The following is a 72,089-nucleotide window of genomic DNA, read 5'->3' as shown; positions in this document are numbered from 1 at the left end:
CCCAAACTCTCATTTTTATATTTTCAATAACTTAACAATATCAGAGGTTCAACCGAAATTGAACCTGCGGGGTTAAACCGGAATTTAAAAATAATATCATATTTAATAATTATTAATATAATTTTATGCGAAACAGGAAAAAATAGAAAACCAACTTTATATACACTAGTTTCACATTACGTGCTACGCACGTGGCACGTGGTGTAACTCGTCAATTTATGTATTAGTTTAATTTATTATAATTATACAAATTTATGTTATTTATAATCAGTGTTAGATCAATTAGAGTTTTTTTAGTAATAATGAAATACTTCAATTAATTTTTTAAATTAATTGACATCAATAATATTTATTTATAATTTATTCTATTAGTTAAATTTATTATAATTATATTATAATTAATATTAAATTAGCTAGACGATATTTTATTCTATTTATCAATTATTTATGTGAACAGCTCATAGGTTACAGAGAGGAAATAATAATATTTTAATTGAAGAACGGAAAACGACGACATTGTATTTTAAATGCAATAGATGAAACGAATAATAGTTATATAGAGTAGAGAATAATAAATTTTATAGGTGAAGCATTCTATATATTATAAAAATTTAACCTAATTATATTAAGAGTTTTAGTTTAGATTTAACTTTTATTGTCTTAATAATATTCCTAATCAGATTTAAATTCTTATTTTTAAGAGTCCAAAAGTTGATAAATTATGATGCTAAATTAAATAACAACACATAAACAAATAAATATTAATTTGTTTAATTAATTTAATAATAAATGTTCCTTTTTTTTCAATGGAACATTTGCAAGATTCCCACCTCTATCAATTCCTTAATATATTAAACAATTAATAGTGTTCTAATTAGAACTCTACTCCAATAACAATATATTTTTAATTATAAATTAATGCTATAAATTAAAAGAATTGCAGGATTTCCACCTTTATAAAATTCGAAACATATTAAACAATAGTGTTTTTTTAACATAATTAGCTGAATTCAAAATAATGAGTGCCTGCCATGGATATGGTAAAATAGTTATACTAACTAAAATTTAAAAGTAAATGTAAAAATAAAAATAGAAGAAAAAGAAAAAGCTAACTACTTTTGTAATAATTTTACTGAATAATCTTTTTCAGTTCACTACTAAATAAAAGTTTTATAGTCATTAACTAATTAGTTAGTATTTAATTAATCACTATTGTAATTAAAGTCCTAATTAGAATAGTAGCTAAATTATCTTCAATTTAGTTTTTAGTATGTAAATAATAACTAAATTGTCTCCAAATTAGTATGAATACCTATCTTTTAATTTGATTGAATTATAAAATTAAAATACTGTATTTGGTCAATATAATATTATTTAAATTTCTATCTTATTATTTTTAAAGATATTATTAATAAAATTAAGTTAATTATTTAATTATAGTTATTATAAAACCAAAACAAGAATAAATTCAGTATGAAAAAAAAAATTGATAACCGAATATATTATATTTACTTTTACAAAAATTCTTAATTAATTTAATATTAAATATAAATAAAAAAATTGATATAATTATAATAAACTTACTAATATGTTTATTGACGAGTTATGTTACGGGCCACGTGCATAGCACGTAATGCGAAACTAGTATATATAAATGAAACTTGAACATATAAGATGCTATAGTTTGATGGTATTAAATGCAATATGTAATTCCAAGTGATGTTGTGTTCGACCTACAACATGGAAGTGTTATTTTTTTTATTAAGAATATGTGAAGACTTTTGATTATCTGATTGAACCGGACTCAGGTTTATCGGTTTAACAGTTGAAAATTAACGGTTACCCGACTGATTTGATTAGAAAATAACGGTTTTTTAAATATAGGAATTATTAGTGCAGCCCAAACCAATAACCTAACCGGTGCTCGGTTTTCCTAGGTAAACCGTCCGGTCCGATTTGGATTTGACAACAATGCTCATATATATGTACTGTGCAATTATAAGAAATTAAGAATTTTGTCAAACTAACTCATAATATGTTAAATTTAATACCATATAAGATGAGAAATGGGGTTTAATGGATACTGAAAACCTTATACATTATACATTGCTGATCTAGTTCAAGGTCACGTGAATCCTTTAACGTAATTAGATAAATTTTTGTACACAACACCCTTTTGCATAATTTTTGTCAATATTGAATGTAATCATACTCGGTTAATCAACTTTAAAGGTCCAGATTCTCTCAGCAGTATTTTTGAGGCTATATCATTTTTTTAATAAATGATATTTGTATTAACTTATCCACAATGTGTGGATGATAAAAAGATAAATACAATTATAATTAGATATAAAAATGATCTAGACTTTTAAGGACATCCAAACTTGAAAAATGAAAAAACGGATAAAAGAATTTTAAAATAAGACCGCCTTGCTAATGCATAAAAAATGAGAGTGTCAATCCTGCCAGTCTTGAACTTGAAGATGTATTTATTGTTATCTTTCCATAAAAACTAGTTGATAAAGAATCAGATCAAATTACAAGGAGTCTTGTATTTTTTTCATGCAAAGACTAGACTATTGTCTATAAAAATGCTCGATAGGGAAAGGTAAAACCCAAGTGTTATTACTCAAATTCATAACGTACGACCAAGTACGCCAAAAAAATACACAATGAAGCAAAATATGAGCAGCTGTCTCCGCCTGCAAATATAATAAACAGTTGTTGTTCTTCTCCAAAATGATTCCCCTACGCTCCAAAGCTACGTTTGAAGAAATTTTGTCTCGAGTTAAAAGCCAATGAAATAATTGAACTCGATGTGGAAGCTTTATTGCCCATATAATCTAAATAAATTCATTCCCCTCCCTAATCCTTCAGAAGCATCCATTTTCTCCTTTAGCAAGCAAAACATTGAAGTATAAGAATAAACTTTAGACTGCTGTCAAACCAATCTATATCACTGGTCACATTACAACTGAACTTTCGTGACCAGCTACTGCAAACGAAGCGGCTTTGCTTCTTCGCCAATGCACAGATCATGGACCTAAGAGCTGTTGTTCAAGATGATTCCCAACAAAAGCAGCAGAAACTATCATGTTTTTTTGTCTTAACCAAATTATGGTTCTAAAACAATTTCCCACCTTTGCTGTGATTTGAGAAATGAAGACCTCCCAAGAAATCGAGTTGTTAATACACGCAGAAACAATTCAACGCCAAATATGAGACAACTGCAGGTGATTTGCGGATAAGAGATCAAACAATAAATAAACGTCCAGGCTATTTGAAATCACTGAGAATCATAGAGAACAAGTATCCACATTCATAAGTTTTCAAATTCATTTGTAAAGCAAACAATAATTTTTCAAACGAAAGGGAGTAATATTAAGACCACCATCCAAAAAAGGCAAACAAACCACCGACCAAACAACTTTGCGAAAATAAGTACCATCCGAAGTACCACCCCACAAAAAATATCCCATAGCTTTTTCAAGTCTTTGGAAAACGGATTGAGAAATGTTAAGGGAACACACATGTAGTAGATGACATACTACGAAGAACCGTCTTAATTAAAATAAGCATGCCTGCATGAGATAAAAGATTACCTCGCCAAGTTGACAACTGAGATGAAACATTATGAATAACAGATTCCATGACTTTACCTTAACTTTGTTGAGAGACAAAGGAAGCCCTAAATACGTGATTGGAAAGGTTTCTATTTTACAACTCAAAATAGCAGCTGTCGAATTCAAAGAAGAGTTATCCACATTAATGCGAATTAAAGAAGACTTTTTGAAGTTGATTTGAAGGCCCGAGATCAACTCATAACAACGAAGAACTCTCAAACATGTATCTACTTCCTATTTATTGTATACTTGAACAATAATAATTATCATTAAGTAAATTTGAAAACAATAAATTTTGAAAATCAAAATCATAGAGAGTATTTGAAATGATGAAATTTTCAATAACTAAATTCATAAACAATGCATTTCAATTATATAATTAAAAAATACGGATCAGTCAAATATTCGTATATTAAAACGGTTAAAAATTTAATAATATGGATCATTTTAATTATAAATTAATAAAACTAACAAATATTTAAATTTAAAAATTTAAAAATAATTTTTTTATTAAATATCGATATTAATAAATCTAAAATATTTAATACTTATCTTTTTAAAAATATATAATATATATAATATTTATAATATATTAATTAAATATTTTTAATATATTTTTAAAAAGGTGTTCATGTGTTGGTTGTATGTGATGTCACAGCTGTAGTTTATGATTTCATAAATCAGTTTGCAGGTGATGGTGAAGATTGAGCGAAGACGGCACTTTATTGACGAAACAGTTAGATAATTTATTTTTTATTTTCGTAAGTAGATCTGCGAATCAGACAGCATGTTGTCCGTTCCATGTCAGGTCATCGGGTTTAATTTTTGAATTTTCCTGAATTTCTTACAAATGTAACTGTTTCATATTTGATTAATGAAGTTTGATGAATTCTCAAAAAAAAAAAAAACTAAAAAAATAATTAAACTAATGAAATAGAACATCTTTTTGAGTAAACTGATTTAACTAATTGAATCTGTTGAAAATATAACCTTTCTTTGCTTATTATCAACTATGCATTTTTCAAGTAAATTCTCATTTCATTTTTAGTTTTGCAATATCATATAGAAAGTTGAATTTTTAAAAAAAAATCAGTATTTGCAACTTTTTAATATACGTTTTATATAATTACTTATTATTCTTTATTGTTAAATTATTATGTACTACAATTTAATTATATTTTATGAGATAGTTATCTACTTTGTATCAAATTTTATCAAATATCTTTTTTTATTAATATCATCTAAGCAATAGATATTTACATTTATTTTCTTAATTTTAATTATAGAAAAACTTGCATCTACACAATTTTTAAGCCATTCTTAATCAATTTTAAAATTCTCAAAATATATTTTATTTGATTTATTTTTGAGTGTTCAGTCCAGCTCTTCACCACAAAAAGAATTTTTATGGATATAAAACTGATAATCTCATATGACTTGATAATGGTCGAATAAAATATTATACATAAAAAAAGTTAAATTAAAAGAATAAAAGAGACAACTAGAAAAGGAAAAAAAATGAAAAAAAATATATTTTATTTTACTTAAAACATCAAATTATAATGTCCAATAAAATTTTAAATTATGTAACAATTAAATAAAAAATATATATAATTGAAAATATAACTATTACGCACATTTATAATAGAAAAAGAACATCAAATTTATTAACAATTGCAAAATAATCATTTCACATAAACATATTTGATGAATACCCTAAGATATAAAATATTATGATATTCAATTCATATTTCATTAAATTAAAATAAAAAACTGCATACAAATTTGTGAGAAAATATAAAAAAAGTTAAAGGAGACGAGAAAACTAAATTTCAACACAAACAATATATAACATATAAAATATATAACAAATATCAATATTTTAAAATAATTTATTACTAAAATATTAAAAGAAAATATTAGTTTGTAAATTATATTTTCTTTGACATGTTTGTGTTAATATTTGAAATTAAATAATATTTTTAATTAAATATTAATCTGATTCTGCGCAAATGTGCAGGCTTACGACTAATATAATTTGAACTATATATGTAACGGTTGTTGTTTGAATAAAGGGTCAACGCGCCCCCTGAACTTGTGACACGGGATCATCTATCCCAATTTATACTTTTTTGAGCAACTAACCCCAAAACTCTTCATTTTTGGGTCAAATAACCCCATAATTTATATTTTATTTTAAAAAACAGATTTAGGATAATTTTATCGCAACAATTAGGGAAGTATGTAATTATTTTTTTGTATCCCTCACCTCCAATTTGTATTTTACGCGTTTTAAAAATATAATTATGGGGTTATTTGACCCGAAAATGAAGAGTTTTGGGGTTATTTGCTCAAAAAAGTATAAATTAGGTTAGATGACCCCGTGACACAAATTTAGGGGGCGTATTGACCCTTTGTTCGTCGTTGTTTACGCTGCTGCGGGTGATGTGGGACCCGCAATGACCCCACCGTATTGACACGTGATTCTTAAGCCAAGACTGAGTCACTGAATACTGATGATTATTGCTACAGAGTACGGACTACAGTTGCTTTGCGGGCTCCATTCTTTCCAAAATTCTTGTTTTTTTGACAAAAAAACAAATTTCCTACCTCCCAAATTAATAAAGTGCAAATTACTATAAAATCATCCTTTATATTATAATTCTCATCTTAATCTGTTATATTTGAAAAATAAACAATACGATCTTTTATTTTTATTTCTGTAAACGGTTTAGTCTTTATGTCCATTTTTAGTATTAATCAACCGAATTAACAGAATTATAAATTTCTTATTTTTATTCCTCTCAACAATTTCGTTCATCATTTTTATTTCTCTCAATGATTTCATCCTTCGCGTTTGAAAAGTAATTTATCGTCAAGTCTTTTAATTCCATTGACTAACACAGAAAATAAACAGAGAAATTAAACTGTTAACGGAAATAAAAATCAAAGACTATATTGTTTGATTTTCAAATAAGGACTAAAAAGTGAATATTACAAATATAAAGGGGCTTATAATAATTTGCTAATTAATAAATACTATTTATTTATTTTTATTTCATCATGTTTATCATTATACATCTTTTTAAATTGATTATTTATTTAACATGATAGATGAGTTTCTATAATTGAATATTTAGATTTTTATAGTCAACTATTTATTTTTAATTAATCGAATATTTAAATAAGATGATTTTTTTATTTTTTTTGCCTTTAATTTTTTTTTATACCAGCCGAAACAAAATACTGTGGAGAGTCGAGATCGAACCCCCAAAGCACATATAGTGATTGTCAACCCTGCTAAGTCCTCAATTACAAGATGATGAATTTTTGTTTATTCACACTTCAAGTGTGAATTAGGCTTTAATTCATGTATAAAAATCAATTAAATTAATAATTTTTTTTTTGTTAGAAGAACAATTATTATTGTTAAAATCTCACATAACTGTTTAATTTTTTAAAATAATATTCTATGTGAGACCCTAACTATTAACACATGCATTAGAAACTATTAAAACATGCATTTCTAAGATTTTATTAGAGAAAAGACGGTCATTGGCCAAAATGATTAGAAGAGTATGCTGTTAAGTTTTTTTTAAGAGATTTACGTTTTTTTTTTTTATGATTTCTAAATTTGATATATACGATCTCAGCAGTAACCCTAATATAAATTTTCAATTCTCCATTTTCTCTTATTTCCTCAGATCCACTGAAGAGAAAACCAGTGTCGTGTTGCCATACATCGCTGACAGAGCAGAAATCGTTGTCAGCCCGCCTCTGATGCAAGCCCTCCGCCATCACTGAAACAGACAAGCGACAACCACTGAAGCATCCACCTTGAATGTCGACTTCTCCCTGACCGTGGATCGGGTCTGCTGATAAGATAAACCCGCGAGTTCTTGGTATTCAACTCGGTAGTATCAACATCATTTTCAGAAAGAATCGTTATCCATGTGAGGTAACACCATAAAGATTGATCGTTATCTCGAGCAGGGTTTGGTTTTCGGTTGGGATTGTTATGTTCTTTGATGTGGCTGGATTCATGAGTTTTGTTGGGTTCATTATGGCGGTTGGTGGTGGATTGTCATGGATGTATATATAGAATCAATTTTTTGAGTGTTGGTTAATCTATTTTTTGTTTATCTTTTGTGAACGACGGTTGTGATGTGGTGGTTGTTTGATTTTTGGTGTTGCACAGCCTGCACTCTAGGTGTTTGAAGAAATGTTTGTGAGAATTGTAATATTTTGAGTGTTGGGTAATCAATGGTTAACATTGGGTAAATTGGTGGGTAACTTGTAATAAATTTTATCATATTATAAATAAAATTGTTAGTTAACTGTTGTTGAATTTTATTTTGTTGCTATTTAACCAATGGTGTACTAATGGTACACCAATGACCTTGTTTTTAGTATACTGTTAGTAGACGTTGGGTTACCTGTTGGTTAATGAGTCATATTTTTTATTTTGAATATATAGTTATAAGTTGTAGTATTTTGTGTAAAAAAGTCTATTGCCTTTTATATTTTTTATAATTTTATTTTTAAAATACCGTTAGTGAACCGTGAGTAAACCGTTGATAAACTTATAATTAATTATTGTTTAGTATATCGTTAGTAATTTTTTAGTAAACTTAAATTGTCCATATATAACATAAATTATTTTCTAATATACTATTAGTAACCTGTTAATATACCACTGGGTAACCAAAATTGTATTTTTGAGATTAAAAACAATTGAGAATAACAAAAGTCATTTTTGCAAAAAAAAAAAAAAAAGAAGTACAAATTGTATTTTTCAAAAAGAAACTTTGAAGTACTATTTTTTAGGATATTTTATCTTCTTTTGATATTTATTTAAAGAGGCCCATTTATAAAGCCTAACCATTTAAGTACTTTATTTAATGCGGCTTTAAATTCTAAGGTTGCATGTGACGTTCTTCTATTAATAAAAACAGAAAATAGTAGCCATTGTGTTTTCTTTTAACAGAAAGGCCAAATAGAGTAAGGGATAAGAGGCGAGTTCCGTAAGATTAAGTACTGATTGATACTAGTCCTAGTGGATAGTTAAGGATTGGAAATTGGAAGAAGATTGTAAAGAATACATCAGCAACATAAATGAAATGAAGGTCGTGAAGAATACATTTACGGGTATAGATGAAGGAAAGAAGTTATGAATGGAAATAATAAGACCATGGATAGTGACTATGGTAAACCTAAAGCTACGTGATCGCAAGGTGAGATAGAAGTGAATGGAATATCGCCAAGTATAACCTAAGGAAGGGTTAATATTAGGATTAAGGTTGAAGTTCCAAAGGACGAATTGTGACAAAGCAAGTAAAGGTGTAAAAGAAAGACAACTCGTATGGGAAAAGAACAACTACAAAGTGTAATCTAATAAGGAAAGTAATATCGAAGAGATCTCTAGAGACCGGTGTGAATAAATTGTAAAGTGCCAAATGTGGCAACAAGAATCTGGATATAGTAATTATCACAAAGATCAACATATCACAAAGATTGTAACGAATGTTTACACTTGCCATAAGGATTGGCAAGGATCTCCGCAAGAGTACAGAGACAAATTGGAAAAGATAGAAGAAAATGGGTTGATAGACCCGAAGGTTAATGAAAGATGAACACGATGAATGATTATCATAGAAATGATGACATTGCCAAAGGAACTACATGACGAGAAAAGATGAATGGATCGAGAAACCTCATTGGAAATGAGTAAACGGATTGATTGAGTAGATCAAAGAATATTTAATGTATGAATAGGAAAATTGGGCATAGAACAAGTAACGACACCACCAAAGAAAATGTTGGTGTGTGAACAATTAGAAAAGGATTAAAGAGTCTCACTTAAGCAAGTGAAAAAAAAGAATGAAGCATAAGAAGCTTATCGAAATATTGGTTATACGCTGTCTTATTAAGATAGAATTCAGCACTAAGTATAATGATTCTGTCACGACCCAATTTATTGAGCCACGACTGGCGCTGGGGAATGGGAGTGGTAGCTCCAAAACCCGTAGAAAGCCTAAAATTACTATAAATTTTTCGCGAATAAAATATATTATTATGTATCAAACGTTTCCAGAAAACTCATTTAAACATTATGATTATAACATCAAAATCTCATATTCTTTTTCTGAAAACTGATACAAAATAATTCGTAGAAACCAGGGTCTTACAAAGCGATATCCCATATCCAGCACTGCCCTGTTTCTAGTCATAAGTATGACCAATTCCATTTATGGTAATTGGTATAGAAATCAAAACTCTACTCAAATACTAACACCTATGGACTACTGCAGCTCTAGGGACTTAAACTTTGTGTAAGTCAAAAGATTTTCAACACAAAGGAGATGGTCCGTCTGATCCGACTCCAATCACGTGAAATACATCAAAAGTGAGGGGTCAGTATTTGGGAAAATACTGAGTTAGTTTGCAAATTACTATCGGTATTTTAAAAACATAACATCGCATGCTCAAATCGTAAATGAATTCAATATATGGTGTAAGAAAATAATATAATATTCTCAAGCGATAGATCCGATCGAAACCTGAACTTGAACTCCTAGTCTTTTGTACTCATATCATTTACGTATCGAATCATTTCATATCCAATGGTCCGACCCCGGGATAACTCAACCGTGTTAGCCGCGACCACCTCTTAATCTCAGGTTGTGGCCCCGGGATAACTCAACCGAGTTCAACCCACTAGATATGGGGCTCAGGTTACCTAAACCGAGTTCAATCTCGTATCTACATTCATATTCCAACTTCTATATTTATCACAAATCACATGTCGTTTTCATATTTATCGACAACAATCTAGACATACTAGACTGACTCAAATACTGGTGATCACACAGCCTATTGACACCCAATAGGTAGTTGGTTCCTTCAGATCGTACACCAGATTCACATATTCAAATAATATAAATGCGATGTATTTGACACTAACATTCATAATATATGAAAAATAGCTTTTATAAATAATACACGAAAGTAAAATGCAACTCACAGAAATCGCTATCCAAAAACTGCAATATTGTCACTCAAACATGATTCCGACGTGTTTCCAATTCTATACCGACCTCCTTTCACATACCCAATCAACACCACAACTCATATAAACATCAAAAACACATAATCCAAGCCTAAAACGAATCGAATACGCGAATTCGATTAAACCGCTCGATTCAAAACCTAGGCAGCGACTAAAACCTTATTTACAGCAACCAAGAATTGATTATTACCATAAATTGATTCCTAGGATGATATAAGATCCTCTCCTCTTTCCAACGCAATGAGAATCGCTCAATTCCGAGTCCGAACAAACAAACCGCGCCAACCGCAAGTTCGCCCGCGTCGCGAGACTATGTCTCACGTCGTGAGACACCTCCCAACAGCTCTAAAACTCATCCCGACTTTCTTCCGACACCCCAAACTCACCCCGACATTTTTCTAAACCAAAACATCACAAAATTCAACTCAATAACCATCAATAATGTCAAAAACGACTTGGTTTCGATTGATTCAATTTGTTTACGATATGACAGCCTATTAATCATAAAATTCAGCAACCAAAACCACCAACTTACCTTTATTTTAAGCTTGGGTAAGATAGAGGATCGAATTCTTGATCCAACGGCGCGAGAATCACTCGATTCCGTCTAGAAACAAAGAAACCGCGACGATCGCAAGATTCGTCGATCAAACCCTTCGTTCTTAAGTTTCATTCTCTTGATTCTTCATTTCCTTCTTCTTCCTATCTCATTCATATATATATATATATATATATATATATATATATATATATATATATATATATAAATATATATATAAATGACCTCTTTTGTCCCTTGATTTCTTAACCATTATAATTTATCCTTTATACTTTTCTTTTAACAAACGATTACTTAAACGTTTTCAATTCTGATACTTACATATTATTTATACCCAAATAAATAATACGACTTTCCGATTTACTATTTCTCACCGATAATCTTTTATCAATTAATCTCAATTATATTATTAATTATTTTCAATAATTAATAATACGGAACCATTAAACTTTATCTTTTTGACTTTTCTTAAATCTTCTTTTCGTCCCGATTCTTATTCAATAATTAATTTCTAATATCAAAATTTACATATTAGACTTTTCAAAACCTACCTACTCGGGTCTTGTCTTAATGTATTACTTCGATAATCTTTATCCTGACAAACTCTTTTGATTTATTCTCGGCTAAAATACTTATATTTCAATCCGAGACATAAATTTCACTTTTCCTATTTTCTCGTTCTTTTCTCTTAATATCATCAATTATTACTTTATCCAATTCCATATCCAAATTTCTTTATCATTGCAACTCGGGTCCCTTTCTGCAGGACAAGTTGCACTAATCGGCACCTGAACTTACGGGGTATTACATATTCCCTTTGGTCATAAAACAATTTGGTGAAATGGATAGATTTAAAGTAAGAAGAGATGAAAAATTCAAAGAATAGTGCATTGCACTTAAGAAGTAAGTCAACATATATACAACTAATAAAGAAATATACGAGATATGAAAACGCAAGAAGTAGATCGAGGAAGTCCCTGTAAGGAAAGGATAAACTTTATTAGGATTCACCATGAGAATTCATCTCATGGATGACCGTCGATAAACGATGATAGTAAAGAAGGAGTTTTTGTACGATAAGTGAAACGACAAGACATAATAGAATAATGGATAATGGGATTAAGTTCCCAACATCACGACAAACAGAAATTAGACAACGATAACAGCCATACGAAAGAGACTACGTAAATAGTGAAATACTAGCTAATCGAGTGTCTACATTATTCAACAAGAAATAATGATAAGATTAAATGTAGTGGACAAAGGGAAGGAATCGAAAACGAAAAATCGTAAGTGTATGGGGATGCAGCTAATATCGTCATAAAAGAAGATATTTAAGATAAAAATCAAGTCGTGACAACGACCAAACAAAGAAGATCAAAAAGTACGAGCTGATAAATTGTCTACATCATTCGACGATGAATGAAAAAAGCTTAATGACGAGGATTATCGTCTCTAGTAATAAGATATCACTAGAACGAAATATTGTTGATTGTCAGTAATTAAAGTAAAATTTTAATTACAAGGACAAGAGTCTATAGTATTGAGTATCGGACAAGGAACAGACAAAAAAGATGTGTATATAAGATAAAGAGAAGAGATAAAGAGAAAAGATCAAAGGTAAGAAGTCATAGTACATAAGAGTACGACTGATATCACTATAGAAGTAGGTGTTAGAGAAAAGGATTGTCAGAAATAGTTCATGCTACTACGTCGGAAGTGCAAGAGCTGTAATGATGATTCCACACGCCAACAAGCGTCATGAAATGAATACGGTGTACTTATTATGGATCAAGTTAAAGATATCGATGGATTAAAACAAGTAAGAAGGGATATGAAAATTAGAGGACGGATTTTTATAAGGAGAGAAGAATGTAATACCCTGTAATACCCCTAAGATTTGACATCGCCAATTGGACCACGTGTCTAGTTCTGAATCACCGGAGTGGCGGTAGTGGAGAAATTATTGAAAGAATTAAAATATATAAGACCCGGGAAGGTCGGTTATAAAATATCCAATATAAAAATTTTGGAAATTAATATTGGATAGAAGCAATGAGATTGGAACTAAGGAAAATGGTAAGAAACGTTACTAAGATAAACTTTAAGTCCCAAATCGTAAATAATATACTCCCTCCGTCCCAATAGAGTTGTCCACTTTGAGAAATTTTTTTGTCCCAAAACTCTTGTCCACTTTCAAAAAGTAACTAATTTTTACACTCAAAATCCTACATTACCCCTATTTAAAATCCACTAATGAGTCTTTTGAAAATAAATTGCATGTGGACCCTACATTAAATAGGGGTATGACAAGAAAAGTAAGGAAAATTTTACAAAATCCATAAGCAATAATTACTTTTCTTAAACTGTGTGATAAAGGCAAAGTGGACAACTCTATTGGGACGGAGGGAGTATTAATTATCGGGAATTGTAATTAAAATATTATCGACAGAAAATAATAATTTTTGCTTAATATTATTTATTTGGGTATAAATAATAAGTACGTATTCGAGTTTAAGCGAGTAATTGACTGTTCGATTAAAAGTAAAATTAAAAGAAAGAATAATATTGATTAAAAAAGTAAAGGATTAAAGTTGTAATTAGCCATATATATATATACTCATATGAATCATTTGGATTCAAAAAGAAACATCCAGAGAAAGAAGGAGAGCATCAGATAAGGGTTTTGGGCGATCAACTTGTGATCGTTGCAGTTTCTTCGTTTCTCGACAAAATTGAGTGATTCTCGCGCCGTTAGATCAAGAAATCCGTCCTCTATCTTCTAAGCCCTGCAAATCAAGGTAATATCGCTGTTTTGGATCCAGGAAATGAAAATTATAGGGATGTTATATTGCGTTCTAATCGAACAAACCGAAACCACGTCGTTGTTTATGTTTTTAAAGATGGTTCTCGTGTGTTATTGAGTTAGAAGCATGTCGGAATGAATATAAGGAACTTTTAGAGTCGGAATCGCAGCCTCGACCTGTTGGAATCGCGCCCAGCAAGGATAGCGCGACACTATCAGGCCAATTCTGGCCTGGCGCGACGCGCTGAAGGCCGACGCGACGCGATGGGCTTGAAATGGCCCTGGCGCGACACGCCTCTCCCTTTCCAGGAGAGGCGCGACGCGAAGCATAGGGGCACGACGTGCCCCGCCTTGAAGGCGTTTGGCACGACGTGCCGAGGTTCGACACGTCGTGCCCTACCTCGATGGTGACTTCCGGGGTTTGTATTACGTTAAATGGACATTAAAGCTCAATGAAAGGTATTGAGATAATAAGTAAAGATGTCGAGTAAAGGTCAGTGTTTACGAATTAAACACATTTTGATATCGTATTGCAACAGAGGATCCGACGAGCTACCAAAACCAACAAGGTTGCGTACTTGGTGATCGATCAATCAACGCGTATGATCTTTAAATCCTTGTGTAGTCGAGTTATCAAACCAAGGCACTAGGACTTTGATGGATCAACATCATTTATTATTTATTATTTTTGGATTATTACCAATCCAGGTGTGTAACACGTTACTCTTGCGTACTATTACGCTATAGTTATTTTGCAATATTACACGCATATTCAAATGCATCGCATGATATATTATTTTCCCGTTATATATATGAGTTTTGTATATCAAATTATCGATCATATTGAATTGTGAAAACTAGTGCATGATCCGGGGAAACGAGCTACCTATTGGGCGTCAATAGGCTGTGTGATCACAAGTATCCGGGTAAGTCATAGAATTATTCGATAGTTATGAAGAGTATTCTTATCGTTTGTCTTGATACGAGGTCAGCTTGGTGGATCTATCCCGCGGCCTGTATCTAATAATTCGCCATGGTTGAACTATCTGGGGACTCATATCAATCGTTGGAATTAAGTGATGGTATAAGTCACCTTGGTTGAACTATATCGGGACTATACCAGATGGTATAGGTTGACTTGGTTGAACTATCCCGTAACCTACTATCCGGAATAATAAATTGTATTTGCTCATTCTGAATAGGAATTCTACCCTAGTCCAGGTTGGTTTGGGATTAGGGTTTCGATCGGATCAGATGCTTGAACTATATATATGTTCATACATGTACGTTTGTTTTTAAATGTGATGCTACTTTTAAGTAGTACCATTGGTGATGTGTACTCACTCAGCATTGTCTGACCACGTTGATGTTTTCCCCTTTCAGGTGGCTAGTGTCGGATCAGACAGTCAATCTCCTTTGTGTCGGAAGTCTGTGACTTGCACAAAGTACGAGTTCCCTTAGCGCTGCAGTATAGCAAAGCCTTATATGATGTGTATGTTTATGAATAGGCTACGTTATATGATCGTTTGATGTGATGTTGTTTGTGTTAACAACATTTGTATTGATCGATAGATGGGCTAATACGTATAAGCGATGGAAGGGAAATGCCCATATGAATCGTATAGATCGGAGAATATATATATATATATATATATATATACATACATTGTTATGTTTGCTTCCGTTTAGGTATAGTAATATGTTTGTTTATTTGCAAAAAATTTATAGAGGATTCTAAGCTTGCTACGGGTTTTGGAGCTACCACTCCTATTCCCTAGCACCGGTCTCGGCTCAATAGTTTGGGTCGTGACAATATTGATCTTTTGGGGGCTGCGCAAATTGTTGGGTTTGAAGCTTCTTCTTTCCCTATAAAGTACTTGGGTCTTCCGTTGACTAGCATGAATCTTAATTCGGGGTCTTGGGATTATGTGGTGGAGCATTTCAAATTGCGTCTAGCATTATGGAAGGGAACTCTTTTATCTCCTGCAAAAAGATTAGTTCTCATCAAATCTGTCTTGTTCAATGTTCCGGTGTACTATATGTCTTTGTTTGGAATTGCCTATGATGGTTCAAAAGCAGTTAGAATCATATATGATGCGTTTTCTTTGGAACGGTGATATTTCTAATCGTGCTATGAGCAAGGTGACGTGGAAAACAGTTTGTCAGAATTGTTTAGATGGCGGGTTGGGTTTCTAGAATTTACATGTTCGAAATCAAAGTCACCTATTCAAATGGATTTGGAAACTTCGGACTACTACTCGAGACTCTATTTAGTTCCATGTTACCTCTTGTTGCTCTTTAGTGTTTGGTTGGGACTCTCTGTACTTTGGGGATGTGAAGGAAATGTCTTTCATTTGGAAAGGCATTATAAAATTGTGCTGCCATGATGAAAAAGGTTGGGGTGTTTTTATTGCTAATTTGAAATTCAGAGTTGGTGTAGGGGACTCTACTTTTCTTTGGCATGACAATTGGATGGTAATGGGCCAGCAAATATTTTGTTTCCTCGTCTTTATAATCTGTCGAGGGAATGAGTTGTTATTGCTTAATGATTTACAGTCCATTCTTGGTCGGTTAAATCAAACCTCTACCTGTAAGGATGAGATTCGATGGAGTGTTGGTTTGGGTAATTACACGGCTGTTTCTTTTTGTGTTTTACTGGGAGTTTTATGGCAGCAGCTGTAATACCCCAAAATATTTAAGTATCTAAGTGGACCAGGTGTCCAGCTCTGATTCGCCAGAGTGGCGATATTAGAAGTAATTTCTCAGAAATTAAGATAAGTAAGTTTTAGTAGGTCGGTTTTGGGAAAAGATAACGGCGAAGAATTTACTAATATATTTCAATTCTAAAAATCAGAATTGGAATTGAAAAGAAAAATGTCAGGAAAAGTCCCAAACTAGGGTTCAGGGACTAAATTGGTAATTTAACCAGTTAAGTCCGAAAATGGAAATTATCTTGCCAAGGTCCGTGAAATGTTTTATAGTATATGTGGTAAAAGTTTCGGGTCAATCGGAGACCTTTTAAAATTTGGACGCGGATGCGTTTTGGGCTAAATCGCAAGTTTGAAAAGTTTAAGGGCTAAAGTGCAAATTAGCCAATTAAAGCTCGAAAATAGTAATTAAAAAATATTGACGGAAAATAATAATTTTGGGATATTATTATTTATCTAAATATAAATAATATGTATGTAATTGAGTTAAAAGAATAATTTAACCGTTTGGTTAAATTAGAAAGTTTAAAAGAGAAATGATTTAAGTTAAAGAAGTGAGGGATCAAATAAACTTTTAACCAATCATATATATATTTAAAGAAAGAAGAAGAAGAAGATCAGAGAAGAAAGAAATGGAAGGCGAGGGTTTCGGCAATCAATTTCGATCCGTCGCCGCTTCGTCATTTCTCGTCCGAATCGAGTGATTCTCGCGCCGATGGATCAAGAATTTGATTCTCTATCTTCCCCAAACTTCAAACCAAGGTATTCTTGTCGTTTTGAATGCTGAAATTGAAGATTAGCGGGCTGTTTTATAGTGAATGAATCGAATCGTTTGTAACCTCGTCGTTTTTGACGTTTTTGATGGTTATTGAGTTGAGTTTTGTGTATTATTGATGTAGAATCATGTCGGGGTGAGTTTGGGATGTCGGAAGCATGTCGAGATGTGATTTAGAGCTGTAGGGAGGAGTCTCACGACGTGAGACATAGTCCCGCGACACGATCAAACTTAAAAGCGACATAACTCCTTCGTTCGGACTCCGAATTGAGCGATTCTCGTTGCAATAGAAAGAGGAGAGGATTGTCTATCACCCTAGAGCATCAAATGAATGTAAGAATCAATTTTTGGTTGCTAAAATAAGGTCTTAGTTGCTGCCTAGGTTTTTAATCAAGCGGTTTCATTGAATTCGCGTATTCGATTCGTTTGAGCAATTATTATCACGTTTTTGGTTGTCTAGAGTATTGTTATGATTATGGATATGTGTTAGTAAGTTGGAAACACGTCGGTATCGTAATTGGAGTCAGAAAACATATCCTCACGACGTGAGGATGCTCCTCACGACGTGAGGGCAAGCCTCACGACGTGAGGGGACCCCTCACGACGTGAGGAAGGCTTGGCAAGGTATGCCAAGCCTGTTTTATAGTGGGAATGGTGTCCCGAGGTCCGACGCGAAGTGTTTCAACTTGATTTTTACTTACGGACTCCGAAAACGTGAAACTTGGACTTAGAACATAAAGAATGTGGTTAGGATGTTGATACTAAGTTTACGTTTATGAACGCGTGACTTGAATAGGTAATTGATATAGCGACAAGCTACCGGACCGACGAGCTGGAATAGCTACGAGAACGACGCATGGAGCTTACGTTTACGCGATTATAATAATGCGGTTTTGGATAGCGGGTTCTGTGAGTTGCACTTTACTTTCACGTATTATATATTAAAGTTATTTTATATAGATATATATATACTGTTTACACGCATCGCATTATATATAATTGATTGAAATGTTATATGTTTTATTAGTTTCTATATACGAGAACTAGTATGCGATCCGAAGAAACTAGCTACCTATTGGGTGTCAATAGGCTGTGTGATCACCAGTATTGAGTCAGTCTAGTGTGTTTGCATTTGAGAAATGGTTGGATATGTATGATATGATATGAATTCGATACGAGAGTGAACTCGGCTACGGTGTAGCCTGGAAGTCCCCGTATCTAGTGGGCTGGGCCCACCAGTGAGTTGGACTCACAACTTGAAATTACGATTGGGTTGAATGATATATGTTATTCGAGAAATGTGTCGCATGCTAAGATATTAGTTTCGTACGGATCAAATACATGTTTATATGTTTTATTTTATTGTTTTCTTGAGATGCGATGTTATGTTTCTATATTAATACTGTTAGTAAATGTCAACTCACTCAGTATTTTCCCAAATACTGACCCCTCACCATTGTTGTTTTCAGGTTATCGGAGTCGGATCAGACAGACCATCTCCTTTGTGTTGGAAGTCGTTTGACTTGCACAAAGCACGTTGTTCTTTAGAGCTGCAGTAGTCCGTAGGTGTCTATATGAGATTTATGTTTATTTTCAAACGGTATTTGAAATGTGAATTCTGATATAAGAAGTTGTTTATAACAGTAATGCTTTTAACCGTTTGATTTCGTCAACCAATTACCATATGTGGAATTGGTAGTGACTATGACTAGAAGCAGGGCAGTGTTGGATATGGGATATCGCACTGTAAGACCCTAGCTATGGCGAATCATGTTGTAAAGATTTTCAGATGAGTAATATAAGATTCTGATATTTATTAATAAAATGTTTAAACGAGCTTTCTGAAAACGTTTTATATATAATAATATGTTTTTAATTGCGAAAAATTAATAACGGTTTTAGGCTTGCTACGGGTTTCGGAGCTACCACTCCCATTCCCTAGCGCCGGTCGCGGCTCAATAATTTGGGTCGTGACAATTGTGGTATCAGAGCAGTTGGTCCAGTTACCTCTGCTAATATGTGTTTTGTCGGTTAAGTGACCTAGGAACTACTGCAGCTATAGAGTTGCGTTCTGTCTGATCTAGGTAGTTTGCTTTGTTTATTTGCGATAAGTATAATTGATTGGTATGTGAAGTGCTTGTTTGTTTGTTGCGACACACGTATATGAGATATACGCGCGTATTCGTTCTCGATAAGATATGCATACGTGATATGCATATCCAGATGGAACCTCGAGGAGGTGAAATTCTATGATGAGGCCGTTCATGTTTTGGCATGTCTAGGCCAGAAACTATTAAAATGATCAATTGAAACGCTAGAAGGCGGACAACGAAGAAGTATAAAGCTACAAAGGTGAGAGAACTTGCCGGATACAGAGTTTAAAGGTCTAGAGAGCTTACAAAACTCAAAGTTTATAACTTTCTAAAGTATTTGTTTAAACGATTTTGAAAGCATAATTGTGCCTAGACCCGATATTGAAATGTGTGATTGCCACGACATTGATAGAAATGCATCACTACATACATAATTAATAAAGAGAATGATAAATGAAGACATGCATTAATAGTACATGCATCATAAGCATTATGCTCAGACGAAAAGGTGAGCTGTGGCAACTCTCTGGGGATGAGAGACGTCATCACCCTAGTGCACAATTTTGCTAAGATTTGAATGAAATTTTGATTTAAATTTCGAAACGAGATGTTTTATGTGAAAGAGTTTTACAAAGAGTTTTGTTTTTATGTAAGTATACCTAGACCAGAACTCTGTGACGGAAGTGAAGTGCTCGCGAGCAAGCTACGATCAAGGCCACGAGAAGATAAATACGTATAATTACGAGAACATAGAAGTTATGCTTCTAGGATATGAACTTAGCCTTGATTAAACAGACTAGTATATGACTAGAATAGTAGACATGTTCGAATAGTATAACATATCCGATTAACAACGTATAGAACATGTATGTTGTGTTTTGATAATCTTGATGTTTGGTTAAGCCTATGTGAGCGGAATACTCACAGGACTTAAGATACGATGCGTAACCAAGGAAAATCTAGGAGACACATATTTTCTTTGAACTCGGTCAACATAGATGCTTATAGGCACGATAGTAATATGCGTATAACATATACAACGCGAGTATATGTTATGATAATTTGCCAAGTTTACGATGAGTTAGAACACTCAGAAGACTTGCAATAATAGACGTAATCATAGAAGGCCAGAAACAAGATGATAGTCGAACATAGAGAACGACTCATAGCTTACATTTTAAGGATAGAAGATTACCTATATGAAAGGATAACGTGAGCTTTGTGCGATATTAGAAAATTGCCAAGTTTAGTAAAACCAAGATAACTTTTGATTGGACCGTCAGAACGAGTAGATGTTAGAAAATGACATTCCTAAGACGGACACTAGAGGATTAACCGTTAGGATCATTAATATAAGAATTTAAAAGATATTTTCATAAGAGGATCAATGATGGATATGTATGGGTAGAGGAGATGAGCCAAATAGATGGGCGACAAGAACATGAAGTATGAAGCATGAAATTGAATGGTATGAAATGTGAGATTGGGTTTGCTAAGTACAACCAACATCACCCCGTATGAGAATGGATAGTTGGAGGTATGTAATAAGAAAGATCAAGAGATAAACGACAAGTGTTGCAATAGGTGAGTTAGTGTAATATCCCAAAATATTAAATTATCTAATTGGACCACGTGTCCAGTCTGGATTTGCCAGAGTGGCAAAATCGGAAAGTTTTCCGATAAATAAGTTTTAGTAGGTCGGTTTTTGAAAGGATTATATGCGAAGAATTTAATAATATATTTCAATTCTAAAGACAGAATTGGAATTGAAAAGAAAAATGTTAAGAAAGTCGCAAAAGAAAGTACAGGGACTAAAATGGTAATTTAGCCATATAAATTCCGAATTGAAAATTATTTCGCCAAGGTCCGCGAAATGTTTTATAGTATATGTGGTAAAAGTTTCGGGTCAATCGGAGACCTTTTAAAATTTGGACGCGAATGCGTTTTGGGCTAAATTGCAACTTTTGAGAAGTTTAAGGGCTAAAGTGTAAATTAGCTAATTAAGTCTCGAGAATAGTAATTAAAAGATTTTGGCGGAAAATAATAATATCGAGTTAGTATTATTTATATGAATATAAATAATACGTAATTAATCGAGTTAAAAGAATAATTTAACCATTTGGTTAAATTAGAAAGTTTAAAAGAGAAATGGTTTAAGATAAAGAAATGAAGGATCAAAATAGCAAATTTGCCAACTTATATGTTACATTTCCTTACGCATGAGGAATGGGAAAGGATCAGAAGGAGAAAAGAAAGGTTGCAGAAGCTTTCGACGATCGATTACGATCCGTCGCCGTTTCTCGTCCAAATCGAGCGTTCTTTATATCGATTCGTTTCGAATTCGATTTTCTATCATCTTTGAGCTTCAAATTAAGGTAACCTCGACGTTTTTGTTGCTGAAATTGAGAATAAGGGCTGTTTCTATTTTAAACGAATCGTAATCGCGTTTCTAGTGTCGTTTTGATGAATTTGGAGTTGAGTTTATGTGAAAATGAAATAGGAGCATGACGAAATCGAGTTTAAGCACGTCGGAATAGTCCGAAAACGAGTCAAGGAGCTACGCGGCCGCGTAACTACGTTACGCGGGCGCGTAAGCAAGTTACGCGGGCGCGTAACTATGTTACGCGGGCGCGTAACAATGTTACGCAGGCGCGTAACAAATGTTGCGCGGGCGCGTAACCAACTTACGCGGGCACGTAAGTATGTTACGCGGGCGCGTAACAATCTTGCGCGGGCGTGCAATCAATTTGCGCGACCGCGCAACTATCTTGCGCGGGCGCGCATTAAGGCTATGCGGGCGCACAACTTATTCGAAGCACCTAAAGGTTATTTTCGCCCCGCTATGACCCCGTTTTCAGACTTTAAGAGTGTCGGACATTGAAAAGGAAACATGAGCCCCAAAAACGAGAAATTTGGATATCGAACATGACGTGTTCGATTAGGATATCGAGATATAAGAAACATATGATTAGAAATCAATTAACAAGAGATATAACAAATATCTCGACTAAGTATTAGAACACGATCAAAGTTAAAAGACATATATAGAATAAGATCGTGTTAACCTAAGTTTATAACTTAGGATTTTAGTATTCAGTTTACGTTTATGAATTAAACGTACGAGTAACGTGAATAGGTGAGTGACCTACCGACGAGCTACCAGGCTAACGAGATGGAATAGCTACGAGAACGACGCATGGAGCTTATGTTTACGGGATTATAATAATGCGGTCTTGGATAGCGGTCACTGTGAGTTGCACTTTACTTTCACGTATTATATATTAAAGTTATTTTCTATAGAAATATATATACTGTTTACACGCATTGCATTATATAAAATTGATTGAAATGTTATATGTTTTATTAATTTTTATATACGAGAACTAGTATGCGATCCGAAGAAACTAGCTACCTATTGGGTGTCAATAGGCTGTGTGATCACCAGAATTGAGTCAGTCTAGTGTGTTTGCATTTGAGAAATGATTGGATACGTATGATATGATATGAATTCGATACGAGAGTGAACTCGGCTACGGTGTAGTCTGGAAGTTCCTGTATCTAGTGGGCTGGGCTCACCAGTGAGTTGGACTCACAGCTTGAGATTTACGATTGGGTTGAATGATATATGATTATTTGAGAAATGTGTCGCATGCTAGGATATTAGTTTCTTACGGATCAAATACATGTTTATGTGTTTTATAATATTGTTTTCTTAAGATGCGATGTTGTATTTTTATAATATGGTTAATAGATGCCAACTCACTCAGTATTTCCCAAAATACTGACCCCCTCACAGTGTTTATTTCAGGTGATTGGAGTCGGATCAGACAGACCATCTCCTTTGTGTTGGAAGTCTTCTGACTTGCACAAAGTACGAGTCCTTAGAGCTGCAGTAGTCAGTAGGTGTTAAAATAAGATTTATGATTTGATTTCAAACGGTATTTAAAATGTGAACTCTGATATAAATTTTATAAGTGAGTTGTTTAGAAAGATGACGTTTATCCGTTTGAATTTGATACCAATTGTCGTGAGTGGAATTGGTGATGTTTGTAACCAGAAACAGGGCGGTGCTGGATATGAGATATCGCTCGGTAAGACCCTGGTTTCTGAGAATTGTTTCGCGAATGTTTTCAGAAAAGGAATACGATATTTTAATAATTGAATTATATTATTTAAAGAAGATTTCTGATAATGTATTATATGTAGTAATATGTTTTAATCGCGAAAAATTTACATTGGTTTTAGGCTTGCTACGGGTTCCGGAGCTACCACTCCCGTTCCCTATCGCCGGTCGCGGCTCAATAATTTGGGTCGTGACAGTTAGAAGTTGGAACTTCCACCACAAGGTTGCGATTATAGAGCGAATGAAATAATTAGGGCAAGTATAAGTGTGATAGATGTACGCGAAGCGGGATCTTAAATTTCAAATTTGGCTAATAAGGAAAAGAGAAGAGTCACGTGAAGAATTGACCAGGAAATTAGACGAATAAAACTTTATGTAGTCGTTATACATAAAGATAAAGAGAGATAAAGATGACACGAATTTGTGATCGACGTTACTGACAGTCATGATGTCAGTGCATGTGATGAGACAATACGTATGCGATCGAGAACGCACTACGTCGAGAGATTCAGGCAGAGTAGGTTACAACTCTCCATTAATGATCGATATTGTGAATACTAAAGGAAGGAGTACACGATGTACGAGACGCGATGAAGAGTAATACGAAGAATGCAATAGAAGATGATCGAGGAGCGCGATAAGAGTATGACTATGAAACATAAGAATGATACCATAAGATTGTAGCATTAAGACTATTAATCCTACTGATTAACTAAGAACAAAAAGTTAAAGAAGAAACATATCTACAGTATAGATATAAGAAAGAAGTAACGAGTGAATATAAAACGACGGTGGATAGTAAGGAGTAAACCTCGCACCACAATATGGAAAAAAAAAGCAGAAATAGATATGAGAAAGAGTTAGATTATAACAAGGAATACTAAAATCACTTTTGAGAATCGAAAGACGATCGAGGTCAAGAAGACGATAACGGAGAAAAGAATATAGCTAAGACGATATAAGAAGATGAACAAGTAATTAAAGACAAGTATAACCTGAGGGTTAATACTAAAGCTAATATTGAAACTCCAAGAAATGAATCACGACGAGACAAATAGTGGGACACTCAATTAGGGGAGAATGATATCGAAATAAGATTGATGTGAAAAGAATATAAAGTACCAGAAGTGGCAATAAAGATTCGGGTATAGAAATGGTCACAATCTTACAAGAAATAACTATGTTTGCGATAAGAACAGACAAGGATCTCCACGAGAATATGAAGGTGTACTTGGATAGATAAAGAACGAGAAAATGAATTTGAAGATCAATGAAAGTATACATGATACGCGATAAAGAAAGACGATAACAGTGACGATACTGTTAAAGGCAATACATGGCGACAAGAACTGAAAGAATTAAGGATTTTCATTGGAAATGAATAAACAATGTACATTGAACAAATCAAGAGTAGATCTCCAACGCGGCGACAATTGTTGTCCCACTAGTATGAAGATCGTATACATAGCAACTACGCTCGAACCAAGAAGGTTCACAGAGAGATTAAACATCTCTTTCTTATAGGATATTAAGCATTAATGTGCAAGTATATGTGATACAAAGAAACATAATGTAAGACTAACAATCTTTAAAAGATGTTAGCAATGATCGTACAGTGGAATAGGGGATGGGATAACAAAGACAGTTATCCAAGAATGTAGCGAATGAAAGATGAAACAGATTGATGTAAAGTAAGAAGAGATAAGAAATTTCAACGCTTAGTGCATCGCACTTAAGGAATAGGAAGTAAGTCAACGAGGATACGACAGAGGAAGCAGCACATAAGGTGCAATAGCATAAAAAGAAGAAGATCGAGTAAGTCCCTGCAGAGAAAGCAAAGACATTATAAGGATGCATCATGAGAAACATCTCATAGATGACCGTCGATAAGCGACGATAATAAAGAATGAAATTGCATAAGGTAAGTAAATAAGACCTACGAGGATAGTGAATAATGGGATGAAGTTCCCAACACCACGATGAATAACAATCAAACGATGGTAACAGTAATGTTGAAATATGAGTTAATTCAGTATTTACATCACTCAACAAGGAATGATAATAAGATTAGACATTTTGGATAAAAGTAAAGAATCAAGAATAGAGAATCACAAGTACGTATGCATACGACTAAAATCGTCATAAAAGAAAGAAGTCGAGTGACGAGGATTATCGTCTTTAGTGGTAAGACATCATTAAGATAAACTATCATTAAGTTTCAGTAATAAACTGAAAGTTCAATTACAAGAATAAAAGTCCATTATATTGAATGTCAAACAAGGAACGGAAGAAAAAGGTCATGTATATAAGGTTAAAGTGAAGAGATTAGAAATAAGGGATCACGAGGCATAAGAATACAACTGACGTCACGATAAAAGCAGATAATGACATGAAGGTCGTCAATGACGAATGACGTTATTGTACAAGAAGTACATCACTGGAATGATAAATTCCACGCATCAATAGGCATCATGAAATGAACATGGTGTACCGGTTATGAATGGAGTTCAAGATGTTAAGGGTCTAAGATAAGTCAAGAAAGTATATGAAAATTTGAGGACGAATTTTTATAAGGGGGGGGGGGGAGAGAATGTAATACCCCACCAACCAACACTCTAACCACTTACTTTAAATTATAACTTTAAGCGAGGTTATAAAATTAATAAAACTAAAACGAGGTATGTAATGAAAATGAATTTTAAAAATGAGTGATTTCTGCAAAAAAAAAAAGTTGGATCACTAACATAAAGATTTGAGATTTTGGGTGGTTTGGTGTAATTTTTTCAAGATAAAATCCTAATTGGCGGTTACTTCATACTAATTGGGACGTTCAAAATAAAAAACAAATCTTTATAAAACTTACAATTTTTTACAAACCTGACCAGAGTGAGCATACGACTCCATAACCACATTATTGTGATTCCATGCTGGTGCGTAGGTATACAACTGATTGATAATAAATTAAAGGGAAATTACCCAATACCAAATCATGTAAATGAGTAACATGTGATTTTTTAGTATTTTTAAATTTTTGGGTTGATAAATAACATATAAGGAAAAGGTACAAAAATAATCATGATGTTTTGCCCGTATCTCACCTGGGCCACTGATGTTTTTTCGTTTCAAAAATAACCATAATGTTATAAAATGGAACAACTAAACACCCCCTCTATGAAGCGTGTTAAATTGTTAACATCTCTTACGGGGCATTAAAAGAATCGTCGCCATAAATCTATGTGGCATTTCCTCTTGCCACCTACCCATCCTCAAAACAATTTCTCCATTTAAAACCCCAATTTACAATCCCAAACTAATATGTCGATCAATTGAAAGAGACAAAGATCTGATTTCTTATCCGCCTCATTTAGAGTCGATGAAAAATTACAAAATGAACAAGTTCTTCAATTTTATTATCAAGGTCCTCCAAGATTCTGTCATTGCAAAGTTAGGGGACTAAGGTTAAAAGATCCACTAAGAACGGCATGGACTCCTGAAAATCATGTGTAAAAGTTTTAAGTGTCGTTTCTCATATGTAAGGTAGCTTTTAATCTTTGTTTATTAATAATGGTGAGGTTAGGGTTAAGTTAATTGTCATTTCTGATAAGAATGATGGTTAACTAAATTGATTAAATTAATGCAGAGAAATCTATTGAATCAATGCAGAGAAATCTATTGAATCCAAGTAAATTCAATTTATTCTGGTTGTGTGATGAACCAATAAAAAATAGGGCTGTAGTGATGATTAACGAGTTTAGAGAAAATAAGTTGGTTTTAAAAAGAGACATTAGGTTCTTGAAGATGCAATTAAGGTAGGATGGATGAAGGAATGACCATCAATTTGGAACCGATGTTGGTGTTCTTTGGATAGAGATGTAGAAATTGGAAAAAAAAATAATTGAAGGTCAATGAAGAAATTAGGATTACAGCAGGAAAGAAGAATGTAGCGTATGTTTTTACTTTTATGTTATGGATTGTATTGCTTTATGTTATATTTGCATAGGATTGCATTGTTATATGTTGAATTTTCTTTGATGTAATATGCTTGGAAGAAGCCATTTCAATTTAATCAATGAAAATTCGGAAATTAATATCAAATTGAATGGAAAAAATCATAGTTGTGAGCGGAACGGGGTTCGGAGGCCGCTCGCCTAGGTTTATGGCTGACTTCTTAATCTGGAAATGGTTTGAAAATGGAGTTGCCACCTAGTTCAACTAGAAAATGCCTTTTATACCGACTAGATAACCTTACTTGCACATGAGTAAGATTATTGTGCATCGGATTAAAAGATCAGGTTTGTGGACCTCTCCGACTCGTGTACTTGGCTTATCAGTTCCTAGCTTTATTTAGCGGGCATATTCGTTTTATCTCATCTCAATATTTGATTAACAGTCCACAGGATATAGTGCTGGAAATATAAACAAATCTGAAAAAACAGTAAACACGTTTGACGCGCATATGACTCCATCTGGACTGGTTATGCAAAGCGAGTAGTAGGTACTCCTAAGCATACATCTAAACCTGGAGGTTTCTAACAAATAGCAGAAGTCTAGCTGGTATTGGATTGATTACATGCACAAAGCCTAAACTGGAAGTCTAAGTTTGATTGATTTTATTAGGTGATCTTGAATGTCCTATACAACCATTACTACATTTTCATGGTAGTCCTAAGATGTCTAAGTGACTGGCTCGATTTGATTTGATTAACTAATTTAACGTGGTTAGTCCTTTAGCCTGTTAATATTTGGATTTGGCATGCTTTTTTAGAAAGCAGTGAACATTGCAAACATGCTCACCGGCAGTTAGTATGCATACAAGGTGAGCAATACTTTTAAACCTTGTTGCGTTTTGAGTGTCTGGCACTTGCACAGGTTTGACCGTCGGTGTGGTTAAAATTGGTTCTCATTCAAAACATGAAAGTTCTCCGTCTCGTCAATACGGTTCTATCGGTTTGAACCGGGGTCGATTTTGAGTATGGGTGGTCCCTAAACTTGGTTTGAAAGTAGCTGGGTTTGCTGTTTCGGGATCTTGGGCCCGATTTATACTTTTTGTTACATTGTTAGGCATAAGGACCCGATTTACAATAGGTCTGGTCCATTACATTGCATAAAAATAAATTACATCAAATTATCTAAGTCTGGGTTCAAACTAGGCCTCATTCCAAGCTCGAACGAGCCCATAAACACGTGTAGAAGTCTGAATCAAAATCTGGTGGATCTGGGAATCGAGTTATGAGAAAGGGGGAGAACACACGGTGTCGCTTCCCTCAGTGCCGGAGGCAGCACCGTGTACTGCCGGCGCCGGCATTATAAGCTGGCGGCGCCAGAAGTCTGGGACGGCGACACCGGCGTCGTTTGGGCAGGGAGGAACATCAGGTCGTTTTTCATGGTTTTTAGCTCTGTTTTCACTCGTTTCAGCTCTGTTTTTCGTGCAAAGACATCTAAACACGCATAAAAATACACAGAATAAAAATATGGCAATTAAAGAGTGTTAACAAGTGATTTTGAACACTAAATCACCAATTTACAGCAACTTTAAGTAAGTATTTTTGATGGCAAATAATCTCAAAAACAGCCTAAACATGCATTCTAAGTGTTCTAATCTACTGGGTTTATGTATTTAAGCATACAAAACACATTAATTCATCCATTAACATGCTTTTTCGTCGAATTCAAGGCAATTTTATAAAATAGTTTCAAACTTTATTTTATTTTTTGAAATCATTTGAAACTCTATAAAAAATTGTATTTGAAACGTTTTGTAAAGCAGGTTCAACTTATTTTTTAAGAAACCTTATAAATCGTTCGAAAACCAATTAGAAACTGTCTTTAAAACTCTATTAGAAACTGTATTTGAAACGTTTTATAAAATAGTGTCAAATTGTGTTTTTTGAAACTGTTTGCAACTGTTTGAAACTGCGGAATAAAAAAATAAATTGCGGCGTAAAAAAATAAATATTTAAATTTTTGGATACGTTTGTAAACTTTCGGCTTTTGAGGTATTTTTGTCAAATATTTATAATTTTTTAGGTATTTTTGTAATCTCCCTATTATGTATAAACTGATTAGGCTATAGTTACTAGAGATCGATTCAAAAAAAATTAAAAAAAACAATTAAGTTGTTTGGGTATCAATTACAGAGACTTGTGAAACCCATGAATCACAGACCTCTTATACATAAAAAAAAAAATATTTCCTCCATCCTATAAAATAGAAAAAATAACTATATTTATTATTAATTTATAATAAAATTATCAGACTATCCTCATAATTTTATTATATGAACATCACATGTAATAACTATATAATAATTCACTTTTAAAAACTTTAAACAGTATTTTAAGAATATTTAATATATTAATAATAATCAAAGAGTTTTCTAATTCTTATAAAAACACTATGTTTCTATCTTTATGGAATGTAGGGACTGATAGTTTATTTTTTAATACCTTTAAATTTTTTAATTGAATACATATTTTATAGTGAAAAAATTAAAATTCATTAATATACTTATTTTTAATAAAAAAAAAATTCAAGTCAAACTCGAACTAGCTTGGATATTTTTTGAGCTTGAGGTTGAGAATTTAAATTCATTCAAACTTGAACTTAAAAATTTAAACTCATTTAAGGCCTAGTTTAAGAATTTGAACCCGTATGAACATGAACCAGTGTGTTAATTGGAGCTCGACTCGACCTGTTTACATCCTACACTACATTACAATCTCATATGAAACAAAGAAGAACCCACAAACATTCTTACAAATTGTTCCAGCCAAATTAGCTATTTGCATTATTTGCAATTCTTATCAACATTGTCATTGAGACAGAACCATTCATAAAACTGGATTGCTAAATACTGCCCCTTTTTACTACCCACCGCCCTCACACTTTACCTTTTTGCCCTTTTTCCTATTTCTATACAAAATTAAAACTTTTCAATCCATTCAAACTAAAACTATATTCTACGTGGCTGTCCCCCTCCAAGGGACTATTTCCGGCTGCGACCGGAAACGTCGCAGCCGGGTTTTTTTGTTAAAAAAAAATATAAAATTAATTTTTTTGTAATTTTAGTTATTTTAGAAACTTAATCGATTTAATATTTACTTAATATTAGTAGTATGACTTAATAATTTTTCGTACGGCTAAATCAGAATATGTGACCGAAAAAGACCGATCGCTGTAATCAATTTCGTCACCGCCAAAATTTTCTAAATGAATCTGCACAACATAAATAATTACGTCTAAAAATTTATAATTATCGACGTCCCTCCGTTTACAATTCGTCGGATAATAATTATCGACGTTCGGAAATAATTTTTTCCGGTTTTTTTGCAAAAAAAAACATTTTTTTCTTAAAATTACTCGAAAAAAATCCCGGAGGGATATCCCTCCAAAAGGAGGGACGTCCCTCGAGGGACTTCCAAATGTAAAGTCCCTCCAAATGGAGGGACGTTGGGCGTCCCCAATTGGAGGGACTCCAACGTCCCTCCATATGGAGGGACTTCACATTGGAAGTCCCTCCATATGGAGGGACGTTGGAGTCCCTCCAAGGGGGGACGTCCAACGTCCCTCCATTTGGAGGGACTTCCAATATGGATGTCCCTCCATATGGAGAGACGTCCCTCCCTTTGTAGGGATGTCCCTCCGGGACATCTCCGAGTAATTTAAAAAAAAAATTCGAAAAAATCGGAAAAATTTATTTCCGAACGTCGATAATTATTATTCGACGAATTGTAATCGTTGTCCGTCATTTTAATCAACTTTTTACGTATTTGTTCGAATGAGTTGAAAGAATTTTTTGGTTTTGGTTTTGCTAGAAGGACGAAAATGTCTTTTGTGGGGGCGGTGTTAAGTAAAAAGGGACGGCGAATAATAAAACCCTTCATAAAATCATATGAATTGGGAATGTTTTGCCTATTCAGCAAAATGCTTCAGTTAAGGCTTTCAAACGAACTAGATTTCCCAGTATTTTTCTATTGACAACAAAACTAAGCAAACATCGATATCTATTACTACGTTTACACAAAACATTCATCAAATCAAAAACATAAAAAGAAGGAACCAACAAGTAGGATCATTCATACGCAAGCTTCACCACCTCCTCTATTATTTACAATACCAAGACCTTGATGATTCTTCTTATTACCTGCTTTACTCAATTGAAATACTGGGTGTCTGCATAGCCTCCTCACTCCTTTTCGCAAACTTAGCCAATCCCCGCTATCATACTCGCCTTTGCATCCATTTTCTAAACTTCGTATTTCGCAAGGAGGACTGTGACCTGAAAATGGCTTGAGTTCCTCTTCGCCATCATTTTTCTTCTGAACGTTTGAGTATTTATGCATGGTGGTGGCTTCAAGCCTATTCATTGTGGCAGACCTTAAGAACTCGCCGCTAGTGTGTACGACTGGTGCACAACCAGCCAGGGATTTTACGCAAGATGTGTAGTTTACATTTGATTGACTGAGCTCAATAGTGTCTTTTGGAGAATCTGAACATGTAGAGAGCAGCGTAGACTTGGCACTTGAATCCTGTCTTTCCCTAAGGTTCTTCAAGATCAGAGTCTTGAGCAAGTTCATTACTTGCACGGCATGAATTAATGCCGTCAAAGGATCAGCCATCTGCAAGGTATTGGGATAAGCTCATAATCGATAAATGAAACAAACATGTCGTTAGTTGGATGCTATATTGCACGGAAATGGAAACGCTTGAAACGGAAAACCGACGAAATTATATGTTTAAAAGAATAAATTATAAGTAAAAGTTTGAGAGTTTCAAAATTGTTTCTGTTTTCAGAAATGAAACGTCAAAACGTAGGATTCGACAAATTTCCGTGAAACATATGTTGCAATCCTTTCTTTTATTTTGAGATAATCTGACAAAATTGGTCAATTAGAAGACTCTTTACCCTTAAACAAGATAATATCTCCCGTTCAAGGCTGATTATCATAAAGCAACTAATTAGAGAGATCTGGGTATACCAATAAGAAAAGCTTTCAACAAACCTGGGTCATGTTGGGTGCAAAGACCATAGCAACATTGCGGGCATTCATCTTGTTATATTGTTCATGGTCCACAACATCCGCCATCAAATTGATAGCCCAATCAAGAAGTGCAGCTTCTGTAAGAGGAAGTAACTTCACAAGTTGAGTGCAGTCATCTTCTGTGTTGCAGTGCATCACTTGTTCTGGTGTAAGAGAATCAAGTACCCCAGAAGGCAGTTCTCTAAACCATGCCTAAAAATCACCAGCAATCAGTTCAGAAATAACGTAAGGCTAAATTACGAACAAAATTGCACATCCATGTTAACATTTGATATAAATACCTTTATTAAACCTGCCAAACAATGAACATCTATTCCTCGTGGCACTACACCTTGGTTTAGCTGGTCTCTCACATACTCTTCTTGGCTATTCTCAGCATTTATTCTGAATATTCCTTCTGCCTTTGACAACCCAAGCAAGCATGTAAAAATAGATACTTAGTTTCGAATAAACAGAATCAGGTGGTATTCATTCTAAAATTGGTCACTTATTTCAAAACCGAAAATTTACAATACCCTAAGGCCTCCTTCAACATAAAGTCGCTTTTGCATCATAAGAAGTATAGTAGGCACACTGTTTCCTCGGTCATCATAAGTACACTGCATTGACTGCGCAGAAACTCCGAATACATTTGCACTGAAAATGAAGACATCGAATAGCCACATTAGTCAAAAGAAAATACTGGATAACCTGAAGTCAGAATGAGATATCGATGCAGGGCAACCATTTTCGATGATGCTAACAGATATAAAAAATAAAGCAGAAATGCATGCCAATTCTTCTACATCCAGTTTGAAATCAGCTTCATTAAGCCACAAGCAACACATGAACATTCCACAATACAAGTATCTATGCATAGCGTAACTTATACCGGCGTGCCATTTTGCGTATTCAGTAGACAAGTTGATTAATGCCTGTTGATAGCTTAAAACCACCCAAAAAGAATACAATTTCATGTAGTAACTTATCACTAATTCAGTGAAAATTTGATGAGTTGAAAAAAATCCAATATAAGCATTAACAGAGAAAACACTTTGGGTGACTAACAAATGGACACGGGGAAAAGGGACACTTGGACACAGACACGGCAAGACAGTGTTATTTTAATGTTTCCTACATAAAAAATGAAATTTCGTGTCCGAAACGTCAAGTACCCGACACGTTTCCATAACAGGACACAGATTGAATGAAGACCATGTTTGGTTCATGGAATAGAATAGCATGAAGTAGAATAGCTATTCCACTAGGAATGGAATAGCCATTCTTTAGTTTTTGAGAGGAATGTTTATTCCACAAAATCATGGAATAACAATTCTTTGGAATACCTATTCCATGAACCAAAGCAAAAAATTATCATTCTATACGGAATAGCTATTTCATTCCGCACCTATTCCATGAACCAAACATGGCCGAAGTGTTTTTCTGCTACCTAGCCAAAAAGCCTAAAAACCTCCTATAAATTGCCAGCCTTCAGGCATATGATAATTTCTTAAAAATGGCCAGCCACTAAAGTCCAAAGGAGCATAACTAGTTTTATATATGTATATATACATAAAGAAAAAATTCAAGTTAGCTGGCTGTCTGTCTGGATGTCATATAAAATTAAATTAATTAAGCCCATGCAGGATTCTTTATTCAATTCAAAGATAGTGAAATTAAAAAGATGAAGAAACAAATAATATTTCTCCAACTCTAATAGCTAAAATTCACTGGAAATGGCTGCATAAATTTATCAAGCATCCTCACAAAAATCATAGTCAATCAACATATTCATAAAATAAAGTAATTCAATTCTAAACAATTTTAACACTGTATCTTCTAATAAGAAAATGAATACCAAAGTCAGTCTGCAAAAACTAAAATTAAAAATTAAATAACTCAAAATTGAGTCCACTAAATAATTCAAAAACAAAAATAACAGAATGAACAGTTACTTTTATCAATTTGCATAATCAGAATTCCAAATTTAAAACAGATTCCGCATGAGAAAAATTAAATAAAATTCAGCTAATACGAAGAAAAAGAAAAAAATTTACCTGGCGCTAGGGACTTTTTTAGGAAGGTCCGGTTCAAATTCAGTAGGCAAACCAAGGAAGCCATTAAACCGGTCAAAAGTAACATGAGAAACATGCTTAACCTCAGTAGGCCAACTAATATCCATGGAAGACGATACATCTTCCATCTCCACACTACACGTCACTATCGACTTCCTCAACGCCGTTACCAAAATATTCACAATCGCAAACTGATGACTGCTACCGTTATCATTACCGTCCCGTCCTCCTCTCGAACAAGGACTAATAAACGGCGTCGATATCGGGTTTCTCAAACCTCCATTGTTACTGCTGTTATCATCAGAGTATTGTTCCTCTTCGTCCTCGTCTTCATCTGTACTGTCGTCGTCGTCTTCGTCATTTTGGCGGGAAAATGGAGCGGGAGGTAAGACCGGGTTGAATTCCGAGAGACCGAGTCGGACGAGTCCGCAAGATTTAGATCGGAAGAGACGAGTCATGGTGTGGTTTTATTAGTATTAGTAAAATTTAATGTTTTAGTAACGGAATTAAACAGGTGGCAAATTATGAGAGAGAAGGGGGATATTTTTAATATTTTTAGTTAGGTGATTAAAAAAATTTAAAGGAATAATGAGGAGAGATTAATATTTATAAGAGAAAAATGGTGGTGGAATGGAAATGCAGGGAGGTTGCTTCAGGAGGAGGAGGATGAGATAATAGAGATAACAAGTGATGGTGACACGTGGCTTTTTTTTGGTTTTTGGTTTTGTTTGGGTGAGTGAGTGAGTGAGACGGAAGGGACAGATTGTTGAATTGCTGGAGACTTTTTTGGTGTGAATGTGTCATATTCAGATTAAATAAACTGTTTTTAATAAACAAATTGTTATACATTTAACTTTTTAAAACTACCGGGAATGTAAAACAATCTCTACAAGGTCAATGCATATTACATACTCGATTGCTGTAAATCCGCGGGTTGATTGTAGAATATTCACTCCTTTTTTTTTGTTAAAAAAAAAAGATTTTATAAGATTTTGAATGATATGGGATATTTGAAACATTTTTTTAGTACAATCAATCAAAATCGACTAGTTTATTCCATTCATGATGGATAACTGTTGCGGTTTGATTTACAAATGGCTAGAATAAATTTTAAAAACCACAAAATGGACTAAACTAGCTGATAAAAGGTTTAGTTATAACTGGTAAACCCGCAAACGTTTTATTGAGATTAACTCTTTATAATTTTAGAGTATATAACTTTAAATTAAGAAGAATATGACGATAGCGATAGGCAGCGGACGTCTGGCGACTTCTTCAACAGCTCCGATCAACGGCCTTCATCATCAAGCTACAGACTTCAATCAGAGTAAGGAAGAAGCTTTCCCTGCTTCTAGACAACCAGCTGTTATTTATCTCGAGAACTACCCACCGAATTGGTTTTATGATGACATTGAAAAGCTTTTCAAAAAGTTTGATATTCATGGTAATGTAACCTTAGCAAGGAGGCTTAATAGGGGAAACAGGAAATTTGGTTTTCTAAGAATAATTCAGACGTCAATCTGAATACAATTCTTCAAAAACTAAATCAGATTTACATCAGTCCATGCCGTGTCAAGGATTTTCTTTCAAAGTTCAGGTAGTTGCTGCTAAAAATCCTCATGTTCAACGTGAATTCAAAGAATCCATTCGTGATTCAAGATCCTATGTTCAAGTGGTTACGACTAAGCGATTGTTTACAATTTGACTCTGGTTGATCCTTGCCCTAAGTCGGTTATTGTTACGTTATTGAAATCACTAAACTCCATCATGTCCATACTTTTCTCAAGGACATCGAAGTAGTTTATGAGTCGATTTCTTTCATAGGAGGGTGTAATATCATGATTAACTTTCATGATGTCAATTACAGAAACAGGTTTATAACAGACTTTTCAACCATGGTAACTTACTTCAAAGTAATCATTCCCTGGGATGTTAATTTTGTGCCGAGTGAACGATATGTTTGGGTTTCTTTTTTCGAAACCCCAATCTCAGCTTGGAATGGAGAGTTTTTTATGCTTCTGGGCGACCAACTTGGTAGTGCGATTTCTGTCCACCCCTCGGTAGCAGTTAGAGACCGAATGGATACCAGTTCAGTTTTAATTTCAACAAATTCCACCAGAATTGATGTTGATATTCCAGTTGTTATCAATGGAAAGGAATTCACTATCCATGCGCAAGAAACATAATTCCAGTTCTAGCGAATGGAATGGCAAATGAAGACTACGATACAGGATCATAATATGACTCACCTTCTCACTCCAAATCGGTTCAAATTGTTGAAGACTCTCAAGTTAAACCTATTTCATCCCCTTTAAGGTTTTCTTTTGATAAATCAAGTCTGAACAATATAACTCAGCGACACAAATATAAAATCTCGAACAGTAACATAACGAATTCTGTTGTGACGGAATCTCCCTCTTCCAAACAGCTTTTGACAAAGAAGGAGGACCTTCTACTTAAAGCAAACAAAACATGGGAACTGGATAAGCTTATAGGCATTTTTAATAAAGATGGTAAAGATTCTGATGTTAATAAACTGGCTGATAAAATTTCCAAGGATATACTAAACAAGATTGTTTGATCTCATTCTCCTATTTATGGTTATCATTTTTTCATGTCGACACATCTTAAGTTTATTTTGTGGAACTGTCGAGGAGGTATTCACAACTCTAGGAAGCAGAATTTTATTAAAGATCTGGTTAGAGATCATGATATTGCTTTTCTTGGATTACTTGAAACGAAAAAGGAGCTTATAGATTTGTTTATGGTTCGGAGACTATTCCCTCATTTAGACTATGATTTTTCTTTTGTTCCCTCAATTGGTGCTTCGGGAGGGCTGTTATGGATTTGGAACACATCAGTTATTAATGTTACGTCTATTTCGACTGGAGATAGATGGATTTATTCAGATTTCATGTGGGAGGGTAGTATGCAGCGATATGTTCTCATTTATGCAAGTACGGCTGCTGCAGACCATATTATATTCTGGAATGAAAATCTTGTGGTTGGTCCTTTTTAATGGTTCTGTCGTCATCAATGGGGACTTCAATGATATTCTTAATCTTGAGGAGTGTATAAATAGCTCAGGGTATACTCCTTCCATGATAGCTTTGAAAGATTTCTTTAATGAAGCGGAGCTTATTGATTTACCTTTACAAGGAAGATCATTTACTTGGCACAACTGTTTTTCTAGATCTCAGATTGATCGTTGTCTTGTTTAAACTGCACAATCTATATTGTGGCCTTTTATGTCCCTTACAGCTCTATCTAAAGGTTTATCGGACCACTCTCCGATTCTTTTTAAAGTTGGCAATGAAGTTGATTGGGGTCCTAAGACATTTTGTTCTTTTAATGCATGGTGGAATCATGACTTAAAGTCCTCTATCATGGATTCCTAAATCGACCAAAATTCCAGCTCTGGAATATGACCTGGTCTCATCCCAAGAGGGAAGCCAAACCAAACCAATTGAGCAAAGTGGCACCGAAAAAAAAAGGTGAGCTAGAGTTTCATCTTGACCAAATCTGGCACAACAACCATTTCCTAATGATCTAGTAAGCAGTGCATGTCATGCTGGTAGCCCGTTGAGAATAGCTCTCCATAAAAAAACCTTAAGCTTGTTTGGAATCTCCATATCCCACAATTTCAGTACTTTCTGGTTAGATGGGAAGAGTCTTAAGACATTTTATCGTCCTGACTTCTAGCTGTATGGTAGCCAGATTTGGAAATGTATATGTCAAATTGGGAGTGGTGTCATATGAGGCCATCCTGGTACTGAAAAGAGGGAATAGGAATCCCGAGGATTGCTTCCACATCTTCAGGAATAATTTTAGTTTAACTGTTAGTGTTTAATGAATTTTACTAAATAAAAAAAGACTCCTTCTCTCAATATTATACTCTTCTTTTTCTCTAAAAGTAAAAGTTTTTTTCATCTTTTTGAGTGTAGGAAAAGTTGATTTTTCTGGTTAACCGAAAATTCATCTTCTCTCCACCAATAGTATTATTATTTGTAGATCTATTTTTTTAAGGTGTTTTTTTGGATTTTATTTTAATTGAATAAATTTCTAAGGTTTTTTGGCACCTCTTTGATTCGATGTTTTAAATCGCTCAAGAATTTTTAGCGTTTGTTCGAGTTTTAAATACATATGTTCTTGTAGATCTAAGAACAGAGAAGTATATAAATCTATCATTTTATAATTTTTTTAAGGATGAAAACCGAAAATACTAGTATTCGTCGAATAGAGCGGATTGCTTGTCAAATTGGAAAAAAATATCTAAACACCCCGCTCAATATTGTATTAAGATACGAGATCTATGTCTAGAGTTTTTTCCTTTTCGATTTATTTTTCACTTATCTTGAATGGTAATTTATATTTATATTTTTTTATGATATTATTTTTATTAGTTGTGCTTTTTTTCTTCATAAATTAATTTTACCTTTAAAAAAAATCACCGAGTTTAATTAAGTTCATTATAGATAGACTATGAAGAGTGAATATATTTGGATTTAAGTAATTGTGAAGAAACGAACTAATGCTTAGTGCTTCACTAAATATTGTAATATTCCATATCGGTGCCGAGAGACTGGTCACGTGGTCACATGGATGTGTTCCTTTCTTGTTCATTGGTGAGCCCTCTTTCTCTCCGCCTCATCCTAATTCTAATATTGCATAGAGTTTCATTGGCATGGCACCATTATTTGTTATCTATTCTCATGGTCCTTATGATTTTGTCCACTCCACACGATCATTATCCTTTCAAAAAAGATTATATTACTAACATATTATAAATAATGCTAGAAAAATCGCCTGCACGGATTTGGTCTAGTGGTCTAAATCTCAACCATTTGGGCGCCAAAGGCCGTGGATTCAAATGTCGGCTACGCCCTTTCTTAATATGAAGTGGTTGAGGTTGGATTGCTGCCCATTATAACCCGGAATTACCAGATATGTGGACTTGTGAGTGGTCCACATCCCGAGATTTGACAATAATATTGAGTTTCGGCTCAGTAGAGTGAGTTCTCGTCACCAAAAAAATAATGCTAGAAAAATCACAAACTTTAATTTCAATCTCTATATGTTACCACTGAATTTATACAATGCCATTTGGTAACCTAGCTAGCATAGAACAACATCAAACATCTGAAAAATCAATAAATTCAACAATAATAAAGCCGGCTTTACGTTATGAACGAAATTTCCATTGTCTATGCAGTGTCGAGATATGAAAGACCGGCTGACAAGCGCTCAATATTAAACGGATTCCAACTATCTAGGTATTGTGCGGCTCTTATATATGAATTATAAAAAATTCATTTGAATTTTTTATATTTTTATCAAATTCTTTAAATTGAAGTATTTGATATTTTTAAAAGTTTCTTGAAAATGCTCTTTAGTGAAATTAGAATGATATTATTATTATGGTTAATTTTTGAAAATTGACTCACATTAGTATAGTAGGTAATTAAAAAATTTGGTGTGATTTAAAAGGAATCATTCACGTTTGGGTTTATTTGGACCAGTAGATCTAAAGGTCATGAATTATTTGTCTTTTAATAGGAACATATTGTCCCCGTATTAACTAAAGCGGTAATTTTATTGATTGACAGTGAGTAAAATTAATTGTGTAAATTAATGAGCTGATGTAATTGCGGCTATACGACCTTACTAGAAGGCACCGCGTGAAGTAATTCCACTTCTAAATGGTCCCGAATTGTATATATTTGCAGGTTTACAGGTGTATCATCCACGACATGTCGCAATATTAGGGGTGTGCAAAACCGAAACCAAAACTGAAAAGTTGAACCGAATCAGTTCAGTTTGATTTAAAATTGTAAATAAATTTTGATATTCGGTTTTGAGTATAATCTTTTTAAATAGTTTTATATATAAACCGAACTGAAAAAACCGAACCATACCAGAAAACCAACTGAATCGAATGGTACGGTTCGCTATGAAAAAATATTTTTCCCTAAATTTTTGGTTGAGTTTCATTTTCAAATAAAGCAAATTTTCGATTCGGTTCAAACCGATTGTAAACCCTTATGCAATATTACAACAAGCTCCTAAATTTCTTTGAATAAAAAAGTAATCTGATCCCTAAATAAATTTATAACTTATGATCAAATATTTTTTTTACAATTATTTTAACTAATTGAAAATAATATTTTTTATTTTTACATTATTTAAGAATAAATTGTATAATATGAATAAATTCATGAATCACAATGATCTCTTTTTATTCTTATTTAATATAAAAATAAAAAATATTATTTTTCAGTTGATCTAATTATAAAAAGTATTGTTCTTAATCAATAAAAATAAAGATAGTAGTGGTTTATCTATAAATTTTTCATAAAATAAGAAAGTTTATAAGGTGATAAAAAACTTAAAATAATTTAAAAAGACTACACTTTTCAATTTTATATTAATATTCAATTTTATATTAATATATTTTTAAAAAAAATTATAAAATAGACAATTGTAATTCATGAACTATTACTAAGTCCCATTCTAGTGAATTATTTATTCCTGAATTATAAATTTAAAAATTGGATTGCCCTTTACTCAAATTTCTTTGATCTTTTGTCAAGTTTAACATGGAGATTTTACACTACTATTACTATCGCTTTCCTACATATCAACAAGACTTAATTACTTAAAAATCATTTATCTTGAATTTTTTTTTCGTTTATACCCTAACCTAGGAAAAAATTTATTTATACCCTGACGTATGTATTTATGTTTTACCTCTATTCTAATGCACTAAATTAACCTATTTCATTTAGAAAAAAATTTACAATAATTTTTCATTTTTAACCTAAACTAATTAGAGTTTAATTAGAAATAATTTTTTTTTCTAAATGAAGGACTATTTTAAATTTTTCTAAATAAAAAGAGGTTAATTTAGTGTCTTGGGGTAGAGGTGAAACATAAACACATATTTCAGGGTATAAATGAATTTTTTTCTATATCAGAATATAAACGAAAAAAAAGTTCAAGGTGAATGGTTTTTAAATAATTAAATCTATCAACAAATATAGAAAACGTTATGGATGGCTTTTCATTTTCTGGCAATCCAACTGTCTTTTGGAAGTTTTTTGATTGATTTTATTCACCCTTTTATACTACTCATACTTAATGTCCCCAAGTGTCTTCCTAATCAAGAACATGCATTTTAATTTATTATGTTTTTAACGCGTATATTATTAGAGGCATGAGAAATGTTTCAATTAAATATAAAATTAGTTCATGCATGTCTCATCCCAAAGCTTCCTTTGGAGCTTTCCCTACTTACAAATAAACATGTCTGCTCCATTTTTTTAATATTTAAACTATGTTTATTTTAAATATTTCTTGTATTTTAAAAGTATTTAGTAGTTATGGCATTTCCATGTTTGATATTTTATTGAACTGGCCACCCTCTCCCTCACCAACTCGGGTCCTTTTTTATTCTAATAATCACGAGGATATCACACATTTAAGGGATCATCCTTAAATTTCCCTCTACCATCTTTTCAGATTTTTAATGTTTAATGTATATTTTCAAAATAATTGTAATTTTCTCTTTACTCAAAAGTATTAATATTATCAAATAAGAAATTTTCGTACAATATTTGAATAATGAATAACCAGATATAGAATAAAGTTTTTTTTGAAAGTAAATAAAGTTTTTTAACAAGTGATCAAACAACTTAATTTATTGATTTTATAACAATCTGACATCCGTCAATTAAGAATACATAATATGAAACAAACGGACGGAATCAATTATTTATAAATTGAGATTAATGATATTTAATACTCCCGCCGTCCCATTTAAAAAGGTACATATTCCATTTTATTTATCACACTTAAAAAGGTCATATCGTGTTTTTTTTGTCAATTATATGAATTTTTCTTTTTTTATCCCATTTTCTCTTTCTATAATTAAGAGAGATTCTTAGGTAAACTTAGTCTATCACATCATCCGTAGACTAATCTATCATATTGTGACACGTCATTAAAATAGTGACATTGTCTTAATTTTGTTTATTACTTGTTTACACTTTTGAATAGTAATATTACGATAATGCCATTATTTTAATGACGTGTCATAATATGATAGGTTTAGTCCACGGATGACGTGGTGGACTGAGTCTATCTAAAAAATTCTCTAATAATTAATGAATATTAGTCTATATACAATATACAACACTATCATAAATAGGAGTAAAATAAGAAAACACTATAGTAGTTAATATTTTTTTAATATATGTGAAAAAGTCATTTGTCCCTTCTTAAACGGAACGGAGGGAGTATGGTAATTTGAAAGAAAAAAATTCACCTTTCATGTTTGTAGTAAAATTTGGCATTGAAAAGCTCAACTTTATAATTATTGGCATTTTACAGAATAACATTGATGTCATTTCATTCATTAAAAAAGTTCAAAAAAACATCATTTTTTGAATAAAAAATACTCATGTTAAAAAATACAGAGAATGAAAGATTGGATTTTTTGTGTGTCAAATTTTAAAAGTTATACTTAAATTGCTACAAACATAAAATATGAAACTCTTTTATTTTCAAATACTCTTATTTAATATAAAACAGATTAATTGTTGATATTCCATTCGGTTAATCATACAGTACTCTCAGAAATTTATAAAATTTCTACATTACTATTGATACTTTAAAAGACCTTTATATTCAACCCATCTGCCTATTTAAGAGACATTCAGTTATAGCAATATGGTAGTTGCTGTGAGTCTGCAACTAATTATAATACATATTTCAGCATCAAACTCAAAATCCGATTTGTATAATGATGATGATCAGGACATCTCACCAAATTCAGTACAAATCTGTTAATTTTGTACCCAAATGGATAACAATTACAATTAGACATTTTCCAACTCATGCAAAATAACAACATAAAAAGCTCTAATGTACTCTACTCAGTATAATTGGTAGGGTGTGAAAGGAAACCGACCGAAATTAAAAAATTAAATTAAATCGACAAATTAAAATGTCCGGTTCAGTTCGATTATAACTTTAGAAAAATTTCGGTTAGGTTCAGGTGCGGAACCAAACTATATGTCTGAGGGGGAATCCGCTCTTGTAAAATTATTTTCTTAACAAAAACATCCTTCAATTATTTAATTTTTTAAAAAAATATAGTTATTTTAATATATTTCGCCCCTCAAAAAAGAATTTGTAGATTTCGTCCCCTCATTTTACAAAAACTAGTTCCGCCCTGGTTAGATTTTAACGTAAACCAAATCGAACTAACAAATTAACCAAACTGTCCAGTTTGGTTTAAAAATTACATTTTCTTAGAATTTTAATTCGGTTTAATTTTTTAAAAAAAAGAAGAATTTCGATTCAATTTGGTTTGAACCGAATACACACTCTTAATAATAGGTATTTGAATTTTGCTAGCTACATGAGTTTCTTTTAAGTTACTCCAAGAATTTCCCAAAACAACACATCATAGCCTTTATAAAGGGTAAAGATAATGTAATTGCGTAATGTAATTATGTTACGTTTTAACTAACTAAACCAACCAACTAAAAAATAAGCATCTTAACAAAACAATGTTTGAGCTTTAAGAAATTAGAAATCTTAGGATAAATTAAGATACAATTTGTCCTCATGAAAGAAAGGCCAGGAAGAGACTAATTACAAATCAGGGGTGCATATTTATTTGGAGATTAAGACATATTTGTACCTCTCTTCATTAGATTCAACTTTAAGAAATTTCTTGAATTTCCTTCCTTTTTCTATAGATAGTTACACTGACCAATAAGGATATATATATATATATATATATATATATATATATATATATATATATATATATATATATATATATATATATATATGTGTGTGTATGTATGTATTACATATATATGTATATATATCTCTATACTATATATAAAAGCACGGATGGGGGGACAGGCAAATTTGCTGATAATTCTTTTTAGTTTACCACTAAATAAAGGTTTTATAGTCATTAACTAATCAGTTATTTAATTAATTACTATTATAATTAAAGTTCTAATTAGAATAGGTAGCTAAATTATCTTCAATTTAGTTTTTAGTATGTAAAAAATAACTAAATTGTCTCCAAATTAGTAGGAATACCTATCTTTTAATTTGATTGAACTACAAAATTAAAATATTGTATTTGATCAATATAATACTATTCAAATTTTTATCTTATTATTTTTAAAAATATTATTAATAAAATTAAGTTAATTATTTAATTATGGTTTTTATAAAACCAAAATAAGAATAAATTCAGTATGAAAAAAAATCTAAATCTATAATTATCAAACCGAACTAACTAATTAAATTTAGTTTCCTTTAATTTTTCGGTCAGTTCATTTTGGTGCGCCCTTCTAATTAGACCTTTTTATAGACTAGGTTTGATTATTTTTAATACAAGCTGAGATCTAATTTGGGTTCGGTTCAGGCCTCATATTTACTATTTGAGATCGGCTAGTATATTATAATTATGGCTACGGTTAGATTTTTCGGAATTATATAGACCTTTTTAGATAAATACCAAAAAAAGATAAAATATTCTCAAAAATACTATCTCAAAGTTTTCTTTTAAAAAATACAATCTGTATTTTTTTTTATAAAATTGACTTTTGTTATTTTTAAAATTATTTTTTAAATCTCAGAAATACAATTTTAGTTATCCAGCGGTATACTATCATCATTGGTTAACCAACAAATAAAACTATTATAAATTCAAACCTCCATTTCTATTAACTAGTTGAAAATTCTATTACAAATCCCTCCGCCTTCATCACTGCAAGAGCAACCGTAAAATAAAACCTAAATCGTTTTTTTTTAAATCTAAAATTATCGATTAACCATTAGTTAATCATTTGTTAACCAACAGTGTACTAAAAACAAGGTCATTGGTGTATCATTAGTACACTATTAGTTAAAATCAACAAAAATAAAATTCAGCAACTGTTTTACTAACGATTTTATTAATGATATATTCAAAATAAATTTTATTACAAGTTACCTAACGGTTTACCCAATGTTAACCATTGGTTACTTGTCACGACCCAAATTATTGAGCCGAGACCGGCGCTAGGGAATGGGAGTGGTAGCTCCAAAACCCGTAGCAAGCCTAAAACCACTAATAATTTTTCGCATTTAAAAAATATAATATTGTACAGAAAACGTTTTCAGAAAACTCTTTTAAATAATCTAATGTTAGATATTAAAATATCACATTGGAGTTTACATTCAAAACTAATTATTTGAAATCAATTCATCCATCTTATATAAACACCTACTGACTACTGCAGCTCTAAGAACTCATACTTGTGCAAGTCCAATGACTTCTGGCACAATGGAGATGGTTTGTCTGATCCGACTCTGCTTACCTGCAAACATCAGAGTGAGGGGTCAGTATTTGGGAAAATACTGAGTGAGTTTGCAAGTTACTTATAGTATTATTAAAATATAGCGTTACACGCTGAATACATATATAAATTTATGATATAAGCAAACATTATTAATTTCAAAAGTGTGAGTCCAACTCACTAGATACGGGGACTTCCAGACTACACCGTAGCCGAGTGCTCACTCGTATCGAAATCATAAAGTGTGAGTCCAACTCACTGGTGGCCCAGCCACTGGTGGGCCCAGCCCACTAGATACGGGGACTTCCAGACTACACCGTAGCCGAGTTCACTCTCGTATCGAAATCATAACATATTATACATAGACATATTTTAATTCTTAATTATAAAGTCAGATACTCTAGACTGACTCACCAATGATCATACAGCCTATTGACACCCAATAGGTAGTTGGTCTCTTCGGACCGCACATTAGACACTTATCTCCAAAACAACGAGTACAACAACATTCATATAATCAAATCTATCAAACAAAACAGCTCATACGAGCAAATCATATAGATACGAGATATTTAATAACAATACTCATAATATAAGAAAATAACATTCATAAAAATAATACGCGAAAGTAAATTGCCACTCACTGTGACCGCTATTCCTTATATCCGAACGTAAGCTCCAGGAGACTGGTCCGTCAATCCTCGTCGAGCTTCTTGATTCGTCATACTCGTAGCTCGATAATCCGTCACATCTATCATAGGATTCTATCGTTAAAGCATATATTTAGAGAATCCTATTCTTAAAACCTGCACTAGATACTTAACACGACAAAAGCACGAAACATAATCGCAGTGCTCCAATCGTATCTTTCTCTGTAGATATCTATTCATATCTTGATTACTTATCATGCTAATGTTCATTGCTATAATGTCTTATTGATATTCATTTTAAGACATTAGTCAGAGTTCTACACCCGTATCATGTCATCGGAAGCCAATTTTCGCTCCCGGAAGTCCCCCGGAGGTTCCGGTCAAGCTGGGGCACGTCGTGCTAGCTTGGCACGTCGTGCCCTTCAATTTTCATGAAGGGCACGTCGTGCCCTTCCTTGTGCACGTCGTGCACCCCTGGTGGTGCACGTCGTGCACCCTTGTGGTGCACGTCGTGCACTTCTGGTAGTGCACGTCGTGCCCACTTCGGGTACGATGTTTCCGACGTCCTCTAGACCATTTCTGAGGCCCCAAATCATCCAAAACTCATACCAAGTCGCATCTAACTCATATAAACACTTAACTTATCACTTTACACCTCAAACGTATCAAGAGTAACTCGATTTATATCCGAACGATTCAAACGTAACTTTTCAAACGAAACAGCCACTAACTCAGCAAATTTCACCATCAAAACGAAACTCTTACCTTGATTTGAGGCTGTAAAATGATAGAGGATCCTTTCCTCGTTCCGTGGCCGCGAGAATCGCTCAATTCCGAGTCCGAACGAAGGAGTTATGTCGATTTTAAGTTTGATTGCGTTACGAAACTATGTCGCACGTCGTGAGACATAGTCGCACGTCGTGCGACACCCCTAAACAGGCCCAAACATCATCTCGACATGCTCCCAACCTCCCTAACTCATTCCGACATGTTTCTACATCAATATAACACAATATTCAACTCGTATATCATTGAAAACATCAAAAACGACGAGGTTACGATTGATTCGATTCGCTCAATATAAAACAGCCCGTATTCATTAATTCCAGCAACAAAAACATCGAGGTTACCTTAATTTGAAGCTCAAAGATGGTAGAGGACTGAATTCCGAACAATTCGATATAAAGAACGCTCGATTTGGACGAGAAACGGCGAAACGGCGGCGGAATGTATCAATCGTCATTTCCTTTCTCCCTTCCCTTCTGCTCCTTCTCTTCCTCTCTGGAATCATCTGATTCCTTTCTTTCTTTTATATACATGTTGGCTAATTTTCCACTTTGATCCTTCATTTCTTTAACTTAAACCAATTCCCTTTTAAACTTTCTAATTTAACCATACGGTTAAATTATCCTTTTAACTCAATTAATTACGTATTATTTATATTTGTATAAATAATACTAACTCAATATTATTATTTTCCGTCAAAATCTTTTGATTACTAATCTCGAGGCTTAATTGGCTAATTTACACTTTAGCCCTTGAAACTTTTCAAAAGTTATAATTTAGCCCAAACGCATCCGCGTCCAAATTTTAAAAGGTCTCCGATTGACCCGAAACTTTTACCACATATACTATAAAACATTTCGCGGATCTTGGCGAAATAATTTCCATTTTAAGTCGTAGTGGCTAAATTACCACTTTAGTCCCTGTACCTTATTTCGAGCTTTTCTTGACATTTTTCCTTCTAATTCCAATTCTAACTTTAGAATTGAAATATAATATTAAGTTTCTCGAAAATTATTTCCAATATCGCCATCCTGGCGAAACAGGACTGGACACGTAGTCCAATTAAATGCTTCAATATTTTGGGGTATTACATTCTTCCCCCCTTATAAAAATTCGTCCTCGAATTTTCATATTCTTTTTTTACCTTAATCTCTTTTACATCTAGAATTAGTAGGGATGCCGTGTTCATCTTACAATACTGGTCTGCACATGAAATCGTTATTTCAATTTCTGTACTTCCTACCCTTTGATGTCAGTTAACACTGTCAACCTTACTTTTGATTTCATCTCTTTGAACTTCTAGTTCCTTACTGCTATCTAATGGCAGTTCGTCTTAATGACGTCTTATTACTAAAGACCATAATCTTTGTCATTCAACATCTCCCTTTTATGACGACAATAATCGTATTCATATGTATCTACGATTCGTCGTTCTTAATTCTTTACTCTTGTAGTTTCTTCCATATGGTCGTCATCACGGCCTGATTCTTATTTATCATTATGTTGGGATCTTTATCCCATTATCCACCATTCTCTTTTTGTCTCGTTACTTCACTTCTCATATGAAGATTCTTTCGCTATCGTCGTTAATCATGGTTATCCATGAGGTGAATCCTTAAGACATATCCTTATGAGGTCTTCACTTTTCTTGTAAAGCTTACTTAACCTTCTTCTTGCATCTTGATATCTCATATACCTCTTTATTCGTTTGCATATCCATTGATTTATTTTCTTTTTCTTAAGCATGACGTACTATTCTTTGAAATTCTTCGTCTCTTCTTACCTCACATCGATCTGTTTCATCAATCTGGTTTTCAACCAGATAGGATTGTCATATAGGTCGCTGAATTCTTATTTTAATAAGACAGCGTGTGACCAATGCTTTGGTAAGCTTTCTTTGCTTATAATCCCTAAATGAGGATCTTAATCCTTTTCCAATCATATACTTGCATCAGAATGTCCTCTGATGACATCGTTACTTGCTCCATATTTGATCTTTTTATTCATCATAATCTAACTTTTTCTTATCTATTCCTTCCTTCCAATTCTCAATCTTAATTGGCTCTCAGCTTTCAAATCATTTTCCTTTACTATCACGTAGTACTAAACTTATTTCTCATTACTATTCATGATCTTTCCATTTCACTTGTTATTCCTACTTCTATCTATATCGTAGATATACTTCTTCGTTACTTTCTTTAACTTCTTGTCCTTAGTTAACCAATAGGATTAATAGTCTAAATGCTATTATCCTATGGTACTCTTATTGCGTTCCTAATTCACGCTTTTATCATATTTCTTGATTATCTTCTATTGCATTCTTTGCTTTCCTCTTCTACGCACCTTATACATCGTATACTATTTGTTTTTAATATCCACAACATCAATCATTAATAGAGAGTTGTGGCCTTTTTCGTCTGAATTTCTCGATGTAGTGCGTTCTCAATCGTATATATATTATCATGGCCGTCTGTAAAGCCGATCATATGCAGGTATCACCTCTATCGCATCTCGTATTCCTTATTTTTCTTGTTTCGGCACTCTGAACGTCGATTACCAATTAAATAATGGGTCGCAATTCTTTTGCCTGAATTATCGACGTAGTGCATTCTCCATTACTCACATATCGCCCTATTGTACCCTTACTGACATCTTAACTGTCAGTGGATCCATTCATATGACTCTATCATCTTTATCCCTTTTAGTTTCTATGCGTTGACGACTACATAGAATTTAATCCATATGATCCTCTCGTCATCTTTCCACGTGACTTTCTCTTTTTCATTTCTCAATAACTCTTATTAAGTTCCTTGCGACATACGCAGGTTATCCGTACTTTCCTTAACTCTGTTTACTTTAACTAACTTCTTATTATCCATAATCTACTTTTGCGTCTTTATACTTTATCATATACGTCATGTACCTTTAGCAATCCCTCGACCGTACGCAGAAAGTCAGTGGAATACAATCCCACTGGTAGCATTCCTTGTGAAAAGGAGCGCATTTGCCTCCTAACCTGGTTCAGAGCTATTCGTGCCTGACCGTTGGTTATCTCTGCATCATTCCTCGGATTGCGGTATTTCTGTACACTAGACCAGAAATGCTCATTCTGGTACTCCTCGACATCGGAATCGTCTAATAACTTTTCTTTTCCGAAGTCCTCTTCCTGAGGATCTCCTTTTTGGGAATTTCTCAAACTAGTTTGATCGTGTCTAACACATCTTACTCCTTTAAGGATCTTAATCAATCCTCTATATCGATCATATTATACACTTTATTCTTTATTTGATCTCATTGAAGTTCAAGGTTTAACACCTTATAAGCATTCATTACCTTACTTTTCCTAGAGAATCTAGCATATCGCTTGATCCGTCAAACTCTTTCAGTCTTAGCTTATGTATACCATTATCAAACATCTATAGGTGTTCCTTTTCTTCACGAGAATATTGTCTTTGTATTCATCGTCTTATTATTGGTACACAATTCCTTATATCAGTTGCTTTTACGGCTAACTGATCCATAACAACGTTGGGTTACTGCGGCACTCCCGATGCCTGTATAATCCCACTTTATTTTTGCTAGGTTTCCATTAACCTTCATCACGTTTCTGGCCTTTATTGGCCAATTAGAGTAGATTGCATTCGGCTTGGTTACCTCGATCTTCTTCTTGCGTCTCATACACTTGTTGTGCAGCGGCACACGTTCGCGCAGCTCTTTGTTCATAGTATAGCGATTATATAAAGGAATACTGATAAATTCCTTAAAATATAACCCTTACTAATCATCACGTCTAATCGCTGTCCACGTACGTTGGACTTTAGAAACGTCTCCTCCCTTTTTACCTTCTATGATATGTCTCTTATTGCTAGTCTTCTGAGTGTTCTGACTCATCGTAGACTTAGCAAATTATCAAAACATATACTCGCGTTGTATATGTTACACACATATTACTAGCGTAGCTATAATCATCTATGTTGACCGGATTCAAGAAAATCAGTGTCCCCTAGATTTTCTTGATTACGCATCGTAACTTAAGTCTTGTGAGTATTCCTCTCACATGGACTTAATCAAACATCAAGAGTATTAAAACATAACATACATGTCATACGTTGTTAATCAGATATGTTTTACTATCCGAACACATATCTACTATCCTAGTCGCATACTAATCTGTCTAATCAAGGCTAAGTTCATTAGCTAGAGACACAAATCCTATGCTCTCACAACTATACGTATTCATTCGCCTCATAGCCTAGATCACAGCTTGCTCGCGAGCACTTCACTTCCGTCACAGAGTTCTGGTCTAGGTATACTCACACTAAAAACAAAACTCTTGAAAACTCTTTCAAATAAAACGACTCATTTGAAAATTCCATTTAAATCTTAGCAAAATTGTGCACTAGGGTGATGACGTCTCTCATCCCCAAAGAGTTGCCACATCTCACCTCTTCGTCTGAACATAATGCATATGATGCATGTCCTATTAATGCATGTATTGATGTATGTAGTGATGCATTTTCTATCGATGTCGTGGCAATTATCAATGGCTATTACGGGTCTAGGCACAATTATGCTTTCAGAATCGTTAAACAAATAACTTTTAAAAGTTATAAACTTTACGTTTTGTAAGTTCTCTAGACCTTTAAACTCTGTACCTGGAAAGTTCTTCAACTTCTGGAACTTTCCATTCCTTCTTCTCACTCTTTCTAAAATTTCGATCGATCGAATCCTATAACCTTTCTCACGTTATCTGCCTGACATCGATAGCAAAGCCAACCGATGTATCCTATATCCCTAACATCGATAGCGAAGCCAACCGATGTACCCTATCTGCCTGACATCGATAGCGAAGCCAACCGATGTATCCTATCTATCTGACATCGATAGCGAAGCCAACCGATGTATCTCATACGTCTGACATCGATAGCAAAGCCAACCGATGTATCGGATATGTCTGACATCGATAGCAAAGCCAACCGATGTATCCGATTCAATTCATACAAATCAATCTCATATCATGCAAGCACATCTTATCGAAAACAAAATTATACGTATATTTATCTCATATATACGTGTCACGAAAAGCAAACAAACATTTTACAAATCAACTTATCATACTTATCTCAAATCAAATCACACTAACGACTTGGATCAGACAAACCCCAACTCTATAGCTGCAGTAGTTCCTAGGTTACTCAACCGACAAACACATTTTAGCAGAGGTAACTGGACCAACTGCTCTGATACCACAATTGTCAGGACCCAAATTATTGAGCCGAGACCGGCGCTAGGGAATGGGAGTGGTAGCTCCAAAACCCGTAGCAAGCCTAAAACCACTAATAATTTTTCGCATTTAAAAAATATAATATTGTACAGAAAACGTTTTCAGAAAACTCTTTTAAATAATCTAATGTTAGATATTAAAATATCACATTGGAGTTTACATTCAAAACTAATTATTTGAAATCAATTCATCCATCTTATATAAACACCTACTGACTACTGCAGCTCTAAGAACTCATACTTGTGCAAGTCCAATGACTTCTGGCACAATGGAGATGGTTTGTCTGATCCGACTCTGCTTACCTGCAAACATCAGAGTGAGGGGTCAGTATTTGGGAAAATACTGAGTGAGTTTGCAAGTTACTTATAGTATTATTAAAATATAGCGTTACACGCTGAATACATATATAAATTTATGATATAAGCAAACATTATTAATTTCAAAAGTGTGAGTCCAACTCACTAGATACGGGGACTTCCAGACTACACCGTAGCCGAGTGCTCACTCGTATCGAAATCATAAAGTGTGAGTCCAACTCACTGGTGGCCCAGCCACTGGTGGGCCCAGCCCACTAGATACGGGGACTTCCAGACTACACCGTAGCCGAGTTCACTCTCGTATCGAAATCATAACATATTATACATAGACATATTTTAATTCTTAATTATAAAGTCAGATACTCTAGACTGACTCACCAATGATCATACAGCCTATTGACACCCAATAGGTAGTTGGTCTCTTCGGACCGCACATTAGACACTTATCTCCAAAACAACGAGTACAACAACATTCATATAATCAAATCTATCAAACAAAACAGCTCATACGAGCAAATCATATAGATACGAGATATTTAATAACAATACTCATAATATAAGAAAATAACTTTCATAACAATAATACGCGAAAGTAAATTGCCACTCACTGTGACCGCTATTCCTTATATCCGAACGTAAGCTCCAGGAGACTGGTCCGTCAATCCTCGTCGAGCTTCTTGATTCGTCATACTCGTAGCTCGATAATCCGTCACATCTATCATAGGATTCTATCGTTAAAGCATATACTTAGAGAATCCTATTCTTAAAACCTGCACTAGATACTTAACACGACAAAAGCACGAAACATAATCGCAGTGCTCCAATCGTATCTTTCTCTGTAGATATCTATTCATATCTTGATTACTTATCATGCTAATGTTCATTGCTATAATGTCTTATTGATATTCATTTTAAGACATTAGTCAGAGTTCTACACCCGTATCATGTCATCGGAAGCCAATTTTCGCTCCCGGAAGTCCCCCGGAGGTTCCGGTCAAGGTGGGGCACGTCGTGCTAGCTTGGCACGTCGTGCCCTTCAATTTTCATGAAGGGCACGTCGTGCCCTTCCTTGTGCACGTCGTGCACCCCTGGTGGTGCACGTCGTGCACCCTTGTGGTGCACGTCGTGCACTTCTGGTAGTGCACGTCGTGCCCACTTCGGGTACGATGTTTCCGACGTGCTCTAGACCATTTCTGAGGCCCCAAATCATCCAAAACTCATACCAAGTCGCATCTAACTCATATAAACACTTAACTTATCACTTTACACCTCAAACGTATCAAGAGTAACTCGATTTATATCCGAACGATTCAAACGTAACTTTTCAAACGAAACAGCCACTAACTCAGAAAATTTCACCATCAAAACGAAACTCTTACCTTGATTTGAGGCTGTAAAATGATAGAGGATCCTTTCCTCGTTCCGTGGCCGCGAGAATCGCTCAATTCCGAGTCCGAACGAAGGAGTTATGTCGATTTTAAGTTTGATTGCGTTACGAAACTATGTCGCACGTCGTGAGACATAGTCGCACGTCGTGCGACACCCCTAAACAGGCCCAAACATCATCTCGACATGCTCCCAACCTCCCTAACTCATTCCGACATGTTTCTACATCAATATAACACAATATTCAACTCGTATATCATTGAAAACATCAAAAACGACGAGGTTACGATTGATTCGATTCGCTCAATATAAAACAGCCCGTATTCATTAATTCCAGCAACAAAAACGTCGAGGTTACCTTAATTTGAAGCTCAAAGATGGTAGAGGACTGAATTCCGAACAATTCGATATAAAGAACGCTCGATTTGGACGAGAAACGGCGAAACGGCGGCGGAACGTATCAATCGTCATTTCCTTTCTCCCTTCCCTTCTGCTCCTTCTCTTCCTCTCTGGAATCATCTGATTCCTTTCTTTCTTTTATATACATGTTGGCTAATTTTCCACTTTGATCCTTCATTTCTTTAACTTAAACCAATTCCCTTTTAAACTTTCTAATTTAACCATACGGTTAAATTATCCTTTTAACTCAATTAATTACGTATTATTTATATTTGTATAAATAATACTAACTCAATATTATTATTTTCCGTCAAAATCTTTTGATTACTAATCTCGAGGCTTAATTGGCTAATTTACACTTTAGCCCTTGAAACTTTTCAAAAGTTATAATTTAGCCCAAACGCATCCGCGTCCAAATTTTAAAAGGTCTCCGATTGACCCGAAACTTTTACCACATATACTATAAAACATTTCGCGGATCTTGGCGAAATAATTTCCATTTTAAGTCGTAGTGGCTAAATTACCACTTTAGTCCCTGTACCTTATTTCGAGCTTTTCTTGACATTTTTCCTTCTAATTCCAATTCTAACTTTAGAATTGAAATATAATATTAAGTTTCTCGAAAATTATTTCCAATATCGCCATCCTGGCGAAACAGGACTGGACACGTAGTCCAATTAAATGCTTCAATATTTTGGGGTATTACATTACTTAACGCCAAAACATTACAATTTTCATAAGCATTTCTTCAAACATCTAGAGTGCAAGCTGTACAGCCATAAATCATATATTAGATAGTCTAATAAATAACTAATGAACTTATACATATCAACAAGTTTAGAAAAAAAAATTGGAAGGAGATTAGAAATCAAACATCTAAGGTCCAATTTTTATCCTTTGATCAGCAATCAATATTTTTCTATGGCACTAGAGGTTCATGGATCTTCATCGTCGACAACGGAGAATTTGCGGCTTCTTAACTAACAACGACGATGGTGATTTCTTCGACAGCGGCGACGACCTTTGATTCAGTAGCAGTCTATTCCTAAACAACAATGATAAGGACGTTATGGTCAGGATAACCTCTGGCTCTATCTTCCTCGGCACAACGTTGATGGAGGAAGCCAATTTTTAAAGAAGGCGTCGTCGTCCTTGACCTAAGAACAAAGAAAAAAGATTTCAATTCTCCAATCCCTAATCTTTGGTGGCTATTATTTCAATCAACAGCCCGTATTTTTCCAGAAGGAAAAGGTTAAAAAAAAAAATTAACATTGTATTTATTAATAATGAAACCTTGCATCGTGTTTTTCTAATTATTTTAGGCTAAGCCCGTATTTCATCTAAAAAAATCAATATTATATAATAATAAAAGTCCAAACTCGTCCGTAAAAATCGATTATAATGCGTTCAGGCTCGAACAGAACTTCAGACAATAACTAACTATTTAAGCCCGGTTTAAGGTGGACGGGCCTAGCAGATAACGAGACCCATTATTTGGCCATGATCAGATTTGATATTCTGAACTTGTTCGAAGAGTCCTAGCTAGCAATTACTAGATCAACTTCAAGATCCATCCAAATGTTTTGAACTTGTGCTCTATAGGCCCAAAATAAAACCCATAAGATGTGACCATTGAATTTGAAGTCGGTTCGAACCAAACATAATTGAATAATTACAAAATTATCCTAAAAAATACTTAATTTATAAAAATACGTACTTAGTATAAAAAAATTAATTTTATCTAAAAATTGAAAAACTTTACATATTTTACATACTCTTTTTACTATAAAATATACATATTTAATACATGATCAATACATTTCTAATATAATACGTAAAAATAAAAATATATTTTGTATTTTTATGAACTTTTTAGATATTAAATAATTTTTTTGGAAAGTACGCATTTTTTGGATTTTTTTGTAATTTCTCCAACATAATTTCTCCATCCCATTAGTAGATTACAGATTAGGCCCAATCTAAACTGAAACTTACTTTTCCATAATTAAGCCCGAATTTACATGGAAGCCCAAGTTTTAATTCATTGTTTTGCAAGTGAAATTCTAATGTTACTTAATTCTTTCTTTCTTTTATACTATTAAATAAAAATATTATTTATTCAACTAATTAATAAGTGAATATATTAATATTTATTATAAAGTATATAATATAATAATGGAAGGCACCTAACTTGAACCTTGCAATATATGAAGAGATAAAAAAAAATAGAATCTGAAACAAAATAGTATCTTATTTGGACCGGGTTTAAATAAAAGTGAAGTGGTAGGTTTATCCAGCTCAAACAGGGATATAAAAGCTGAAATTTACGAAAAACAACATTTTACGATATTGATGATCAATTGGATCCTGATATATTAAGGGGCCGTTTGGTTCGCCATAAAAAAAAAAGGAAATGGGAATGAGTATGGGAATGATTTCTGTTGGTTGGGTTTGTTTTGTCAAATTGTATTAGGGAATGTAATTACCCCCTCAATGGGAATCACACATTTCCCCTTACTCCATAGGAATTGACTTTTGGGAATGGGAATCAAAATTTTATAAAATATTTTAATAATAAATAATAAATATATAATTATTAAAAAAATATTTTTAAAAAATATACTAAAATAATAAAAAAAACTTTTTTAATATTTTTTTAAAAATAATTTTTTATAATTTTCAAAAATAATTTTTTTAATTTTTTCGAAAATAATTTTTTTAATTTTTTAGAAAATAATTTTTTTAATTTTTTCGAAAATAATTTTTTAATTTTTTTAAAAATAATTTTTTTAAATAATTTATTAATTTTTTAAATAATTTTTTTCATTTTTTCGAAAATATTTTTTTTAAATTTTTTTAAATTTTTTTAAATTTTTTTAAATTTTTTTAAATTTTTTTAAATTTTTTTAAATTTTTTTTATATGAAAGAATATTTAAAAAAAATAAAAAAAAATATTAATAATAAATAATTTTTTTATTAAACTTTATTCATTCCCATTCCTACACTAGTTTTGAACCAAACAAAAAATGAAAACAATCATTCTCATTTTCATTCCTTCTCATTTCGATTCTCATTCCCAACCTTAAACCAAACGGCCCCTAAGAGGAGATTGCTATGAGCATTACTGTATTCGTATCGAAGAGATGCAATGTGGCATCATCATCATAAATTTTTCAAACAAAAAATCACAAATAATAGTAATTAAAACAGTAGGTAAACATTGAACACATTGAATAATTAAAGAATACTATTTTGACGGTTATGGACAATAACAATGATAATGTCAATTAAGTGAGAAGCTTGTGGAATACCTACTACTGTTTTTTTCTCTTCCAGCATGTCTTCCATAATAAAGCCATAAGAGTAGGTTCTGTTATGCGTTTGCTCGTCTTATTTTTAAGATACATCATTTAATATAGGCTTAATCATTAGTGGAACCGTGATTTCATTTCATCCTGAATCTAATCTCTAGTCCACTTCGGACCTTTCAACACCAAAGGCTGTCAAAATAAGTTATGATACGGTAATTCAATTAGACATGTAAAAATTGACAAATTTGGTTTAGTAGGTTCATGTCGAAAATGTATCAACCCGTTTATGATATAAAATAAATGGGTCATGAGGGTTTGCAAATACGCAGGACCTATATAAAAATTAGAGGTTTTTACACAAAAACTTGAAAAATAAAAAATATTTATAAAAATATTATTTCAAAATTCTCTTTACAAACAATACTATCTTTTTAAAATATTTATAAAAATCCTATCTTTTTAAAAATATTTACAAAAATACTATATTTTTCAGTACAAATTTTATATATAAATCAAATAATATACGTATATAATTTTTTTATGAATACAATTTTATTGTATGTAATCCATATATAATTATAGTATATTTTTTTTCTTTAGAAAATTCAGATGTAACAAGTGGCATCGCTATACCGACGGGCGGCGATATGAATAAATGTCGAGCAGAGACAGCCCCATGAAAGACCAGCGGGCGGCGGCGGCGATGTGAATAAATGTCGAGCGAAGACAACCCCATGGAAGACCAGCGGGCGGCGGCAGCGTGGAGGAGCTAACGGGCGGCGGCAGCGTGGAGGAGCTAACGAGCGGCGGGCAGCAAACACAAGACAAAGGACGGCGGCTGCTGATGTCGGCGGTGGAGTATTGGCGGTAGCAAGCTTTGTAAGGTGAAGATTGATGGTGGCGATGGATAGTAATGGATTTGAAAAAAAAAATAAAAAAGATGAAGAAAAAATAGATTTTTGTAAATATTTTTTTAAAAAATAGTATTGTTTGTAAATAGAAAAGTGAGTTAATATTTTTATAAATATGTTGCCTTTTTATAGTACAAGGTGTAATTTTCATAAAAGAATATTCTATTTATACTATTGAAATAAAAAGGTTATAATTTTTAAAAAACTAAAAATAAATTATTAATATAATTATATTAATATGAAAATAATCTTAATTATTGATGGATTTGGTCTTCGTGACGGGTCTCCTTTGACAACCTTTGACCTGCAAAACATGGGTTAGACTGCTCATCGGACGGTGGTTGTGCGATGGGCACTCCGATGCTTAAGTCAGCATTGAGTTTAAGAGAGTATTAAAATTGTAATGTGTTTTTAGGCATACCTCAAGTTTCTTATATAGTGGTAGTCAGAGAATACCTTGTAGAATCTAAATAGGATAGGGATTCTTATTTAGCATTAGAATTCAAATAGGAAAATGATTCCCATTTGGCATGTAAATTTATTTAGGAATGTGATTCTTAATAGGAATTTGTTTTCTGTTATTCTAGAAGATTGGTTTTCTAGAATCTCCTTTATTCTCGGTATTAAATCATATTCAGATTCTTCAACGAGTTTTGAGATTCGTCTCGGTGGATGAATCCCATAAGACTCGACTCATAATATTCCGGATCCATCAATTATATTAGAATTTTATAATATGAGTATTAATCGATAAATTTGACGTTAAAATCTTATTTTATATATTTTATATTTCTTTACAAGTTTAACGGGGTATTAGTTGTGTTAGTTGTGGTATTCATTTATTTTAACGCGTTAATCGTGTGGTGTTATCCATTTTAAACTAATGTCGTGTTAGAATCAAAAAAATTAATATAATTAACAGAACGTCGTGTTCGTGTTGATCCTAATATTGTTACAATAAAATGAGTCGATACAACACAAGCACGTTTGCTAAGAAAATATTTACACTAAATACTACAGAACTTAATTTTTTTTATACATTTATAAATTCTATAATTTACAGTATTGTCTTCCCTATATTTAATTACAAATATAAAAATATTAATTCTTCTTCCGTATATCAACGCCAAATCATATAATAAAATTAACACTCCTATATTCGAATTTACAACACACCTTCTCTTATTCAGAAAATAAAAAAAATGCAATTACAATAAAAAAAATGAAAATGTTCTTGATTTTGATGTCTTTGGTTGTATTAATATTGTAGATCCTAATTATAATTTTGAAACTATTTATTTTGCTTTTTTTTTCTAAACGATTTATATGGTTTTTCACTACGTTTTTGCCTCTTAATCTTAACTTGTTATTATCAACAACTCAAACTAACTGTAAAAATAATCTGCCAAAAAAAAAAATAACCGTAAAAATAAATTTAAATTTAAATTTTTACATAAAGATTTTCTTTAGAACTTTATCTTTTTTTCTCCAAATCAATTTTAATGGAACTAAATTCTTCGGAGAACCTTTTTATACTTTCTATATTTCTTTATCATTCTTATAAATTATTTAATGCCATAAATCGATGAAATTAAAATTAATTTTTTTTTTTTTGGATAAATGATGGGTATATAAGCTCTATCATAAAGAAGTAGAAGGCAAAAAAACTATAGACGAGCAACAAGAATATTATAGAAAACAAATCTCTAAATTTCTGAATATATCATTAGCCGAATAAAAAAATCCACATTATTATTCTCACTGCTCGGCAAATACTCTTGTAGACTAGAGAATCAATATTCAACAGCTCGTGCTTGAAAACCATCTTATTCCGAGCTTTTTATAGTTTCCAAATACAAAACAAAGCCATATAAACTGCCACAAAAAATGCTATCTCCTCTTCGAAATGTGACTCTAAGAATCAAAGAATTAGTGAAGGAATAGCCCACCGAATGTTGCACAATCTCATAATGTAGTTCCAAACTTCCTAAGCAAAACGATAATGAATGATTATGTGACTACTTGTCCCGTGGTTTCTGGGTTTTGTATGGTGAGATCATCTTATTCCATTCTCGTGATTATTTGAGGAAACTGGTAAGTTAGAAAGGGGGAATCTTTCTTGCTTTTCCTACCCACAAACGGCATCAAATGATAACTTGCAGATCACAGTCGGGTCCGTATTAGGGTTGATCCAAGCAGCTCACTTGAAATAAGGAGAAACAACTATTAGAAGGGCGCCGAAAAAGGATTCCGGTAAACCTCTCTAACGGTCAAGTAAGTTTAAGAGATGAAAGAAAATGAGAATTGAAAGAGAAAGAGTTGGGTGTAGAAAAAAGAGTAATAACATTTGACTTACATGTGTTGTGGGTATTTATAGGTCTTTGACTTGTTGGGTGTTGGTAAGGGCCAAAACTGATCTGTCTCTACTCTTATGCAAGTCATAACAGCGTTGTGTCAGTGTATCTTTGTGTCAGAGGTACGGAGTATCAGGAAATGCCTCTCTGTTCTGGTCTATGAAGTTATCCTCGGCCAAGTTGGTACACTCGGCTTTTCACATATGATGTCTTGTGTTGGTGATTTGAGATAAGAGAGATCAGAAGTTATCCTTGGTCTTATCCTCTTGTTGTCCTCGGTCATATTCTTGGCTTCGTCATGTGATCAGACAATACTATGTTATTAAATATATCAAAGAAACATAGTGTCCTTGAAAAGTGTTTGTCTCGGTACTATATATGTTCAGTGAGACTTTATGTATCCGTGTTTGAATGGGCTTGGCTTGTGGCCTATTTACAGTTGTTCCATCTACAACATGATCTTGCAACCTTTCTTTCTTGCGCTAGCCACTAAAACCTTCAAATACAAAGGCGTCATGGCCCCTTCGTTGCGGCCAACTGCAAGTAGATATCGATATAAACAAAACACATCATTTTTGTGATACTATATCACAACCAAGGTTTGAGTTCATGGAACCAGTTGAAAATAAATTTATGCTTTTGACTTCCACCATCATTTGAGAAAAAACATATTACCGTGGTTGACATGGTCTGAAAACACAATTTGCAACCGTCTCTAAAATATAGTTTCTAAAACAATTTCAAACAATTTTCTTAAAAACACAGTTTACACTGTTTTTAGAAACAATTTCTAAAAAAAAGTATAATGATTTCAAATGATTTATAAAATAAAGTTAAAAAAAATATACTTTTATAAAGAAAAATATTCTCATCTTTCAGACATAGGAGTTTGTTGGAGTATACTTTTACTACAACGAGTAGTTAAAGTATGCAAGAATTTAGAGAGTACGGACTAAAAATATTAAAATAAAAAAGTAAATAAATAAAATTTTAAATCGAAGGATTTTTTACAAATAAAGTTAAAAATAAAATATTATTTATAAAAGAGAAAAAAGAAGAAGAAAAAATCATAATTTTTAGTTTTTTATTTGTATGATAAGTCCTTTGGTAAATAAGAAATATTTAAAAAAAAAATTATAAACAAATAGTTATAACATTTATGAGTTTGGTTTCTTAACTAAAAGAGGCAATCTTAATATGCCAGTTTCGATCATATTAAGGAAATCTCACGTTAAAATAAATTGAATGAAAGTATAAGATAACGACATGTGTTCATATACTAATAATCAAGAGTCTCTATATACATTGTGAGGGAGTCTGATTCCATTCTTAGTTCTTACATTCGTCTGTCACTAGCTGAGAGCGTATTCTAGCTTAAAATTTAAATTTAGATGGTGATCATAATGCCTCTTCATTTACATATAGTGTAAATAATGTCGGATGATAGACACTCGAGGTATCCAAACTATCACTATATTTTGTTTTGGTGACCGAATTTCGATTTTTTTGTTACTAAACTTTAAGATAATTTCAACATAGGTTTTTAGTCTAAAAGGATGATGAGTCAATCAAAGTTTAACACTGGACATTCATTTTTTGCTTATATTTTCATGAAAACGTATCACTTATGCATATATAATTTCAATTCAACACGGAGTTTTTTCAGTTAAATTTTGTAAAGAATAGATGAAATTCGATTGAAAATTAAAGTTTGTTAACAAAATTGAAAAAAAAAGTTTGGTAACCAAATAGAAAAAAATTTAAAATTTAGTAACCAAAATAAAAGAAATTGAAGCTAAGTCACCAAAATGATATATTATAATAGTTTGGTACCTCTAATGTCTATTACCCAAATAATATCATATGCTAGTTCGCCTTGTATATGTGATGGTGAATTAGAAGAATCATAACTTATAATGATTGGTCGCTAAAACAATCACGGCAAAAAGCGTGTAATATAAACATTAACAACGAACTGAGAAACCTCTAGACACATGAATTTTATTTCATCAATTACTTTTTTGTTTAGTGTATGAAAGAAACATGGTAATCTTTGTATTAAATCAAGAACAAAAGCAATTATATGAGTAATATTCAGGATAAACATGATGATCTGACACAGAAAAATAGGAAAATAGATTTGTATTACAATTATAAACGTCTTAATCATAGATCTACCTTACAAACTTTTAAAAAGGTGAATTGAAAAGCCGTAACACAGCTAACACAAATCTCAATTCTTTAAAATCCGCAACACGCAAACCTGCAAGATTTTTGAAACAATGAAATTTGCAACAAACAAACTTAAACTAAAAAACGTAAAATGAACTTCAAAAACTATAGAATAATAGAATTGTTTTTAAGAATCGGTGAATGTGATCGCCCAAAACTATAAGATCTTGAATGAATATAAAAAAAACAGAGACAAACATAAATAAACAAACCACCACCAAAGTTTAGAGAAACTTTATTCCAGAAAGCAAAAGAGTAATGTTGGAATGTGCCTAGAATTCTAATTCTAATTTGTATTAGAATTAGTGAAATATTTGGGAGAATGATAACTTTGTTATCATTGACTAATTAGATAAATCCAATTAGGATTAATACTCCTAATAACATATAGATTATTTATTTCCTATATATAGCCTACTTTATTCTCCTTTTAGAATACACCAAAATCGAACACACAATGTAGACATTGATGTGAACAAGGGAAAGGGGGGTGGGATGTGTGATGTGAGGAATATAAGTAGGGGTGAGCAAAACCCGAGTCGAACCGAAAAACCGAGTCAAACCGAACTGAAAAAAACCGAACCGAAAAATAAGTGGTGAAAACGGTTTGGTTTGGTTTAAGATTTATAAAAATTACGGTTTTCGGTTTTGGTTTTGTTTTAGGGTTCGGTCACCGAACCGAACCGAAAAAGCCGAAATATTAAATAGAGGTTATTTTGGTCATTTCGATAAAATACTATATATACCCTCTTTTAACCCAAAAACCCTAATATTCTACAAACTCTCTGCCGCCTAACACATTTCCTCACCCCTCACCTAAACTCCAACCTTTTTTTCTTTCATCCATCTTCTTAATTACACAAAACTCCTAATGTTTAGTAATAATGCCTCTGTATTGTAGAAGAATGAAGTTTAGACAAGTAATCAAGTAAGTTTCAGTAGTAGGCGAACAAATTGACATATGCAGAGCCCAACCGATGATTTAAAGTAGGAAGAAGAAACTCGGCGATGTGCCGATGTGGGTTTCAGGCGAGCAATCAACTAATTTTTAATTGTTGTTTGTTAATAATATATCTTATTTACCGGATGATGACAATTAGTGGAAACCGGCCTACGCATGTGTTGCCGGCGGTGATGAAGGCGGCTGCACCGTCCGACCGACGCGATATTTGGAATCTAATACTTTTGGTTCATGCGTTTGAAATTGTAACTGTAGATAAAAAAAAATAATTATTCATTTAATGCATTTTTAGATATTAATTTATTTATTTGGTTTTGTTATTGAATTTTTTATTTTGTTTTGTTATTAAATTAATTATATTTTAGTTCGGTTAACCGACCGAACCAAACCGAAAAAACCGAAAAAACCGATATTTTCGGTTTACCGAACCGAAAAAAAAACCGAGACCGAAATATGTAAGTTTGGTTTTTAATTTTATAGGGGTGGTTTGGTTCGGTTCTGGCAATCTGTACACCGAACCGAACCGAACCTTGCTCACCCCTAAATATAAGTTCATCCTAACCCTTTTGGGTTATTTCTTGTAGAAAGTTAAACACTTGGTGATTGTACACCAATTTTGTACTCCTTTTGATCATTAACGGATGACTCGATTCATTCGCCCGTGGGTGTACACTTTAATGCAAAACCACGTAAATCTCTTGTGTGATTTATTACTTTGCTATATTATTGTTTGTTGATCAAATCTATAATTAAATACCTACCGAATGGTTTCGATTACGCTGCGCATATCAATCCTGTCATGAACCGGTCACGACAATTGGTACCAAAGATTCAACAATCGGTATCAATATTACAACAATTGGTATCAAAACCAATTTGGTTTTTTAGATTTAATATGGATTATGATTATTATGGCAAAAATATTATTTGGAGGATTTCGCAAGGCGCAATTACTTGACACAAAGAAGATTTTTTGGAGATAGAGAAACCACTAAATTTTAGAAGTGCCAAAAGTCGTTAATTGAAGACAGACTTGGGTATTAAAATTCATAAGGAGATTTTTGTGATGGAGATGCATATGTCACTTTAAATCACTGTTTTAAAAACCGGACCGGACCGACCGGTTCAACCGGGAACCGGCCATCTGTCCGGTCCAATTAACCTTATAGAACCGGAAATGCGGTCGAACCGGGATGGACTGTTAAAACTGGACTGAACCGGCATCTGAAAAACCGGATTGAACCGGTTGAACCGGCCGGTTTTATTAATAATTTTAAATTTTCAAATGAGTAATCTTCAATGATACAACTTTCTTTTTATATTTGTTATTTTGATTAATTTATGCTCTATAAACTACCATAAAAGATTTGCTATAATTTAGTCACCTTCCTATATTGAAGAATAAAGCAACGATTATTTTTAAAATTGGCATGAAAAGATATAATTTTAACTAAAATAAAGCAATTATAATATATTGCTATATAGAAAGTTATAACCTTTAAAAATAAGATATTAATCATTGATTATTCCCAAAATAAACATGGAAAGAAAAAAAAATTCAGCTAAAAATCTCAAAATTAATGCAATTTCTGGCATCTATATAGTATCAAATTAGGAAAATAAAATGACCTTGCATCAGTTTCTATTTAAAATCTTCAAACAAACCATTTTTATTGCTGGCTTAAATAGGCAAGTAAAATTATTGACCAAGCTGAAATCTAATGTCGCCAATTAAAATTGATATTTCTTTTCAAAAACAAAATGGATATTTTAATTTTTTTTACAATTTTAATTAAGGAGAAGCAAACAACCATCTTATGCATATGCAAAACTAGTGACGCATTTTGATGGAGTTTATTAATCCATATAATTTTAATTTTTTCATAAACTTCACTAAACCGGTTCGACCGGCGGTCAAACCGGTCAAACCGATTGAACCGTGAACCGGTGACCACACCGTTTCAGCCACCGGTTCGGTTTTTAAAACACTACTTTAAACTACAAAGAAGAAAGGTATGACTTTTCTAAACACACTATTTGAAGATTTTATAGAGCCTTCGCAAGATAAATGATTGGGGTAATATCTTTATACTCTCATAAAATTCTAAAGTGATTTGAATTTAACAAATTGCTTTTAAGAGTTTGTTTGGGCATAGTCATATTTTGATAAAAATCATGACATACAAAAGAGATTTTGTTTTGAATAAGTAGCAATCTTATACACAAGATATATTACAATGTGATACGCATATTTTATATAGGGTTTTTCCATGTATTTGATATAGTATTATTGCATATTTTTTAGGATATTATGCTTGGAAAGGTGTTTATTTTGTAGGTTTATGCGTATGGAGTGAAGCGTAGCAATTTGGAGCAAATTGGAGAAAAGCTGAAAAAAGTGCCTAGTTCCTCAAAAGTGTCTAGTTCCTAGGAACCAGGCACTATTGAGGAACTGGCCCGGATTACTTTCTGCGAATCCTTTGTGGCCAATTCCTCAAAAGTGCCGAGTTCCTAGGAACCAGGCACTATTGTGGAACTGACCCGAATTACCTACGAACCTAAAACGTGAAAATCCTTTTTCTACGCGGATTTGGATCCGATTTCAACTACAACTCTTGCAACACATCAAGGACTCTTCCACTATATAAAGACATCTCAAGATCATGTATTCTATCGAGTTTTTCATTATTTTCTATTCTATAAACAATTTGTCTTAGGTTAATTTTGTTTTAGTCCTTAGTTTTATTTCAAGACTTAAACCTTCGAAGCTTTGATTCGAAGACTTGTTTTCCGAATAATTCCAGGTTTTTATTCAAGTATTTTTATTTCAATTTCTTATTTTAATTATGTTCATTATTATTAATTGCTTAGTTAATTTAATTATGTCTAGCTAAATTTCTTGACTTGGAATATTGTGAGTAGTATGGATGCTAGGTTTAAATTCTGAAAACTAATTTCTATATCTTTCTTTGTTAATGCAATCCTTAGTTATTGAGAGTAATGCTTGTGATTGAGTAGCTAACAATTGCATGAACTTAGAATAAATTGTGAGGAGGGGACTTAAGCAATTTAATTGGAAAAGGGTAACCAAGGCATAATTACAAAACATGAGTCCGACCACCATGTTTGCGTTATGTGGTCTATGTGGATAACTAATCGATAATGCGTTGTTTATAATTTGCCGTTTATCTCCTATCGTTCTGTAAGCCGTGACAGTAAGGGTGATTCGCGATAACGGGTTATAACCAATAGGCTAGCAATAATATAGGAATATTGAGCTAGTATCTTCGATCTATCCTCCATTGCATGTAACAATTAAAATTGATTGGTATAAGTTAGATTTGTAAGGCATCGATAATCCATACGAAAGCAATATTCTGAGTTATTTGTCGTTATTGTTTATTCCTTAAATTATTATTTTCTGTTTTTAGTAGTTTTAATTAAAATCACACAAATCCTATTTTTGTTAGTTCAAATAATTCTTAATTAACTATTTTGGTACTAAATTCAATTCCTCGTGGGTTCGACTTTTACTTATCATTATATTACTTGATTTATCGACATCGTACACTTGCGATTTTGTGTATCACAATGTTTGTAATTTGGAACGGCGTCACTATTGGATCGCTCATGAGTCAATTTGTTTGGAGATAATCGGATGAGGATTTTGTGCTAGCAGTTACAGGCGAACCGGCTCAAAGAACTAGTCTATGCTAAAATTGCAGCATGATATTTTTTGATCTGAAATTTATGCAGATTCAAGTTGTTCATATCACATATGTGCCAATTTTGATTGGTTTTCCGACTACAAGTGAGTTGATAGTGGAGTGTAGTTATGGGCAACGGTCAATATATGCAGAATTTTGGATATTGGTTCAGTTAAGGGCAAGATGCATAATGAGTGTCACGATCCAATCTCATGGGCCGAGACCGGCGCTAGGGAATGGGAGTGGTTGCTCCGAAACCCGTAGCAAGCCTAAAAACGTAAAATAACTTTTCACGAAACATATACGTCATGCATGACAGACATAAACACGTGTCATGCAGAAGCACACATGCCAGGCATATATATCCTCTGGCAGTCATAATATAAATAACGCAGCGAGCGTAAAACATTTAAAACTTTAAACACTAAAGTTATATTTACAGAAAACTATATATTACAAGCTGACTGGCAAAATATTTATCTACTGCAGCTCTAAGAGTAAAGTACTGTTTCTTTACATACTCAAAAATACAGACTTCTGGAAGTAGGATAGAAGTCCGTTGCTTCAAAGCGTCTTTAACCTGAAAGGAAATCTGTGAGGGGTCAGTATATTGGGATATACTGAGTGAGTTCATACATTTACTAATAAGTATTCAAATTAAATCTTAAAACGATATTCAATCGTATGCAGCCAAGTACAAGATCCGATTGAAACCTTAATCCTCAAACATACTAATCATCAATCAAGCAACCCAATCATTAATATCAAATTGCGAGTCCAACTCGCTGGTGGCCCAGCCACTAGATACGGGGATTCCAGACTACACCGTAGCCGAGTACTCACTCGTATCAAAATCATATACCCAATCGTAAATTTCATAATCATCATCAGCTCCCAGCCGAGTCACATCAAAACTGGTGATCATGCAGTCCTATTGTCGCCCAATAGGTAGCACGTTCCATCGGATCAATACTGGTTTCAAATCAAGCATATGCAATTCATAAAAAGAATTCGCATCGCAATCATGCAAAACAAACATAAAGCAATATAAAATATTTACTTAAATAAATACTTTAAAAGAAAATCGTATAAACTCACGGATGACGCTTATCCAAAAATACGTCGGGGCTTAGTTACGTCAAGCTTCCCGAACTACTGGTCCAGCTGCTTCTTGCCTCGCCGGATCTAAAACAATTTTTAAAACATTTGACTTGTATTAGAATCCTATTCTAAGATTGACTCTAGACTCGAGACTCGACACGTTTTACTTTCATTAATCATCGTGCTTCTCATGTATACTCCGATAACGGTATCAAACTCGTTTACGGATAGTAAATCACAATCCTCTTTTAACCTCATTAGGTTAACTATTCACATTAGTCGATTAACTACTATTCGATTTCTGATTCAATACGCGAATTCAATTAATTCAATCAAGGTACGAAGAATCGGGGTGCGAGAATCGTAGGGTGCACGTTCGTGTATGGGGGTACACGATCGTGCACCTTGATGGTACACGTTCGTGTACCTTGGTACACGGTCGAGTACCATGTATTGGTGCACGTTCGTGTACTTTGGTACACGTTCGTGCACCATTGATGGTACACGTTCGTGTACGATCCCCCGAAATCGATTTCCGGGGTTTCCGACCTGCTATATACGTAAAAACGCTCCAAACTCAACCAAAACGCGTATTCTAAGCTCAAAACGCTATATATCAATCCTATAATCGATAAAACGATAAAATCGTTTCGTGGCCTAAAACTTTGAATCGATATAACTCAAAATATATTCGTTTAAACGATAAAATGTCAAGCTTACCGTGATTACCCGTCGAAATACGATCGTTTTGAGCTATTAAACGTCGGAAACGGACGAGAAACGAAAACGGCGCGACGAACTGTAATCGATCGCCGTTTTTGATCGAGAGAAGGAAGAAGATGATGAAGGTTCTGTAACCTTCATAAGAAAGGTTTAACTTATATATATAATCCGGCTAAATTGCACTTTGGTCCTTGAAACTTTTCAAAAGTTTCAATTTAGTCCAAAACCTATTCAATTAATCTTTCTATTAATTCATATACGTATTATTTATATCCGAATAAATAATACTAACTCAAAATATATACTTCCATCGAAAATCCTCAAATTTCTATTTTCGGGGCTTAATTGGCTAATTTGCACTTTAGCCCCTAAACTTTTCAAAATTTACAATTTAGCCTCAAAATGCCTCCACATCCAAATTTTCAAAATTAACTCCTTAAATCCCGCTAATTGCCTCATTAAATTTTATTCTAAATTCCCGATATAATTAAATTAAATTCTCCTTAATTTAATTTATCGGAAATTACGACATGTGGCACGACTTAATTACCTTAAAATATTTTGGGGTATTACAATGAGACAGTTAGAACAATAATGAATGTTCAACATGATTTCTAAATGCACATGTCTTGTATCTCATTATATAAAACTACGAGTTTTATGGATTATTTGGCGATGAAGTGAGATTGGATGCTGCACTTGGGATGTATGCTCATTGGGTTGGTTGACTTATGAAGATTAAGGGATATGCTACGACCTCAACATTTGTTTTTTGATTCAATCATTATAGGCTACTAATGACGTTTGCTTCTGATATCAGTTTTAAGACCAACAAAATTCGAAGTTTCGTGATATTTTAATTGATACACCGAAGATAATAAATCTTCAAGTCATTTTGATTTCAGCAAGTTCAAGACGTTCTTGAAGCTTGTATGGTCCTCCTCAAATACCTCTTTTAGAATAAGTTCAGTTGGAACTTAAATGTAGACGGTGGAGCACAAGAGTAATCACAGTTTATTGAAAAATTCAAGTTAAGGTGGAGATTGTTGGAATATGCCTAAAATTCTAATTTTAATTTGTATTAGAATCAGTGAAGTATTTGAGAGAATGATAACTTTGTTATCATTGACTAATTAGGAAGTATAAATCCAATTAGGATTAATACTCCTAATACCATGTAGATTATTTATTCTTTATATATAGCCTACCTTATTCACCTTTTAGAGTACACCAAAACCGAACACACAATGTAGACATTAATGTGAAGAAGGGAAAAGGGGGGTGTATGTGATGTGAGGAATATAAGTTCATCCTAACCTTTTTGGGTTACTTCTTGTAGAGAGTTAAACACTTCGTGAGTTTTTCTTGTAGGGGCATATTTAATAGAGATGTTCTCTATTTGGTAATACTCCACCAATTTTTTACTCATTTTGATGATTAGTGGATGTCTCGATTCGTTTGCCTGTGGATGTATGCTTTAATGCAGAACCACATAAATCTTTTGCGTGATTTATTATTTTACTATATTATTGTTTGTTGATCAAATCTATAATTAAATACCTACTGAATAGTTTTGATTCCGCCGCACATACTAATTTTCTCATGAACCGGTCACGACAATTGGTACTAAAAATTTAACAATCGGTATCAATGTTACGACAAATAAAAATATAAGAAAAGAAAAGGTGAATTCCCGTTAGAGATTGAAAATTATTATTTCCCATCCACTATAAGCTTTCGGCTAAA

The 72,089-nt window shown here is 33.1% G+C and overlaps 2 protein-coding genes across 2 annotated transcripts; one reads left to right on the top strand and one right to left on the bottom strand.

The window, feature by feature from the left end:
- Nucleotides 1-31,623: 31,623 nt before the first annotated feature.
- LOC126687997 (rho GTPase-activating protein 3) lies at nucleotides 31,624-35,615 on the bottom strand. Its single transcript, XM_050382552.2, has 5 exons — nucleotides 34,834-35,615; nucleotides 33,313-33,433; nucleotides 33,079-33,198; nucleotides 32,759-32,989; nucleotides 31,624-32,374 (listed from the first exon to the last, which is right to left on the bottom strand). The coding sequence occupies exons 1-5, from the start codon at nucleotides 35,307-35,309 to the stop codon at nucleotides 31,832-31,834; spliced, it is 1,491 nt and encodes a 496-aa protein (XP_050238509.1). The 5' UTR covers nucleotides 35,310-35,615; the 3' UTR covers nucleotides 31,624-31,831.
- A 1,850-nt stretch (nucleotides 35,616-37,465) lies between these two features.
- LOC126687807 (uncharacterized) lies at nucleotides 37,466-38,249 on the top strand. Its single transcript, XM_050382362.1, has 3 exons — nucleotides 37,466-37,859; nucleotides 37,939-38,034; nucleotides 38,113-38,249. The coding sequence occupies exons 1-3, from the start codon at nucleotides 37,466-37,468 to the stop codon at nucleotides 38,247-38,249; spliced, it is 627 nt and encodes a 208-aa protein (XP_050238319.1).
- Nucleotides 38,250-72,089: the final 33,840 nt, after the last annotated feature.

The sequence above is a fragment of the Mercurialis annua genome, linkage group LG6 (genome assembly GCF_937616625.2).
Source record: "Mercurialis annua linkage group LG6, ddMerAnnu1.2, whole genome shotgun sequence".
Taxonomy (NCBI): domain Eukaryota; kingdom Viridiplantae; phylum Streptophyta; class Magnoliopsida; order Malpighiales; family Euphorbiaceae; genus Mercurialis; species Mercurialis annua.
This window is presented reverse-complemented; position numbering and strand designations above follow the sequence as displayed.

What these genes read in the sequence shown, in the direction of transcription:
- LOC126687997 (XM_050382552.2), bottom strand. Translation starts at nt 35,309, where the DNA reads ATGACTCGTCTCTTCCGATCTAAATCTTGCGGACTCGTCCGACTCGGT. An exon ending in AAAAAAGTCCCTAGCGCCAG is followed by an intron (nt 33,434 to 34,833) that starts GTAAATTTTTTT and finishes CTTCATTTTCAG; the next exon opens with TGCAAATGTATTCGGAGTTT. An exon ending in ATGTTGAAGGAGGCCTTAGG is followed by an intron (nt 33,199 to 33,312) that starts GTATTGTAAATT and finishes GGGTTGTCAAAG; the next exon opens with GCAGAAGGAATATTCAGAAT.
- LOC126687807 (XM_050382362.1), top strand. Translation starts at nt 37,466, where the DNA reads ATGTCGACACATCTTAAGTTTATTTTGTGGAACTGTCGAGGAGGTATT. An exon ending in GAATGAAAATCTTGTGGTTG is followed by an intron (nt 37,860 to 37,938) that starts GTCCTTTTTAAT and finishes TAAATAGCTCAG; the next exon opens with GGTATACTCCTTCCATGATA. An exon ending in ATCATTTACTTGGCACAACT is followed by an intron (nt 38,035 to 38,112) that starts GTTTTTCTAGAT and finishes TGTCCCTTACAG; the next exon opens with CTCTATCTAAAGGTTTATCG.